The 59,174-nt window shown below is 37.9% G+C and overlaps 4 protein-coding genes and 1 pseudogene across 5 annotated transcripts; 2 read left to right on the top strand and 3 right to left on the bottom strand.

The window, feature by feature from the left end:
• LOC109950792 lies at window positions 11,046-12,011 on the bottom strand. The gene is made up of 2 exons (XM_020570915.1): window positions 11,667-12,011; window positions 11,046-11,582 (listed from the first exon to the last, which is right to left on the bottom strand). The coding sequence occupies exons 1-2, from the start codon at window positions 12,009-12,011 to the stop codon at window positions 11,046-11,048; spliced, it is 882 nt and encodes a 293-aa protein (XP_020426504.1).
• On the top strand, window positions 25,149-26,590 carry LOC18766316 (ornithine decarboxylase). Its single transcript, XM_007200542.2, has one exon. The coding sequence runs from the start codon at window positions 25,158-25,160 to the stop codon at window positions 26,427-26,429; it is 1,272 nt and encodes a 423-aa protein (XP_007200604.2). The 5' UTR covers window positions 25,149-25,157; the 3' UTR covers window positions 26,430-26,590.
• LOC18766186 lies at window positions 29,421-34,035 on the top strand. Of its 2 annotated transcripts, XM_020553806.1 has the most exons (5): window positions 29,421-30,009; window positions 30,117-30,162; window positions 30,783-31,251; window positions 31,852-31,946; window positions 32,089-34,035. In XM_020553806.1, exons 3-5 carry the CDS (start codon window positions 30,990-30,992, stop codon window positions 33,919-33,921), a joined length of 2,190 nt encoding a protein of 729 aa, XP_020409395.1. In that variant the 5' UTR covers window positions 29,421-30,009; window positions 30,117-30,162; window positions 30,783-30,989; the 3' UTR covers window positions 33,922-34,035. The 2 variants fall into 2 exon arrangements, with proteins under 2 accessions (XP_020409395.1, XP_007199386.1); XM_007199324.2 differs by having other exon boundaries at window positions 29,421-30,162.
• LOC18767720 (O-acyltransferase WSD1) lies at window positions 34,606-37,357 on the bottom strand. Its single transcript, XM_007199564.2, has 5 exons — window positions 37,147-37,357; window positions 36,039-36,590; window positions 35,330-35,704; window positions 34,871-35,008; window positions 34,606-34,755 (listed from the first exon to the last, which is right to left on the bottom strand). Exons 1-5 carry the CDS (start codon window positions 37,330-37,332, stop codon window positions 34,606-34,608), a joined length of 1,401 nt encoding a protein of 466 aa, XP_007199626.1. The 5' UTR covers window positions 37,333-37,357.
• Window positions 48,320-56,401, bottom strand: LOC109950791 (annotated as a pseudogene).

The raw sequence follows: 59,174 nt of genomic DNA, 5'->3' as shown, positions 1-59,174 counted from the left end.
AATATTTTCAGATAAGATTTTCGAGTTCTTACGTGTCAAGACTATTCATAATCGGATAAAATTTCCGGATAAGATTTTTGGATTCAAATTTTAGATGAATTTCAAAATTCAAATTTCAGATAAATTTTTGGGTTCAAATTTCGAATGAATTTCAAAATTCAAAATTCATATAAATTTGGGTTCAAATCTCGGATGAATTTCAAATTTCAGACAAGATTTTCACCCAATCAAATCAAGCCACGTGGCATGTCTATCTTGCCAAAATTTTCTATAAAACCAGAGGCTCAGCTCATACCTCTCACATCACATCTTTCTATATTTTCATTTCTCAGAGTTTAGATTTCATACTTCATTCATTGTCAATGGAAGATTTTAGGAGATGCTTGGAGAGGCAAGAGCGAGAAACAAATGAGAAAAACCGTGAGCAGATGAAATCAATGAGTTGCAGAGACAAGTCGATGAACAAGTTGTTATAGCAGTGGCTTTGCAAGATGAAGAGAACCAAGGTCGTCGCTGTGGTTCACAAGTCGGCCGCCTCCGGAATGTGGACAGACATAGGCATTCTCGGGGTAAGAATCTTTTGGAAGATTATTTTATCTCAACTTCTTTGTACTCTGATGTTGATTTTCGAAAGCGATTTAGAATGCAACCCCATTTGTTCAATAAAGTCATGCATGATATTGCAATTATAATGCATACTTTATTCAAAAGTGTGATGCTACTGGGGTTTTGGGGCTTCTTTCGGAGCAAAAGCTTACAGCTGTTATATGAATGTTGGTGTATGGAGCATCTGCTGATCATGTGGATGAGATTGCTTGGATGGGGAAGTCCACTACGTTGGAGGCTTTGGTAAGATTTTGTCAAGCAGTTGAAACTCTGTACACTAGGGAGTACCTGCGTAGACCTACTCCTAGGGACCTCCAACGGCTTCTACAAAACGCCGAAGCTTGAGGATTTCCAGGAATGATTGGTAGCATCGACTGCATGCACTGGCAATGGAAGAATTGTCCAACTGTCTAGCAAGGTGATTACGGAAATAGAAAAGGCCAAAAAAGTATCATCCTTGCAGCCGTTGTTGGCTTCGACACATGGGTTTGGCATGCCTTCTTTGGAGTTGCAGGATCCCAAAATGACCTCAACGTGCTGAGCCAATCCCCAGTCTTCAACGATGTATTGAGAGGCCAGGGCCCCAATATCACCTATCAAGTCAACAATACAGTGTACCAGACGGAGTATTATCTAGCTGACAGCATCTACCCGAGGTGGACCACTTTTGTCAAATCCATTCCGAATCCCCGATCCCAGAAGCAAAAATTATTTGCTACCTATCAAGAGGGATACAGGAGAGATGTCGAAAGGTGTTTTGGCATCCTTCAAGCTCGGTGGTTGATTATTCGAAGTGCGGCCCGTATGTTTGATGAGGAGATCCTCAGAAGCATTATGATGACTTGCATCATCCTCTATAATATGATTGTGGAGAATGAATACGATTATGATGCTTTAGAGGTCTACAAACCGGATCCAATGAACACGGCCTTGACACAAATTTATGAAAGGCCCATGGGACTAAATGGAGAACCGTTTGAGCCGAAACCGTTGGTGAGGGATAGTCATTTCATGACCCGAATGATAGATCGATATACAAAGATGCAATCTTCGTATATTCATGAAATGCGTCAAGTTCACTTGATGGAGCATCTATGGGCGGTGAAAGGCAATGAAGATGAATGATAGAGCATAGATGCTTTGGTTATGTTTTATTTAGTTATGGTTAGATTGTGTTGTATTTTTATTTATTATGGTTTGGTTGTGGTTTGTTATTATTATTGTGCCTTGTTTGTAGTTTTTTTAATTTTAATTTTGTTTTGTTTGAAGTATGGAATATGTTAAATAAAAAGGTAATTTATTGAATGCTTTGTTTATTAAATAAAGAAATCTAATACAAGTCATTAAGAATTACTACTACTAAAATAAAATACATGAATTACAACAACTTTAATAGAAAACATGAAAAATACAAATACATAAAAGGTGTGCTAACTAATTTAATGGTTTCCATCATTTAACAAATCCGTGTTGCTAGGCCCATTATCCCGGAAAAGTCTTCTTCTCATAACATCCCTTAGTTCTAGCTTCCAAAATTGTTTTGCTTCAAGGGATATATGACTTGTATCCATCGCCATGGTTTCCCGATCCGTCTTGTCCATATCTTTTTTGCGCAAATACTCCCTTTCTCGTGCATACTCGGCTTGAAGGGTCAACTCGTTATCTTGGCGTTTCTGCTCCATTTCAATTCTTATGCCCTTTTGCCTTGCATTTTCCTCCAAAAACTTTGAATTATTATTGCTTGAATTACCCACTTTCTTTGCCTTCGTGGCCTTTCGGCCAATGGGCCTCAGCTCTTTTTCAATGGGTGAGTCTTGACTCATAGGGGAATCGAGAGGTGAATCTGATGTCATTGAATCACGGAGTGGCATCTCGTTTAACATAACGGCGGGACCCGTCGGAATAATTATGAAACGTTTGCAATATTTCACCACCTCCCAACATTCATGATGGTTGAAACTTTTTTTGCCACCCCCGGTTGCACCAAACCACATTTGTGCTTGAATAATCTATTTAACAAAAAAATAGAAATGCAATAAATATTTAAAATATATTGGATATGCAAGTAACAAAAAAAATAATAATGGAAATGCAATTAACCTTACAAATAAATTAGAAGTGCAAGAAAATTAAGAAACAATTGGAAATGCAAGAAATATTAACAACATATAGAATAATCTATTTAACAAAAAAAATAGAAATGCAATAAATATTTAAAATATATTGGATATGCAAGTAACAAAAAAAATAATAATGGAAATGCAATTAACTTTACAAATAAATTAAAAGTGCAAGAAAATTAAGAAACAATTGGAAATACAAGAAATATTAACAACATATTGAAATGCAAGAAATATTAACAAAATATTGAAAATGCAAGAAATATGAACAAAATATTTAAAATGCAAGAAATATTAACAAAATATTGAAAATGCAAGAAATATTAACAAAATATTTAAAATGCAAGAAATATTAACAAAATATTAAAAATGCAATAAATATTAACAAAATATATATATTAGGAGATTAAACTTAATAAAACAAAAATTATAAAATACTTACCTCATTAGTACGATTTTCCCCGCTTCTATAGTTGTCCATCGCTTTTGCCAGGGCATCTCTCCATTTTCCTAACTCTTTATTGAGAATTTTCCACCCACTAGATAATGTCATCTCCGTACGAGTAGACCCCGGAATTTTTTCACAAAATTTCGGCATGAATTTTTTTCCACATATGAAAAAATTTCATCTCATTGTCGGACATGGGACAATGACAAATTTGGAGCCAAGCCTCACATAAGGAAACATCTTCCATAGACCAAGCCCCTCCGGTTTCGATAGAAGAAGCCATAAAAATATGAAATCAAAATACAAGGTGAAAAAGAGGAAAATGTTGAGTAAAGAGTGAATAATAGTAGAAGTATAATGAAATGTATGAGGATTTGTGTTGAAAGTGAAGGGTATTGATAGGTATTTATAAAAAATAAAAATAAAAATCAGAATTTTTTAGAATTTTTTTTAAAAATTTTCAATTTTTTTTCATAATTTTATTACCCAAAAAATGCCAGCCTTTGGATTGGATTCAGATATGCTGATCGAAGGGCTGGGGGCGCGACACGTGATATCTTCCCGTTAGAGCTGGCGTCGCGCCGACGTCAGCGTGCGCTGGTTCAAATTTTTTTTTACCGTTGGCGCGTGATGGTAAAAAAATTTTGAACGCACTCGCTGACGTCAGCGCCCGCGGGCTTCACCTCGGGCTTAACTCGCCTTCGGGCTGGCCCGAGTTGGTGGGACCCACTCCCCCCCGGGCATGGGCTGACCGCTGAAATTTTTTTCCCCTAACCTTGGGCTCGGCTGCCCATTGGACTGGCTCTAAGGGCAAATGGGTGGAGTTGCTCTAAGAGACATCTTGGAAGCTGTATTTTAGCGTTGGCTGGCCCTATTTTGGGATTATGAATGAATTGAGTTTTTTTCTATCTCCCATTTTGCTTTCTTTTCCCTTTTGAGATAACGAACCCATCACTCTCTCTCTCTCCCCAAACGAAAATTCTAACCTAGGCAATCCTCATCGAATTTCATCCAAAATTTCTTCAAATTTTTAGGGTTATTTTAAAGTAAATTTAGGTTTTAGCCACCAAAAAACTTTTACTTTTGGAAAAAGCCAAAACTTTTTCAAAAAAGACTGAAAAACCTCTCAACTTTCAAACCAAAGACATGCAAATGTAAAGGATTCCTTAGGAAATCCAAAAATAAATAAGGACAATTTTGTCCATTTTGGCTTCTTTTAAAAAATTTCTCTTTCCTTTGACCTTTTCCAAAATTTCCCTTTTTTTAAAGAGGTCTGAGTATTTTAAGGTATTTTGTTTGAATTTATGAAAGGAAGGAAGCTTGTTTGTAACCTAACCTTATTTTTGTTTTGATTTGCAATTGTTTAGCATATCTACTGCTAAGCTTTAACGGCTTCGAAAATTTGGCTTCAATGTAGGTTAATATATGCTGCTAATCCTTTTGTTTTGTTTTGTTTTGAGTGTGTTTAATATGTTTGTGTCAAATAAAGTGGGTAGAATAGTTTCAGATTATATCTCATTCTCCAAAAAGAGGTATTTATAATACGAGAGTACAAACCCTAGTAGGGTTATACTAGGAAACTAAGATAAAGTCCTAATTACATAATATCTATACAAAAGAAAATAAATAGAATCATAATATATTAGAAAGTAAATCTCCTAATTACACTAGGATCTCGCTAACACTCCCCCTCAAGTTTGAGCAAAGTTTGAGGAAGTTACTGGGAGAAATAGCTTTTGTAAGGACATCGGCTAACTGATACTCAGAACTGATAAATGGGAACGAAACAATCTTCACATCCAACTTCTCTTTAATGAAATTTTGATCAACCTCCACATGCTTTGTACGGTCATGTTGCACCGGGTTATGTGTAATTGCAATCGCAGCCTTATTGTCACAATATAAATCCATAGGTTTCTTAGGTCCAAAGCCAAGATATCTCAATAATCTCCTCAACCACAATAACTCACATACGCCATGGCCCATCCCACGATACTCAGCCTCAGCACTAGATTGAGATAGTACCTTTTGTTTCTTGCTCATCTAAGTAACAAGATTACCACCAACAAACGTAAAATACCCAGACGTAGAACGCCTATCAGTAGCTGAACCTGCCCAATCAGCATCTGTGTATCCTTTCACATATGTATGACCATACTTGGAAAACATTAACCTCTTGCTAGGAGTTACTTTGAGATATCTCGAAATACGCATCACAGTTCCCATATGGTCTTTACTAAGCGAGTGCATAAACTGACTCACTAGACTTACTGCATATGTAATGTCAGGACGTGTATGAGCTAAATAAATTAATTTTCCCGCAAGCCGTTAATAGCGCTCCTTATTAGTATGAATTTGATCATGATATAACCCAAACTTGTGATTCTGTTCACTAGGAGTATCAATTGGTTTACAATCCCACATTCCAGTTTCTGCAAGTAAATCCAAAATATACTTCCTTTGAGACAAGAAAGTACCATGTTTAGATCTGGCAACTTCAATCCTGAGAAAATACTTCAAGTCACATAATGATTTCATCTCAAACTCAGACGCCAGATATTTCTGGAGACTCTGTATTTTTGTCTGATTATCTCCAGTTACAATAATATTATTAACATAAATTATTAAAGCTATCAATATTGATCTGAATTACTTTTGCGGCGCTTCAGAAACAAAGTATGATCTGAATTACTTTGCACATACCCAAATTTCTTCATAGATGTAGCAAATCTTCCAAACCACTCTCTTGGAAATTGCTTCAATCCATACAAGGACTTCCGCAGTCTACAGACAACACCGCCTCCTTAGAGGTCACATGAATACCAGGAGAAAGATCCATGTAAATCTCTTCATGGAGGTCACCATGTAGAAATACATTTTTGACATCAAATTGCAATAAGGGCCAATCGTGGTTAGCAATAAGGGATAAAAGCACACGCATAATATTGAGCTTTGCCACTGAAGCAAATGTCTCCAGATAATCCACTCCATATGTCTGAGTATACCCCTTGGCTACCAATCTAGCCTTGTAACGATCAATGGAACCATCAGCCTTATGCTTCAAAGTAAACACCCATCTGCATCCAACTGCTTTCTTCCCTTGTGGTAAATGAACTAGATCTCACGTCTTATTCTTGTTTAAGGCATCCATTTCCACATTCATGGCATGCATCCATTTGGGGTTAGATAGAGCTTCCTGCAACTTAGTTGGCACACATACACTAGATAATTGACACAAATATGATGCATATGACTTAGATAAATGATGAGTTGTGACATACTGGCTAATGAGATATTTCGATTTGGCATGTATATCAGGAGAATATTGTACTTTGGGTTTCCCACGAGTAGTTCGTGGGGTTAATTAATAAGTAGACACAGACAGATCATCAGAAATTAACTCACTTGACTCAGTATCACGATTGAACTTAGGTAATGGCAGGGCAGAGGAGGGTATTGTATCAAACTTATCTTCGCAGGAAACACACGGAATAACATCAGTTGACCTAGGCGACAGGTCCTTTCCAACCAGAGTGTATCCGGATCAGCATCAAGTGACCAGTCGCTATCTTCTGGGCAACCAATCGTTTCTATGCAGAGTGTATTATTGTCAGGCATCGGGTCACGCGACCGGTCGTGCCCATCTAGGCGACCGGTCAATTTCTCTCCGAGATCATCATTTGTATCATCCTCACCCACATCTCTAAGTTCAAGATCCTGCAATCCGATACTCTCCAATTTACTTCCATTCTCCCCTTGAATTGGAGAAGAAGGAGAAACATAATACGATACCTCTTCATGAAAAGTCACATCCAAAGTAACATGTACCTTCTGAGTAGGAGGTTGATAGCATTTATAACCCTTCTGAGTAGAAAAATAACCAATGAAGACACAGCGGAGAGTGCATGGATCCAGTTTACTCCATTGATGAGAGTAGATATGAACGTAGGCATCATACCCAAACACCTTTGGAGGCAACCTAGAGACAAAGACCGGAGAAGTATGGGCACACAATACATCGAGCGGAGTCTCGAAATCAAGAACCCCACTAGGAGTACGGTTAATTAGATAGGTTGCGGCCAAAACACCATGACCCCAAAGATGATGAGGAACAGACATGTCCAATAAAAGGGACGCGGGCAACTTAAGTAAGTGATGATTCTTGCGTCAGACACACCATTCTGCTGAGGGAGTGAATGGAGTAGTAGTTGGTGGATAATGTCTTGATACGAAAAAAGTGGGTCAAGGGATTATTCACATATTCACTTCCGTTATCAGTCCGAAACACTTAGACTCGATCATGAAACTAAGTAGACACCATGACACAAAATTCAGAAAGAATAGAACCAACATCATGTTTATTCTTCATCAAATACACCCATGTTAGGCGAGTGCAGTCATCAATAAAAGTAACAAACCAACGGAAACCATTAGAAGTCACACGAGTAGGTCCCCATACATCCGAATGTACTAAATCAAAAGGCTTTGCAGCTTTACTGTCACTCAAAAGAAACACAGTGTGATGACTCTTGGCCAAAATGCATGTCTCACACTTTAGACTCATCACAAGAGCAGAATAAGGATGGAAACAGAAGCTTAAGGTAGCCGAACGACGTGTGTCCCAAGCGACGATGTCATAACCAAATTTGTGTTTTTCCTTGACACTGCAACTTTGAACAGTATGAACGACACGATCACGAACTGGTGCAGAAGGCAATGTCAAATAATATAACCCCTCCTATCCGTTTACCATGCCCAATCGTATCGCAAGTCTCGAGATCCTGAAAAGAGCAATGTGTAGGATAGGAAGTAGTAGACGCATTAAGTGTATCAAGTAATCGGCCAACAGACAACAAGTTACAATGGATATTAGGAACGAGTAATGCACGAGACAAGAACAAAGTAGGAGTGAGAGAGATTGTGCCCTCGCTAGTAATTGGAGAGGGCAAGCCATTAGCACTAGTTATGTACGAGTCATGAGTGTTACTAGACAACTCATAAAAAAAAATAGCATCATAAGTCATATGATCAAAAGCACCAGTATCAATTATCCAAGTATTGGAGCCAGTACCTGGAATACAGTCTAAACCACATAAATTTTCAGAAGTAGCAACAACAACACCAACAAAGGAGTTATCACCCATGATTGCAGCAGAAATTCAACAGATCACGGCAGAGTGTACAATGGAACACAATAGAGGCACAAATACAGCAGATGCACGAAGACAGACACGAACACAGTAGAAGTATGAACACAGTAGAGTGCACAGCAGAACACAGCAAAGACGCAAATATGGCAAATGCACGAAGACAGGAATGACACGAACACGACAACACAACTCACAAACCCAGAGGGGGGCACACGACATAGGTAGAGAAAAAATATGGGGCTAGAATACGGGTGGGCACAACACACAGGTCACTAGAAAAGATTGCTCTGATACCATGTCAAATAAAGTGGGTAGAATAGTTTCATATTATATTTCATTCTCCAAAATGAGGTATTTATAATACAAGAGTACAAACCCTAGTAGGGTTATACTAGGAAACTAAGAAAAAGTCATAATTACATAATATCTATACAAAGGAAATAAATAGAATCATAATATATTAGGAAGTAAATCTCCTAATTATACTAGGATCTCACTAACAGTTTGTAATATGTTTTTTTGATAGAATATATGATTTTATTTTTTTTAATTATAGAATATATATTTTTAATCTATTTTGTTGATAGGATATGTGTTTTTAATGTGTTTTGTTGATAGGATATGTGTTTTCAACCTTTTTTTTTAATTATTTATATATATATAGGATATATGTTTTTAATTTGTTTGTGGATAAGAAAACTTTGATTGACTGTGTTTTCAATCTATTTTTAATCTGTTTCTGGATATGAACCTGCTTCTAATGAGGCTCAAATGTCTGGGAGTGATGATTATGTACCTTATAGTGATGCTGCTATACCTCCTACAATAGCATCACCAAATCCATCACCATTAGAACCTAGTACTGGGAAGAGGAAATCTAGTAAGAATGAGAGTGATGTGTGGGAACCAATTGAAAAGTATGATTTGATATTGGATGTGAAAGCGGTAGATGAGACTATAAGAAAAGAGGTTGAAAAAAAGGGCTAAGTGCAAGTATTGTAGTGCTACTTATGCTAGTGATATTAAGAAAAATGGGACTAGCAACATGTGGAAGTATCTAAACAAACAATGATTGCATTACCCTTATAGACACAAGGATAAGAACATATGGACACTCACATTTGATGCATCAAAGAGTAATGTTCTTGCTTCTAGGAATTTTAACAAGGATGATTGTCTAGATGCTTGTATTAGGATGATAGTTCGAGATGAACACCTTTAACTTTGTGGATGGTGAAGGGTTTAGGGAATTTTGTAGTGTTGCACGCCCATAATTTAATCCACCTTCTGTAGAACTTTTAGAAGAAGATTTTTAGAAATGTACATGAAAATGAAGGAGAAGTTGAAAGTTGACCTTCGTTCACATAGGATATGCCTTACAACTAATACTTGGACATCAGTTCAAAATGTGAATTACATGGTGTTGACTACCTACTTTGTTGATTTCGACTATAAAATGCACAAAAGAATCCTAATTTTTTGTGTAATTGATAGTCATAAGTAGGAGAGCATTGGGAAATTGCTTGAAAATTCTTTGATTGATTGGGGACATGAAAAGATACTCACAATTACCGTGGATAATGCGGTTGCCAATACTAAGGTAATTGACTACAATTGACTACTTGAGGAAGAAAATAAATGGGTGGAAAGATTCAAATACTGTGTTAAGAGGAATTCACATGCATATGAGGTGTAGTGTTCATATAATCAACTTGATAGTTAATGAGGGTTTGAAGAGATTGGAAAGCTCCATTGGGGCAACCCGTAATGCGGTGAAGTTCGTGAGGTCCTCACCTTCTCAGTTGACTTAGATCAAAATGTATGTTGAGACCGAAAAAATGTAGTGCAAGGGGTTGGTGATGACGGATGTGCCCACTAGGTGGAACTCCATTTATTTGATGCTTGACGCAGCATTGAAATTTCGAAAAGCTTTTGATAAGATAGGACATGATTCTAATTCTTCCTACTTAATGTACTTCAAGGAAGAAGAATGAGAGGAAGAGAGAATGAAGGGAGTGGGAAAGGGAAGAGAAAGTCTAAGACTAATAAGAGGGAGGGTCCACCTAGTGATAAAGATTGGGAAAAAGCTGTGATATTTGTGATGTTTTTGAAAACCTTCTATGATGTAACTTTGAAAATTTCAGCTTTTTTGCATCCGACATCACACTCAACCTTCTATGACTTGATTTCCATAGATGGGGAGATTCGGGAGTTGTATAAATATGAAAAGCATGTTAGACTTTAAGGGCTCGTTTGGTACGTCGGACTGTACTGACTATTTTCCGTCGGATAGTATTAATCTGTTCCGGAGAGTACTGACTATTTATCCATAATATTATAAGGCGTTTGGTGCTGTTTCGGATAAATAGTCTGACTAAGTTATACTGTGTTTGGTGATATTCCGAATAACATCAGACCAGACTATTTTTAAAATTAAAAAAATTCTTTGATAATTTTAATGGAAATTAAGATTCAAATTACACGAATTTTTTTTTTTGGTAAGATTCATATGACAAGATTTGTTTTTCAATTGTTTTTGCCAAGATTTTTTGTTCATATAACCCATTATCATAATTGTAGTATCTCATAAAAATTCCCAACATACTCGCATACATTAATAAAAACAGTACCAAATAATGTATAATTCAAAGTGATCACATACTAAGGTGATAAAAGCAAAAGGGAAAGTTGTTCATGAACCAAACTACATCAAAGAGTGAATCACAACTCCCTCGCCCCAAGTAAGATAAGAACAAATGCTTTTTGCATAGCACCATCCAATGTCAGGAATGTTCTCTCATCACTTGCTTTCTCCAAAATTAGCCGTAGTGCCTTAATTTGGTCATTAATAGACAAGTCCATCTTTGCCAATTCAGCAGCAATGTCAGGTCTTGGTTCTGATCCTTTCACCAAACTATTAGTTATAGTTTTCAATTGGTCAACAGACTCAGAAATCATCTCACCAAATGCTTTAGCCATTTCCTTTTGAATATCAGTATCTGCATTTCGTTTGCGATGTCGACTACTTGAGCTAGCTGAGTTTTGTTGATTTGATCTTGGCAAAGAGGTAGAATGATCTGGTTCGACCTCAACTTCCTCATCATCATCATTGACATCAATGTGATGCACAGGCTCATTCATCATTTCAGTGGGAGTTGCAGACCCTCTACCAGTTGCTCGGTCCTTCCCAAATATATTCTTCAACCTATCATATATTAGACATTGTTTTCCCCTCCAACCATCAGCATCCTTGTTATGCTGCATCAAAATGAAAAAAATTAGAAATAAAAATATAAGCATAAAAAATATAAGAATTACATATTACTTAACAAGTGTACTAACCTGCACATAAGTGTTCCATGCTTCATCGCTGTCAACCTCAATGCATTTCAAAGAATCATTCCAAGCAAAACCACTTTTGTTAATCATGTCAAATATTATCCCATACAATTTTTTCCAAAATCTCATCTTGGACTCAATATGTGGGACTACCCTTAAATCAGTATTGGGAAATTTCTCAGCCAATGATTTTTCAATTTGGATCATTGTTCCAGATTTAAAGGAACCATTATCACATCGTAAACCTCGGTTGACTACATCCTCAAGTATGGTCAACAACGCTTCTTCCTCATGTGCTTTCCACACCCTTCTACTTCCTTTTGATTGACTAGATTGTCCACTCTCCATTCCTATAGCCAATATAGACAATATAATTTGCATACATATAATTAAGAAAAAAAAGTTGGAAGATCAAATAAAGTAAATACTAATTATCAAAACTAATAGTCTATTACAAGCACATCCAAATAGTCTACTATAAGAAAATATAAATAAATTATATGAACTACAACTTAATGTCTATTCCTATTCCACTCATCATACATTTGCATAGCCAGATTATTCCTCCATGCAGTCCATTGATCTGAAGGTTCAATAGTGCCAAGTACATCACCATCTTGGTTAGTTTCCCCATTTTCAGTACCATTCAATTCATTCTCCAATGGATCGACAGCCATCTCGCCACGAATAAGATTATGTAATAGGCAACAAGCTGTAATGATTTTACATTGTGTCTCAATTGGGAAAAATGTTGGACTTCGCAAGATACCCCAACGCATCTTAAGAAATCCAAAACACCTTTCAATCACATTTCTTGCAGCAGCATGCTTCATATTGAAATACTCTTCATGATTATTAGGTGCCCTTCTATTCCTCCATTCAGATAAATGATATCTTGTACCCCTGTAAGGAGCCAGATATCCTTGACCATTTGTGTACCCTCCATCCACAAGATAATAACATCCTAACAATTAAACAAAATATTATGTACCTTACCAAAAAGATAATCAAGCTTAATATTACCATAATGAAACACAAAAATCTAATATTACCTGTAGGAACTCTTAATCATGTTGGTCTACTAATTGCATCTCGTAACACCCTAGAATCTGATGCAGATCCTTCCCAACCAGGGAAAACAAATATAAATTTCATGTCAGGAGTACAAACTCCTAATACATTGGTTGCAACCTCCCCCTTTCGTGTTCGATATCTTGGTTTATCTTGTTCAGGGACACGAACCCTAATGTAAGTCCCATCCAACGCCCCCAAGCATTTCTACTCAATTAAAAAAAATAAGGTACCTTAGAAACTTAAAATATAAATATAATAATAAAATTGGCCAATCTTAATTTAATTTTATAGTACCTTAAACCATCTCCATCTATTATCGGTGCAATTATCAGGTATGGGTTCCGGCACCTTCAAAAGTCTACCTTGTAATCTTATCACTCCATCCAAGATTGAATTAAAGTACCTACTAATAGTCTCCCCCGATCGCTTAAATCTACTACTCATTGTACGATTCTTCACATGATGTGCGAGTGTATGTAAAAACATACACACTTGCTCTTCAATGGTTACTGAACCATTTGTTCTCACTCTCCCATCATCACAGACTAATTAACATAAATAATGGAAAGTTCTCCTGTCCATCCTAATTTGGTTCACACATTGTATGTCATTAATTCCTATAATGCTATCTAAATAATTTGACCGAGTTGCAATCCTGAAAAATCTTTGACCCTAATGGCATTCCGTTGTTGGCGTCGTTGTTCCAAATTGTAGTTTGTCATGAACCACATCATGCACCAAACCATGATATGCAAGAACCACAATCTAATAATAAAGTATGCCACAATCTTTCTTTCATCCATATCTAGGCATAATATAGATGAAATTTTTTCAGTAAAAGTAACCATGCATTAATTTTAGCAATATAAATAATTATGCATTGCACTAGACTACATGTAAAATTAGAATAATACAACAATAAGTAGAATTCTACACATGACAGAAGACTACAAAATACCATCCCGCTTGCATATACAGAAATATATGTGGTTTAACTATAGTACTGTTTTTATTAGAATTGTACTGTGAATATTGATCTGCATATATCTGTACTAGACATCAAAGTTTCCATGTACAACAAGAAGGAGAAAGTAGCAGGAGAACAAAAGCAATACAAGGTTCATATATTATTATGTACTTCGAGTTTTATTTATTATTATTTTTTTTGGGTTGGGTAAATCGCAAGAGGAAGGGACATATGAATTAAGGGGGTGGGAATATTGAAGATAGAATCAATATAAGGGTCAAAGTCTTTGGGAAAAAATATCAGTGGAATTTGATCACTTTCCAAGTGCCTGTTCACATAAAGATAAAGCATTGCTGTCTCTCAGACTCTGCAATTCATTCATTAATACCATGTCCAATGTTTCTTATTTGTAAAACAGGTCATTTTACGATTTAGCTTTCATTCATGCAAGTAAGCATAACCTAATTTCACAAACGAAAAATACATAACCTAATTTCCATAAAAATTTAATTAAAAAATTGAAATATATAAAGAATAGAGAAGAAGCAAGAAGAAGCATATTGGAGAGAGTAGGAGAGAGAGAGAGAGAGAGAGAGAGAGAGAGAGAGAGAGAGAGAGAGATGAATACCTGGAGAAGAGTGAAGAAAATAACCTGTGGAGAAGATAGCAGAGAAGAACCCTAGGGAGAAAAAGATGAAAAGAGCGTTTGATTTTTTTTGTAGAACGCGTGCTTAGCCGTATAATTAAGCGTGTATTATATAAACCGGAGTGTGTGGGTTGTATTAGTTAGTCAGGTAAGGAGAGTATTAAAAGCCCAACCCGTATAAAATAGTCGGGTAATTAAATAATACAAGCTGACACCAAACACCTGACGTGGATTATTCACTCCTATCCAGAGTCTAATACGGTGTACCAAACGAGCCCTAATAGGTTTATATAGTCAAAACACATACCTTGATCCGACATTGTGATAATTACTGCACAAGAACTTGATTTCTTGCTCTGGAAGGAAACTGGAATTCTGCAGCAGTATGTATTCTTGAATAGGATCACTGGTTTTAGGCAGATTTGCAGTAGGGTAGTTTCTCTATACTATCCGACTCTTGAATCTCTTCTTGATGGGATAGAATAATTTAAGAGTTGTTTGCCGTTAGCATAGGGACCTCCCTTTTATAGGCATAGTTTAAGAATCCTCCTCATCATGGATTGCTTAAACTCCTTTAACCAAAAGGATTAGGTATCTCAATCCATTTAGAGTTAGGAAATCTTAAGCACTTGTATTTATCTGAAACAGTCATATATCAAGCCTTAAAATTAAATTGATCCATGTAATCCTAATTGACATTGGACTAGTTATCCTTAAGTGATTAGAAGACCGTCTTAGAGTTTGTATTAGAATGCAAATCTTACAAAGCCAAGTCACTATGGTATCCCCTACTACAGGTATGACACTAGCTAAGCTTGTAATTATTGTAGCTCATCAAAAGCTCATTTGACCCTAAGCTAGTACGTATCCTGTAAAAGTTGTCACAATCATTAATAGGAAGATTACAACTCCGAGACACCGAACCAACTGGTTTCACACCAGGGGAACAACATCCGGTGCAACAACCTCAACAGTTTGGAAGATATCTTTTACAACTCCTATTAAAGAACGGACAACCATGGACACGCTTTTAAATAATATAGTAGCATCAACGAAGAAGAAATATGATAAATAATTAGGTGTACTTTATAAAGTGAACCCATTCTTGATGATAGGAGTTGTGATTGATCCTCAATTCAAGCTTCGCAATATGAAGCACATCTTTGATGAAATATTTGAAAATGATCCTACTTGTTATAGATTGGTGGCTCAAAAGACAAATGAGGTGAAACAACTTTTTTTGAATGTGTATGAAGTGTATAAGCCTAGTAGTAACAATATGGGTGCTACTAGTACTACCAATGAGAGTGGTAGTACTAACAATGAAACTGAGTCTTCTTATGGAGGTCATAAATGAAAAACGATGATGGAAAATTGGAAAAAAAAAAATTTAACAAGAGAATGAGAATGTGGTTCTAACATATGAAGTGGATAGGTACTTGTTGGATCCACTTGAAATAATTGATGATGAGTTTGATATACTAGGGTGGTGGAAAATAAATGGGCCAAGTATTCTACCTCGGCATCAATTGTAAGGGATGTGCTTGCAATCCCTACATCCACAATAGCTTCGGAGTCTTGTTTTAGTACAGGTGGGAAAGTGATTGACTCGTTTCAAAGCTCATTGCCTCCTAGGATGGTTGAGGCTTTGATTTGCTCTCAAAATTGGATAAGGTCCGAATATATATCTTCATTACAATATGTCCCAAGCATTGAGAAAATGGAGTTCTATGAATCAATTGAAATGGGTAATATTTTCATTTTTATAAGTATATTTGAATATGATTATTTTCTTATTTTTATGCATTCTAACTAAAATGGTTTGATTTCTTTTGTTCTTTTTTGTAGAAATTGGGAGTAAAATATCCACGGCAAGTTTGAATAAGACTCTCTCTTCTTAGTGTGATAAGGATATGTTGGAATGTGTTTTTCTTATATTTTATTTTAATTATGATTTGTTGATGACAGAACTTTATGTTAATTCTTCAAATGTTATGTAGGTTGCCTTGTTAAGGCTTTTGGAAGGTGTTTTGAATGCATCAGCGTTTTGAAAGGTGTTTTTCTTGCCTCTTATTTTAATTATGATATGTTGATGGTGGAACTTTGTGTTAATTCTTCAAGTGTTATGTAACAAGGATTCCCCCCAATCCATGACATCACCTCGTTTTGAAAGGTGTTTTTCTTGCCTCTTATTTTAATTATGATATGTTGATGGTGGAACTTTGTGTTAATTCTTCAAGTGTTATGTAACAAGGATTCCCCCCAATCCATGACATCACCATCTTCATCATCATAAGTCAACCACTCCCAATCAAGCCTAATCCTCTTTAGGCTGACCTTCTCTTATTAGATTATTGTAATTGATTCTTTATATTTACTCCATTGTATTTACTTATTATAGGTCTCTTAAACCTGTATATAATAGGTGTATCTTTCTTCTGTAAACAATCAATAAAATATACTATTTATAACAGCCTTTTATCTTATGTAGGTTGCTTTGTTAAGGCCTTTAGAAGAATGGATGCATCAACTATTTTGGAAGGATATTTATATTCTTTATGTGTATTTTTGTCACGGTTGTAATCATTCATAATTGTAATTTTGATTTCTTGCTTTATTTGTGTGTGTGTGTGTGTGTGTGTTTGTTTGTTTGTTTGTTCTTTTTTATATTGGTTTGTAAGATGTTCTATTTCCTTTACTTGGTTGGTTGGTGATTGTGTGAATTTGAGATTGATTTAGTTGTTTAGAAATTTAGATTAGAATTATGGATTTTTATGGATTATACTTGAATTTGCATGATTTCAGCATTTGAAAGAGAAAAGAAAAAATTGATTTGGGCCTGTTAATAATAACTTACTATGCATATTTAGTAGGGCTCACTAAATAAGAATGTGCTAAATAAAATTTGAAGCCCATGTTTGGTTAGATGAGGGACTAACTTAAATGGGATTGTAGAGTCCAATAATAAAAAAAGCTCCGCACTCACTCTCCTTATATAGGGAGGCTGAAACTTGGTTTGCAAAATAAGCCCTTCGCTAAATTGAACGTGCGACTCCGTCTCTCTCTCTCTCTCTCTCTCTCTCTCTCTCTCTCTCATTCACGACTCCGCCTCTCATTCGTTCAACATCCACTGTTCTTCTTCGAATTTTGACTTAGGCAAGTTTTTTTGGTCTCTCTCCCTTTGGATACCTCTCTTATTTCTTCTTCCACCTCCTTGATTTTTGCAAATTACATCAATTGTCCTCAACATTTCTTTTTCTTGCCAATCATACTTGGTTTTACTCCCATATATACCATAACTAATGGTGTTTGCATGCATGTATTATGAGAGTTGTTTTGTTGCACGATTGTTATTTCACTCAAAAGTAAAGAGTTCATGTTCCTTTTAATCTAGGTAATTTCAAAACTTGATGAGAGAATGAGGGATTTGAAAAATGAGCTCCAATCATTTGAAGGTGAAGATGTTGAAGAATACATGAGTCCTACATCAGAAACTTAACAAAATAGAAAGTCCCACATAATAAATGGTTCCACTCCTAATAACATCGAGGCCTTTTGTATAAAACCCCACATTTGCTAAACATGTGGTTAAGTTGGGGACAATATCGATGTTGCTAGTGGTGGACCATGGGTCAGTCCCTCTGAAATCTTAACATGGTATCAGAGAGGGTCGGTTGACTGGGCCTGATTAAACCCAAGTCAAACAAAAACCCCCAAATTGAATCAAAATCAAACAAACCCCAAATTTAAAAAAATTTTAAAAAAAAGTGACCGATGTGAAATTTGTTGCACTTGTGGCCCACTAAAAAGTGGCCCCATGAGAGGAGGAGTGTTGAAGAATACACGAGTCCCACATCGGAAACTTAACAAAATATAAAGTCCCATATAATAAATGGTTTCACCCCTAATAACATCGAGACCTTCTGTTTCTATTTGCATATGAAGCTGTTTGTTTTCAATTTGGGGTTATTTCACTTTCAGCAGCTAGATGGTTGGTTAAGTGCAATAATTCTTTTCTTTTCTGATTATTAAATATGGATCAAAGACGAATGTTGTTGATATTATTGTTGGAGATGTGGCATTTAGAGACCATGTGTGCTTGCACGATTCTTATGCTTATGATGCTAAAAAATATGAGAAGAAATCGAAGACTTTTATAAAGACATTCCCTAAATAACTGTTTGTTTGTTATACATGAGAATCGATTAGGCAATGACAGAGAATGTGTGAGTGAACTAAGAATGGATTTACATTTACATACGTTTGGTTTATTATGTGATTTGCTTCGCACATATGGAAGGTTAAGGAACGATGGTTTAGTGACTTTGGAGGAGCAAGCATGTATGTTCTTGCCTGTGCTTGCTCATCATGTTAAGAATCGTACTATTAGAAATAGATTTGTTCAATCAGGAAAGACTATTCGTAGGTACTTTAATTCTGTGTTGCAAGGCATTTTAAGATTACAAGGTAGCCTATTAAGAGTATCGAAACCCGTAGGTGATAACTGCACAGATCATAGATGGCAATGGTTTAAAGTATGTTTATTATACTTTGGCATTTTTTTCTATCATCTGTGCAGCATATAAACTTAATGGAAGTTTACACTTTATTTTATTTTATTTATAGAATTGCTTGGGAGCACTAGATGGAACATGCATTAAAGTGCAAGTAGCTGAAACCAAAAAACCGAGATATCGGACTAGAAAGGGAGAAATTGCAACAAATGTGTTGGTCGTTTGCTCACGTGACATGCAATTTATATTTGTGTTGCTGAGTTGGGAGGGATCCACATCCGACTATAGAATCCTTTGAGATGCCATAACTAGGCCTAACGGATTAAGAGTTCCTACCGGTAAGGCTATTAGCTAGTGTCCACTTTATAAATAATTATAAGTTTATATAATAACCATTTAGTAATAGGAATTGACTTTTATTTTTAGTTTTGGTTATTAGGTTATTATTATGAGAATGTGAAGGTAAAAACTCCTACATTGGAAAGTTGAGAAACCTAATAAAGGCTTATAAGGAGTTGAGCTACTCCTCTAATTACCAGTTAGTTTTGGGGTGAAATCTTATCTTTCTTCATGGTATCAGAGCAGGTTAGCCCGTGTATTAAAGCCCAATGGCCACAGTGCTTCACGTCACCCAATATGTGTTGTCCATGTGTCAGGCTTGAAAATTCGTCACACGTGCGGTAGCGTGTGAGAATGTGAAGGTAAAAAGTCCCACATTGAAAAGTTGAGAAACCTAACAAGGGCTTATAAGAAGTTGGGCTACTCTCCTAATTGCCAATTGGTTTTGGGTGTAACCTCAACTTCCTTCAATTATTACCTTGTAGATGGTGGGTATACAAATGGTGAGGGATTTGTTACACTATATAGAGTAACAAGGTATCATCTATCGGAATAGAGAAAAGGAAATACACATGTAAATCATCAAGAATATTTTAATATGAAGCATGCTAAAGCAAGAAACATAGTAGAACGTTGTTTTGGGTTGTTAAAAGCTAGGTGGGGTATACTAAGGAGTCCATCATTTTACCCAATAAAGACACAGTGTCGAATTATTACGACTTGTTGCCTTTTACATAATCTCATTATGAAGGAGATGTCTAGGAATCCACTAGAGCATGAAATAAATGAAATTGAGGAGATAGAAAATGTGATAGAAGGTGATATGGTTGGCACCGTTGGAGCATAAGATGAATGGACTATTTGGAGGAATGACTTGGCCTTGCAAATGTATAATGAGTGGTAAAGAAATGCGAATAACTAGCCAACTCTTGTTATTTATGTTTGTGTTCTAAGGGTGTTTAATTTTTTATGTGATTGTAATTTGTATTTGAGGCATGATAATTCAGGCTTAACAATATATTGATTGTGGTATTGTAGTCAATTTATCAATTTGTTTGCATATTTTAATTCTCCTTTTGTTTTTCAGGTTATGTGATGTACTAGAGAAGAGTCATGCTTTTAAACAAAGTTATGCTTTCTTTGCAAATTCCAATTATTGATTGTGGTATTATTTTATTTGTGCTGATTATTCTTAGGGATGAAAAGTGAAGGTAACAGTCAAAACTTTGAACAAGGAAAGAAAGGAACTAGGCGGTCATGGTCCAGGTTTGAGGAAGATGTGTTTTTTACCGTGGTAGATGAGTTTGTGGCTGCAGGCCAACGCCATGAGACTAGTAGTTTCAAATCTGGTACTATGGTCCAAATGGAGAAGGCTTTGAATATTAAATGTCATGATTCGGGCTAAAGGCATGTCCTCATATTGAACCAAAATTGAAGAAGTGGAAAAAGCAATATAGTATAATCTATGACATGATAAACACGAGTGGATTTGCTTGGAATGACATAAAAAAGTGTGTTGAGGTTGACAGTAATGATGCATGGGAGACTTATGTGTAGGTACATGATTACATTTTTGCTGTTTTTTTAACATAAAGATGTCAAGTGGGTTTGATGAGTGTTTAAACTTGCTTTTGTTACTTCTTTTACATATTGAAAATAAGCTAAGTGGTGTCTTGTTGTATCATAGCACCACAAGGAAGTAGTTGAATGGAGGAGTAAACCATTTCCTTTGTTTGATAGACTTTCTAATATCTTTGGAAATGATCGTGCTAACGGACAAGGAGCTGAAGTCCTCGCTGACATGATGTAAGAGCAAAACAATAATTAAGTTAATGCTAGTGAGAATTGTGTCTAGGATGCATCTCCTATGTCTTTAAACAAGGAAGGAAGCCAATCTATGAACAGTCAAAATAAGAGGAAAATAGCTGCAAGCTCAAGTGATGAAGAGAAAATTCTGATTGTATTGGAGAAGTGGTTTGAAGCATCTGGGAAAAAGATGCAAATGGTGATTGAGGCTTAAAAGGTAATGAAGATCGATATAATATTGCCAAAGAACTCAAGAAAATGAGATTTTCTCCTTTAGATCAAATTGCAGCACTAAAACTCATTTTGGAGATGCCATAAAATATATGTACGTTCATGTCTTTGGATGATGATATCTGTATGGGTCTTTTTATTCTAGCAGCCTGACGAATGGGCTTAGGCTGCCGAAAAAGAGAAACAAGTGAAGCTGCCCCTGTGTCTGAGTTCAAAGATCAGACTCCAAGTGTGTTTCGAAAAGGTAGCTGAGCCTTAGGAAACACCTTGGTCTTCTTCACCAATGAAACCAACAGTCGTTTATAGATAAATTCTTAGCTTGGCATGTGAAGCTTGTGGCATGGGAGCTGAGCAGTCATGAGTTTAGCATGAGAGAGAGAAAGAGCTACGATTTCCAGAAGAGAAGATTGGAGGAGATGGAGGAATATGGCTCGAAATTGCAGGGGTTTCAGGGATGAGAGATGATGATTGCTCTCTGGATGTGTGTTTATGGAAAGAGAGGAAGAAGATGGAAGCATGTTTGGTTTTAGCATATTTCCAGTAGCTTGACGAAAGCTTCGTCAAGCTCCTGGGTGATTTGACAGAAAAGAAAATGGGAAGTAATGGAAGAACAAGGCTTGAAATCGAAGGGTTCCAGAGATGAGAGATGATGCTTGCTCTCTCTGGATGTGGGTTTTGAAAGAGAGAAAGGAGGAAGATGGAAGAACAAAGCATGAAATTGAAGGGTTCCAGAGAGGATGCTTGCCTTTGATGAATTCTCATGGTTGCTGGGAGGCTTGCAGCAACCAGGTGAGTCTGGGTAGGAAGTAGCTCCTTTTATAGGCACTGAAAACCTTAATTTTATCAAGCCACCCTCTCCCCTTTTCCTTCACTTTCTTCCATTCCATCTTATTTGGTAAAACTTCCCTAGCCTGAGCATATGGGCATGAAGCTTTTTGGAGTTCCAAGGTCCTTAGGCAGCTGGACTTCTCCATGTGGGTGAGGAGCCACCCACTTTTGTTTCTTATTTTCTTACCAAAACTTGAAGATGAGAGAATGGGTAAAGGTGCTAGTCAAAAAAGGTGATCAGCACATGGGTTTGCTTGGTTTTGATGGTTTTGACAGATATGCTGGATATTTTTCACGATGCTGGGCTGGGCTATTGGTATTTTATTTCCAGTAGCCTGTGAGTTTGCTCAGATTGCTGGAAACAGCCTATTTGATCAAGGTGCTGGATATTTTGGCTAATGTGAGATTTCTCCAAGTGTTTGCAAGCCATTGGATATTTTCCTAAGCTATTGGGCCACTCATTCTCTCTCAAACTTACCCATATGTTTGGGCTCAAGAAATGGGCTCGAGTTTTGGTGCTCCCAAGCAGCCCAAAACTTCCACTTCTTGGCCCATCAATGAGGCCTTGTGAATGCTCGTAATTATCCATACCACAACCCGCTTAGCAAGCCCCAGGCATTCGCGTGGCTTGGAGCTACTTAAGCTTGTAGCATGGCATGTTGCTTAAATAAGGATTTTTCGCTTGGTGTTGTACTGGGCCAACAATATATTTGGGCCCAGCCATGGATTTTTTGGGCCTCAACAATATCAAGAAAGTGTTTGTTGAGCAGTTGCTTAGTAACAATGCTTGAGGACATGGCCTAACTAAATTTGATGCATCTATCCACAAATGATGCATTGATAAGATTGGTGTACATGTCAATTTGGTTTGGAGGAAAAGAAATGTACATGTCAATTTGGTAATTATAATAACAAAAAAACTTACATTTAGTTATTTAAAAATGATTAATTTTAAATGTTAAAATAATTATTTTTTAGTCCGGCATAGCACCAAACATAGGTCTTCACTATTTTTACAATCCAACTTCGTAGTTTGACGCAGCACCAAATGTAGATCAGTACTTAATCCAACTTAGGCCAATCCAAGCTAATCCGAGACAATCTCAGGATTTAATCTAGTCCATGAGTTTGTCGTACCAAACGACCTCATTAGGTTTTGTTTTGGTAATCTGACACAAAAAAAAAAGGAAAAAAAAAGGGGTTTTGGCAAAAAATAAATGTGATTTGGGGTTTTGAAAAATGGTAGCATTGGGCTCAAGCCCAACCAATCAAACTGTAGAACCGACTTCAAGAACAGTGTTCCAATTTCAGTTTAGCCCAATTTAGAATTTCAACTTTGACTCGACCTGGCCCAAGAATTGTGGCCTTCATTAATTTGGCTCATGGGTCAGCCAAAATTTGAGCCAACCCGAACCGTACCCAGTACTACTGTTTTCTTTTGTGGTGATTGGATGAAGGTCTCAATTTTAACAATTAAGTACTTTAAAATAAAATAAAATTAAAGTAGCTCAAAATTAGTAGGGTATAGTTCAGTTGATTGAGCTATTCCACCTCTATTCATGTTGGTAGAGGTTCAAAACCACCAAGCATCCAATGAATATTTATGAAAACTCCCTGCTTGTACTAAAAAAACAGTTATTCGACAAAAAAAAGAAGAAGAATTAAATAGCTCGAATTTATCAATATTTTTTTTAATGTAGTTCCGATTAGTTAGGGAATCCACCAAAATTCCTATTGATTGCCTAGGTGACAACTACAAGTCCCACTTTTTCAATAGTGTTTTAAAGTCAATTTAAGGGTATTTCAAACAACTAATGTCTTCCAACCCAAAACATTATCTATTTTGAATTTTGTTAATTAACCCAAAAAGATGGGAAAGCAAACCAATTTCCCGTGGGAAGAAAGAACACGGTTCTTTTGGTGCGCAGAATGGTAAATGCCGATGTATTCGGAAAGCAAGAACGTCCCTCCTCCACCATTCATCTTGCATGACCAATTTGCCATTTTCAACTATCTGGTGTCTTTTTACCAACCTACATTCAAAAGAAACCAAAAGCAATACTGACCACAAAACTAAGCTAACGTAAATAGATTTTTAATAATTTCATCAATGCTAGCTCTATGAAATTATGCAAAAGGAAACATGATGTTTGCTTAAATTAATTAGTTTCCATGGCAAATTGGTTTTTTTTTAAAAATTTTTTTACAAACAACATTGTCAAATAGTTGTTATAAATCTTTCTCATGTTCTATTCTTGTTCAATTCCTTTTTCCAAATAGAAATATTTTTTTTTAGTTATTCTTTATGACAAATAAGAAAAGGAGTTTTACCAAAAAAATGACAAATAGGAAGACAAAATGTTAAAATAGTCGAGCTCCTCCAAAATTGAACAATCCGGTCTAGTCACTGTCTGACGTTTGATAAGAAAACTAATTCAACAAGTAAAGTTAGATTAATTTCCTTTAAGAAATGGAGGATCGAATTTGAAAACTCTATCATATTGGGAATAATTTATCTCTAAATTAAGAGATTTGAGGGGCCATCATAAGAGGGCCTAACCAACCATATATCCAATAATTCTCAATTGCAATGCAACCCTTCATAAAGAAAAATGCAATCAATATCCTTTCCCAGACAAATTTCAAGGAATCTTTCAAATATAATAGGCAAAGATATATTAAAACAAATTTATTGATGAATTAACTCTTAATTTAGTGATATAAATCTTTCAAATATAATATGCAAAGATATATTAATCAAATTTATTGATGAAATAACTCTTAATCTAGTGATATAATCTTACAAAAGAGAAATTTCCCTTTTTGAGTACAGCTACACAGACATCACAGAGATGGAAGAGTTGGGAGCAAATCCTAAACCAACATAATAATAGCCAACAACCCCAAAAGCTTAAAAAATAATAATAAGATCATTCGCGAAAGATGAGACATGGTTGGTCATGCAAATTCTGATGAAATTATCCATATAAAAAGATTACCCATATTGTACTGCTCTCTCAAACTTAACAAATATTAAGTTTAGAGATCAATATCTAGCTTCCACAATCATAGATTAAAAACATTATTCCATGGCATTGATCCTGCCAAGCATTCCCAGCCTTACCACCTTTAGCAGCCTACAAGTCAAGTTGGCTGCAAGCCAAGCGAAAGGTGATCAGCATGTTCCAGCTGACATACCTAGGCACCAACTTACCACCCTCATCAGATCCATCATCAACAAACAAGACGAACACGGACCATTTTACATTGTAGATTTGGGGGTTCTTGTCAGCCTCATGGAAAAATGGAACCATTGCCTTCCCAATGTTCAGCCCTTCTTTGCTGTCAAGTGTAACCATGAGCCTGCATTCATTGCTGCATTGGCAACACTTGGTGCAAGCTTTGATTGCGCCAGCAAGGCCGAGATTGAGGCCGTCTTTGCTCATGGCGTAAGCCCCACTAGAATTGTTTATGCCAATCCATGCAAGGGTGAGTACCATTTAAGGTACGCAGCTGGAGTCGGAGTCGATCTTGCAACCTTCGACTCCATGGACGAAGTTGATAAGATCAAAAGGTGCCACCCGAAATGTTCCTTGTTGCTTCGGATTGCTGTACCGAATGACAAGAGCTCGTGGCGTTCATTTGGGACCAAATTTGGTGCGTTGCGTGAGGAGGTTGCACCGCTCGTCAGACACGCACACAAACTAGGGTTAAGAGTGGTGGGAATTTCGTTCCATGTGGGATCAAAAGCGTCTGAATCTCAAGTGTACCGTGGAGCAATAGCTGCAGCTAGAGCTGCATTTGATGTGGCTGATGAGCTCAAAATGCCCAAAATGCATGTGCTTGATATTGGTGGTGGGTTCAAAGCAAATCAACTGTTTGATGAAATAGCCGAGACCATAAATGTTGCCATCAAAGACTACTTTTCTGATCATCAGTCAGATTCTGATCTGACGGTGATGGCTGAGCCAGGAAGGTTCTTTGCTGAAACTGCATTCACAATGGTTGCAAATGTGATGGGGAAGAGAGTGAGGGGAGAGAAAAGAGAGTATTGGATTAGTGATGGAATTTATGGGTCATTTAATCTTCCAGCATACGACAAATCCTCTATGCAAATCTCACCGCTCCAAATTCTAAGTCCTCACCAAAATCAAGTGACATATTCATCAACAGTTTTTGGGCCAACTTGTGATTCATTGGACACAGTTGTTGGTGACTGCATGCTGCCTGAATTAAAGTTGAATGATTATCTTGTGTTCCACAACATGGGCGCCTACACAACTTCTGCTGGAACCAACTTCAATGGCTTCTGCATTTCTGCTATTCCCACGTACCTGGCATTTACAAGTGCTAATAATTAATCTAGATTTTGTTGGGGTTGGTATGGCTGATGCTATTTTCTTGTAATTTCTTTGTTTCTTTCTGCTCTATTAAAAATGAAAAAACTGTTAGAAGTGAGGAGTGGAAAACAAAAAATTAGGGTATTATGTGATTTTTCTCACTTTCTCACTTTAAATCTTGTTTGGTTGTTCTGTGTCACCTAAAAATTATTATGATATGGATAGATGACATGGTTCATATTTCTTTTTTTTAGTATAAATAAATATCTACTCGTATTATAATACGTGGACAACTAATATCACGTGTCTGTATTCTAGTACCATCTATATACTCACTTAATTTGTTGCACTACTCTAATTAATTTGTTTTTGTGGCAGTACCTTAATTGTGTGATCTTTCTTACATTTTTAGGTAAATGCTCTTATGTACCACTGAGATAGGGATTGTTGACATTCACTATTTTATTTCAAATTTTTATTTTCAAATTTTTATTCGTAGTAGTTCCTTAATTGTATGATCGACAATCTTTATATAACCTTTATTGCAAATGTTACTTCAAATCTTGTTCTGCGTACTTTAATTCATAGCATATCACATTCAAGTTGGACAGGAAAATTGGTGGACTCGATTGGCCCAGCCCACTTGCCCCCAGAGAGGGCGACAACCAAGGCCCGCCCAAAATCAAATTCGTCAATCCCTATCACTTACATTAGAGCATTTTTACTCATTTGTTATGGTAAAGGACAAGGGCAAACAATGATTGTTACTATTCACGTTAATAGTGCCTATCCTAGCAATTATTTTTTGTTTTCCCACCTATTGCCATGACAACTCAACGGCAATCACTCTTCATATGAGAATAATTTTATTTATACTTATGAGATTAATTTTATTTATACTTATGATATGAGAAGAAGAATTTGTATGAAGTTTTAGCATGGAAAGTAAAGAATATTGTTAAGTATTTATAAATAAAAAAAATTCTAAATTTTTTGGTTCAATTTTTATTACACAAAGGTAGCCGTTGGATGAAGAAAAAAAATTGCATCGGACCCCGAGAGTCGCTAGGTGGCGTACATGACTTTTTGTCCTGTTTTCACAGGCATGACGTGCGCCTACCGTGTGGCACAGGTGGCAATGTTAAAAAAATTAAATTTGTTCGCTAACGCTAAGATTTGATGTCAATGCTGGTGTAAGCACCTTCACGCATCAGCTAGGCTGATTTTACCTTGGGCTTCCTCAATCTTAGTGGACCCCACCATCTGTCTAGGCTGGAAATGCTTGGTGGGATGGGTTTTGCCAACCCAGAAGGCCTTTTGCCATGGAAAAACCCACCGATGGTAGTGCTATTAGACCAACTCTCTCCAACCCAAGGTCTTATAACCAAATAGATTTAGCATGGAGGCTATAATGAAGGGTAAAAGTGAGGGATTATATAGATGGATTCCTTAATAGCTGTCCGATTTATTAGACTAAACCCCCTCATTTTTGTAACCCTTCAACATAGCCTCTCATTATAGAAGCTAGATTTAGTGTTACTTTTGTTACCCTCTTGAGTTTGGTGCTTTAGATGTCTAATGAAGTTGTTCTTTGATTAAAAAAGAATAAATCAATGGCTCACATTTAAATCCAATGATCAAAATAATAAAATAAAATATTTTACCCCAAACTATATAAATATGCATGTATTTATAAAATAATCAACCAAAAATCCATTTCCATTTTTTTTTTACACAAGCAATATTAAGGGGATGTCAATATTTCCCATGGGTTAGGTTTTCGTGGTGCTTGCGAATTGGTTGAGTATGAAGGATAAAAATTCGGCATGAGTACGAATTTGCGAAATTTTTCTGATATGGTGTTCGAGGAGAGGCGATGAGGCTATTTTAATAATGTACCCATATCTTCCCTGTTTGGGCATATATGTGTGTATGTTGTTTTAGTAGATCCAATTTGTTTGGAATCATAGTTTTTCATTTAGATTTATACTATTAATGTTATAGTGTTTTTGTAGGTATTGATTTGGCTAAGTAATTCTTATTTGATATTAATGAAAATAGAATTGATTTACACTAGATTCATAACACTTCTTTCTTGTTTAACAAAGTTTTTTTTTTTTTTTAATGATACTTCTGTAATAGGGTGGGTCGGGAAACCGATCCCCAACGAATGAGAGAATTGGGAATCTGTGATTTGAATATTGCGTGTGTGGATAGAGATGGGGATGAGGGAAAGGCAAACCCAACCTCGATTCACCACATTACCATCCCTAGTGATATTGAGAAAGGGAAGATTTTGAACACTCATGGATAATTCCTCTGAACCACTTGAGCCACAAATTCCTTTTCATTCACTTCTTTCGACTTCATATTTTGTTGTTGTACTCGTTTTATGACTTGACCCGTTTTTATGCAATAAATTTAATTTTTTAAGATAATGATTTTTAGGTTGAAATTTTTGGAAAATAAATTACAATGAAAAAATAACTTATTTTTACTTTTATTTTTATTTTTTCCAAAATGGAAAATATCTTTTTTGTTCACCCAATTACGGCCTCAAAATTGCATCGTTAAAAAACTACACCGCAGTGAAATTTGTTCCAAACTACATACACCAGAACGTAATTTCGCCTTTTCTTAGAGCAACTCCACCCATTTGCCCTTAGCCATGGCAAGCACCATTCACGTGAATAGTTGCTGCCCTTGCAAATAGTAAATTGTGTCTCCACCCGTTGCCCTTAGCCATGGCAATTACTATTCATTTTTTTGTTTTTTCCTCCTATTTTTTAATGAAAATAATTAATTTGGGTAATATTTTCAGATAATATTTTTGGGTTCGTACATATCAATATTTATTATAAAATTCATATCTCAATCGGAAATTTTTTTGGTATTTATAGAAAAAAAAAAGAGTATTTTTTTGGTATTTTTTTTTAAAATTCAATTTTTTTTCATTTTTTTATTGCACAAAAATTGGCTGCCGTTGGATTGGAGAAAAAAAATCTGATCGGAGAGCTCAGAGTGCGACACGTGGACTTTTAGTGGTACTGTAGCGCCAGACACTGTAGCACTGCGGTACTGTAGCGGCACTGTAGCTACTGTGCGATACTGTAGCATCAAAACGAGGGTTAGAGCTCGGGCCAGCCCAGGTTGCTGGGTCCCACCTTGCCCTCGGGCCTGGGCTGTCCGCTGGAACACCTTTTTTTTTTTTCCTCCCCTAGCCTCGGGCTGGGCTGTGCCGCTGGAGAAGCTCTTAAGCTTGAGAGGGTGCCCGGAAGAAAGGTTTGGGTGTATGTAGAAACGTAACCCCCCCTTCTTGCGGCATTGTGCAGTCAGTCAGTGTGTGGAATTTCGGACCCAAGACTCTCCCGGGTTTTTCTTTATTTCCCGTTTCAAAAGGCAGAATGTAAGGTGCTCTCAGCCGTTGGATGAGACGTTTCCTCAAGATGCGCGTTGAATTCCAACGACTTTTGACGCCCTTCAATTTTGCAACTGCCTCTTGAAATTGTCTGCTCTTCTCAAAGGGACAAGTCTTACCCAGAAACAAAGCCTCAAAGCCGAGTTCAAGGAAGCAAGCGCCCTGGTTTCGATTTCTTATACGGTTATTCATTAAATTTTTCATTTTTTCACTTTTTTTTTTCGATTTATATTTTTGTGTTTACGAAAACCCAATAGTTTTATAACTCTGTGTTTCTGTATTTGTTGCAGAGTTGTTGCATTTTCTTCTTTCCCAACATGGCAGGAAGAAAGTGAGGTGATGTTAAATTTGATTGGATTTGTTGCATGAACAATGTGTTTTGATCTTGTTTGTGACCTTGCTTGGATTTAAAAACCAAATGTTAATTGTGTAGAAAACGTACGGCATCTTGGGTATTGTTTTTGTATTTTTTTTTTCCCTTAATTAAGTAAATATGGTAAGATGGAGATGAGAAGGAGAAGAGAGTGATAAGTGATGTGAAGGAGAAAGGAGGAAGAACACACAACTTTATGATGGTTTTCAAGATCAACAAGAAAATGAAAACAGTTTTATATGGTTTTCAATTACATTGGTTTTCATTTCGTATGTAGCAAAATTAAAATTTTTGAAGGGTAAGTGTGTGTGGTTCTCTTGTTCTGTTTTTCATACCAGGAAATCATGCTACATAAAGAATCCTTTGTTATCTTCATTTTATGGCCTTCTTCACTTATATCGTTGTAAGTTTCAGTTGGTCCACTAAGTTTTGAAATGTGTGGTATAATGGAAGTTATTTACTGCTTTTATCACCTGATTTTGTGCTGCATATGAGTTTGTGGTTAGATATAGAGTGATTGCTAAGGACTGTAGTGTCTTATTATTAAAGACCATTGAATTGTTTTATTTTTCTTGTAAAACAGGCGCTAATTGGATCCTGATGTAAGTGTACTCCATAGAAAAAGATATATTGACATCACCATAACTAGATTGGAGAATTGGTGCTTGTGACTCGAGTGTAGAGGACAAAAGTGGCCAGAGTTTCTGATTTATTCAGCACAAGTCAGAGGTGTTATCTGTGGCCTCTTGAAACCATTGAGTGAGTAGGTTGAGTTCAAAACATAAGCAGAATGGACTTCAGTGATGGGTTTGTATCAAAAGAGCATCTGGAGCTTCACCGATCTGCTTCAGAAAGTGCAGATCCATTATCTGTGTCTCCACTGCACATTTCTCCAAGGTCTCCAAGGTCTCCAAGGTCTCCAAAGTCCCCAAAAACTCCCAAGTCCCCCAAGTCTCCAAGGTCTCCAAAGATGCAGGGCAAACATGGAAAAGGAAGCCCACTCAAGCAAGATAGGCATTCACATTCTTCAGTAGATGGGCGTCCTAAAAAGGGTAAGCTACACTTACGACATCTTCTTATGGACTCTGCTTGGAGATATTTTTTGGAATAATATAAAGGCTAGGAAACGGCAATAAAGAACTTTGATTTTAGGCACCATCTTTTAGTGTAAAGCTTACCACAAGTAAGGTCTGTCTTTGGACTCAAAGGCTTCTTCACAATACATATATACTATGACCAGACATGTGGTACAGTAATTCCCAAAATCCAGTAGAAAATGAATATAATTACATAACTACATAACATATTTTCCAATGAAAATTTGTTCATTTTTAGAGCTTGATTTGATAAATCCGCAGATTTAGAACTTCATTCCAGAGAATTGAACCTTCTCAAACTGTTTCTTCTCAAGAACCAAAAAGATTTGTGCCAAACTAACAGATGCCAAGAAGAGAAAAATATCTACATGTATAGTTGAAATGGTGTTAGTAGATTAAATTTAGATGGAGAAAACTTGAGGCATCTATGGTTATTTGTTGGTTGATAACAAAATGCTTCTAATGGTATAATCAATAACTTGAAGGTACTCGGATTTTTTTTTACTCCAGTGGTGGTTTTCCACTCTTAATTTTATGAAGACAATCATTATGCAGGTGGTTGTGGGGGTAAAGGCACCTGGGGAGGGTTACTTGATACAGATGAAAATGACGTTCTTGACCCAAATGACCCAAACTTCAATAGCAGTGAGGTAAGTAATTGAACAATTCACCTTCATATTTAACTCTGCCTGGATCTTGATAAGAAACCAACAGATGCAATGCTCATTTTAATTGCTATATTCCATTGTAGTTTCTTTGGTTGTGTTTACCAATTATTTGTGTTGGTTGCAGGAATGTGAAAATCCAATTGCAAAAAAAGAGAGGGTCGACTTTGAGGAGTACAAAAAGAAAGCTACAATAATAGTGGAGGAATACTTTACTACTGATGACATTACCTCAACTGCAAATGAATTTAGAGAACTTGATAGACCTAACTACAGCTATTATTTTGTAAAGAAGCTTGTCTCTAAGGCTATGGATAGGCATGACAAAGAGAAAGAAATGGCTGCTGTTCTTTTATCTGCACTATATGCTGAATTCATTGATCCCCCACAAGTTTACAAAGGTTTCTGTAAACTGGTAGAATGCGCAGATGACTTGATTGTGGATATCCCAGATACAGTTGATGTTCTTGCACTGTTCATTGCCCGGGCTGTGGTTGATGACATACTTCCTCCTGCATTCCTAAAAAAAGAAATGAATTACTTACCTAAAGATTCAAAGGGTGTTGAAGTCTTGAAAAGAGCTGACAAGGGCTACTTAGCAGCACCACTTCATGCAGAAATCATTGAGCGGCGATGGGGAGGTAGCAAAAAAAGGACCGTTGAGGATGTTAAGGCCAAGATAAACAATTTGTTGATAGAGTACGTAGTGAGTGGTGATAAGAAAGAGGCATGCAGATGCATCAAGGATTTGAAAGTTCCTTTTTTCCATCATGAAATAGTTAAACGAGCTCTTGTAATGGCAATGGAGAGGCGGCAAGCTGAAGGCCGGCTACTAGATCTGCTGAAAGAAGCTGCTGAAGAGGGTTTAATTAACTCGAGCCAAGTATCAAAAGGCTTTGGTAGGATGATTGACTATGTTGATGACTTATCACTGGACATACCAAATGCGCGGGGCATTTTGCAGTCATTGATCTCTAAGGCAGCATCAGAAGGCTGGTTGTGTGCTTCATCTTTGAAGTCACTCTCTTTGGAGCCAGAAAAGCGATCATTAGAAGATAGTGTTGCCAGAATTTTCAAGACAAAGGCTCAATCTATTATTCAAGAGTACTTCTTGTCTGGGGATATCTTAGAGGTAAACAGTTGTCTAGAGTCAGAGAACAGTACTTATTCGTCTGAGCTGAATGCTATCTTTGTTAAAAGATTGATAACTCTAGCAATGGATCGGAAGAATAGGGAGAAGGAAATGGCATCAGTCTTACTGTCATCCCTGTGTTTTCCAGCTGATGATGTTGTGAATGGGTTTGTAATGCTGATAGAATCAGCAGATGACACAGCTCTGGATAATCCAGTTGTGGTTGAGGATCTTGCAATGTTTCTTGCTAGGTCTGTGGTGGATGAAGTCCTAGCCCCACAACACTTGGAAGAGATTGGAAGTCAGTGCGCGGCACCAGAGTCCATTGGGAGCAAGGTTCTTAAAATGGCAAAGTCATTGCTAAAGGCTCGACTTTCTGGGGAGCGGATACTAAGGTGTTGGGGTGGTGGAGGAAGCAGCAGACCTGGATGGGCAGTTGAGGACGTTAAGGACAAGATTGGAAAGTTGCTAGAAGAGTTTGAGTCTGGAGGGGGCGTCAGAGAGGCTTGCCGGTGCATGAAGGAATTAGGCATGCCATTTTTCAATCATGAGGTTGTCAAAAAAGCTTTGGTGGCAATTATGGAAAAGAAGAATGAAAGACTTTGGATTTTGCTTGAGGAATGTTTTGGCTCTGGACTCATAACAATGAACCAAATGACAAAGGGGTTTGGGAGAGTAGCAGAGTCTCTAGAAGACTTGGCTTTGGATGTCCCTGATGTCCAGAAGCAGTTTACCCGTTATGTTGAGCGAGCGAAGAATGCAGGGTGGTTGGATTCCTCATTTAGTTTCAGCAAATCAGGACACATTACAGAGAATGGCACTGGCTAACTTGTTAACTTGTATTCCAATTTGTCTGATTGTAAATGCGATGTGAGTGCATAAGCACAAACACATGTATGCAAACAAGCATATTCATAAGTGCAATACAACACACATTGTAAACTTCTGGTTACATTTTCCTTGAGCATCTTATTTAGCTCCTTTCTTCCTTTCTGCCTCATATCAATCGACAACTGATAGATTTTCTTCTTTTTAGATGAATGAGAAATACTTTTTCAAACGGATTGCAGAATAAGCAGACCGAACTGCATGAAACTGCACAAAAACATAGCAGGTTTTCATGCACAAGAAACACAGCAGAAACTCAATAACAAGTCAATTACAAGCTGAGCAACTCCAAGCCTCACAAGCTTTCCTATTGTCAGCACTATTCTTTACATTATGAAGAGCTGGAGGCTGGAATTAGAATTCTCATTTCTTGTGTGATATGCAGAATGAATCGATCTTTCGTGAGGAATTTATTCAAATGTAGCCAGAGAATCTCTGATTAATTGTATTCATATTTCATTGAAATTATAGCTACCAGATTTAGAGACCCTCTTGGCTCCCAATATTAACAAATTCTGCTTGCTAATAGCAATATCCAGCATCATAAATCACACTTCCATTATAATAATAATAATAATAATAAAAGCTTTAAAGTTTTATGAACTAGTGATGGCGGCCTCCTTCTTAATTGTTCTTCGCGTCCGATGCTTTGAGTATCATCTCAAATGCATTTTCCATGCATGACTTGAACTTTTGTGGATCGATAAGCCCCTTTTCCATTTTGAAGGCAACCCTCACCTTCCCCATGTAACTTACTATTGTCACGTCAAGGCCCTGCATGCAAGTCCATTGAGATTATGTTACGTAGGGGTAAATGCAATAAATGAATATATATATATATATATTTTAAGGAATAAATGTATATATATACACACACAAAAAGACTTACCTCAGGTGAACCTAACACCAAAAAGTATAAGCCTTTAATTCGATGATTACCCAAAGCCATTTGTTCCACAGGCCCAATCAAATTCGAGATTACCATGCTCGAGTTCTTCAATGTGCTACGAATGTATTTGGCTGCTGCCTGCACCACATGACAAGCAACATGCTTTAAAACAAAACAAAATCCTTTGTTTGGTGAACATTACAAATTCATCTAGAATTCCTAAAATGAACAGTTACCCTTTATTTTCAGTATATACAAAAGGAGGCACTACCAGAAATTTCGTCATAGTCATCGGTTTTTCTTCGTTGCGTTTTATTCTTTAATACCGATCGATGTAATTATAAGGTGATGCCTAATGTAATATTTTTCTTCGCCGATGCCTATGTAGTGTTGTTTAAGACCAAATTCCTAGTAGTTAGGACAAAATTAAAGAGTGGGACTCAAACTCTTTTTACATACCTCATGGCCTCCAAATTTGTTGAGAATCTCCAAGAACCTGCTGGTGAGGTAAATAGCTAAAGAGTTTCTTTTCGTGCTGATTATTTTCTGTGCCTTGGAGACAAATTCAAGGGCAATATTTGAATATTCATGAGGATGATCATCTTCAGGTAAGAATAAGTTGGGTATTGGTACATGCAAGAATGTAAAATGATTGCCCCATGGCATCTTGCTGTTGGGTTTGATCATCTCCTGGATTGAAGTATAATCCCCCATCATCCTTGTGTTGAGCAACACCACTGCTGTGCCTCGTGCTTTTCTTGAACTTTTGTCAATCTCTTGCATGTATAGTCGAGTGCCAAGGAAGATCATCCCCGTAAGAACGTCATTTATTGTCTGTTAATTACGTTGTTAGTAAGTAATTAAATACGCAAATTACATTATATAATGAATATTAGTAAGTTATTAACAACTACAATTATGGATTGGTCATATCACAAAGAAAAACTTGGGGCGATTATTCCTTTTCACGTGTTGATTGATAGAACAATCCAATTCAAAATGTCATTTTTTTGAACTTGCAATGTAAAACAAATTAAGCGCACAAGTCTCACAATAGTTGGTATATAATTGAAAGAAACGAAATATGATAGGGAGAGATACATATATGTAAATTTGGAATGAAATATGCACACATATATGTAGTAGCTTGTTCATTTATTGAGCTTACCACTCCAAGCTTACTCTTGATTAATTTGATTTGATCAAGAGAGAACGTCATAGTTGACACTGCAATGGGCTGAAACTCAATTCCCTTCCCAGACCTGATTGGTGTGAGATCATCTTCATCCATGGTGCTGTTTGAAATCCCCCACCAAAAATCTGATAGGGTGTTAAAGACTGATGAGCAAACTTTTGTCACCAAACTTTCACTCTTTGGCTGTGACCTTTGCCTTGAAGGAAAAGTTAGGGGAAGACGAGGATCGTCAGCCCGTTGTAGGCAAGAAAGAAGAGCACTCATGAGAGAGAAGCCATCCCCTAGGGCATGGTGGAGCTTGATGATTACATTACCAGCTGCATTGCTAGTTGGGTATTTGATGATATGAAATTCCCAAAGTGGTTTTTCTGGTGACAATCTTTCTACTGCTAGCTTTGATATGTAGTCGTCAAGATACTTGTCATATGCTTCTGGAGATAGGCTGGATGGGAAAATAGGGATGTTTACATGGTCTTCAAGCTTCACCTCAACCCTTTTCCACCGTTTCTTCCCATTATTTTCAACCTATATTTTCCAAATTAATAAATTTTATTTTTTGAAGTACAAAAGAAAATTACAGGGTGGATTATATGAGGAATTATCAAACAAGAGTTTCATTATTCATAGCCACAGGATTCGGAAAATTATTAAACCAAATACACAAATATGGTGATGATGTTCCAAGTTAGCTAAGGCAACCATATTGCTTAGTGAAACACTCAAATAATTCATTTTTGTTCAAGTTCTCAAAGTTTTCCTTTCTTTATGATACTTCACGTGCATACTTGGAAAAAAAATAAAAAATTCACAGGTGGTGGGAAATGTTATCCGAGCAAGAAATTCAGGCGATCTTTCCAACAATTCATATATTATATGTGTTAAAAATAAAATTGAAAAAGCATAAATAATTCCATTTTCTCGAAAAATTTTTGTATGCTCCGGGTACATCACTTGACTAAGAGAAACTTTACTTTCGTGTTCTTCTATATAAGAACATGTAAAATAATTAAGCAAGGATTGTTTAATATATTGATTTCAGGCTTAGAGGGAGAGAGAGAGACAGAGAGAGAGCTCTAAATACCATGATAGAGGAGAAGCGTGGGCTGATTGGGAGGAAGACATTCTGAACTAAATACATGGTTTGAGACTCATCGAATGGAATCTCAGTTTCCAAAACAGCAAGATTCGACACTGACAACACAGAGCTGGTGAAGTAGTGACCAGTAGGGCTCACTGGCTCTAGTATTTCTTCTTCCTCCAACTCCATATCTTTTCTTAATTAGGGTTATGTAAAAAAAAAAAGCAGAATTGCAATTAGGGCTTACTTTCAATACTTTGTACACCTCAGATCGATATATATATATATATATATATATAAAATCTCATTTCATCAATCAGTTATGCATTTACCGCAGAGTCACCAGCAATTCTTTCTGCTCATATTTTATACGTGACTGTAAATTTTAATGCTTTTTTTCATCATGAGGTTGGTGACGGAATTCGGTTGCATTTCTTTCTCATATCTTAGACGTGACTATTCATCCAATGCTTCTCCTCATTAGGTGGCAAAAGCATTGGATTTGATTTCAAAGCTTTTTCTTATTGGGTTTTTTAGTTGTCATAGTTCCTCAATTTAGATTTGATTTGCATTTTCATCCTCAAATTCGCAAAATAGTTGTTGTACTCCGTTTTTGTTTGCAATGTTAGTCCTGCAGTCAAATTTGTTAAATTTTATGTTAATTTTAAGGGGTAAAATTATCACTAGTCACCACATCGTACCCAAATCCACAATTTCCATTAGCACAAGAACAAAGAACAAAACACAGTTACCTTCTTTTGACTTTTTTTATCTACACCCAACAAAACATCTAAGTTAATTCCACTATTTATTTCAAAACCTTAAAATCCACTATACTTATCATAATAAATTAGAAAGTTAAATAAAAAAATATTTCAACACAAACCTACTTCCAAATTCGACCAGCCACTTTTGTTAGGCTCCCGATCGAGTCCTTTTTCCTTTTAGTTGTAATAACACCTGTCGCTCCCTTTTGTCTTCCCCTGCGCTATACACTACTCCATCCCCAGCCACTACCCGCCCTCTCCTCACTGGCCAATAGCCATTCCCTCCATTCTCACATGCTCGTTGTGGGAGAAAATTTTCCCACGAGAATATTCAGTTGGAAAGATTCTCTTTTCTTTTTCGCCGTCTTTTTCTTCTTGCAAAATAGAACAAATAAGAGGACCACACCCGGGAGGTGTTGGCCAAAGGCCCTCCGATGCCTAAGTCAGTTCAATCGATCCGTACAGAAACGATAGCTAAAATAGGATACGAGATGTGTTTATAATATAAATCGGGCGGCCGGAGCCTTATGTAAAAGAGAGAGAGAAAAGAGGTGGCTAGGGTTTGAGAGGAATTTTCTGTAGAGATTTTAGTAGTGGTTCTGACGTACCTCAACCCTTGTGTGTGGCCATGCTTTTATAGAGCCTCGTAGGGTTAGGGTTTGGAGAAAAATAATCCTTGTTGGGAAAGGAATTATTTTTCTGATTTTAGGATCTTTAAATCAATTAGGGATTTAATGCGAATCAAATCCCTAATCAAGGCAAGAATCCCCAAATCAAATAATCCCCAAATGGAAGGAAATATTTGACCTAGGGTTTGCTTAAAATTAGGTTCCCACACCTCCGATGCCTAAATTAGTTCAAGGTTTTGTAAGAAAAATACTAGCTAACTAGGGTACGGAGATGTGTTTAAGGTGTAAACCGGGCGGCCGGAGCCTTATGTAAAAGAGAGAGAGAGAAAAAAGATGGCTAGGGTTTGAGAGGAATTTTCTACAGAGTTTCAGTATCGATTTCAGACGTACCTCAACCCTTGTGCGTGGCTATCCTTTTATAGTGGTCTTGGAGGCTAGGGTTTAAGAGGAATAATTCCGTAGATGGAAGAGAATTATTCCTCCCCTATTTGGAATTGATTTGAGTAATTAGGGATTTGATTTATTAAGGTAAATCAAATCCCTGATTGTGGTAGGTATCAAATCAAATCCTAATTTAATTAGGTAACTCCTCATTTAATTGGAAATTGTGGTAGGAATCAAATCAATTCTCAACCTAATTAGATAACGTTCCATTTATTTGGGTAATCCCCAATTAAATTGAGTAACTCCCAATTAGGTTGATTAATTCCCAATTAGGTCAAATAATCCCCAAATGGAAGGAGTTATTTGACCTAGGGTCTGATTTAATTCGGTTCCCACAAATGCCCTCCAGCTTCTGCATAGCGCACGATGACATGTAGGAGATGTAAATTATCCGTTGGGCTATCTAGCTGTAACTGGGCTTCCTTCGTGGACCTGGGCTCCCGGGTAGATGAGGTGTTTGACTTGCCAATTTTATGAACTCTCAAGTTGGAAAGAGTTTGTGATTCCTTGTAGGTCAAGGAATTTTTATCCTTATAAATGTAGGGCTCCTCCAATTTATCCTTCACATCAAAAATCCATCCCTTCAACTTCATTAATGTGAGAGAGAACTTTGGAGAAATTTTTCAACCCGCTTGAGTCCTTGTCCTTGTCACATATCCAAGGTAATTATCTTGGAAGAATTTTTTTCTTCGTGCCTCTTACTTTTGGCAGCAATGAGGTGGTCCAGCATGGGTTGCAGGTTCGTGGGTCTATGGACAAAAGTCGGAGAATTTGTGCTGGAGCAGGAGTTGCAAGCTCTTGATGTAGGCTGAAGCTTGGAGGGACCTGGTCTCAAAGGGAAAGCATGGAAGAACCAAGCCCAAGCCTGAAGGATGAAGGCGCTGGGCTTCGGAGCAGTGGCCTGGAGACGCACTGGGCCTTGAGTGCGACATGGGCTTGTGCCAGGCAGGCGGGCCTTGCGTGCTGGAGCTGGAGAACGGGCCTAGCTGGGATGTGCACTGGGCTTCGATGGAGCTGGGCCAAGATGCGTGTTGGAGTAGTCCTTGGTCTGCGTGATGTGGGCCTTCGTGCTGGGCTGGAGGCTCGAGTTGGACTGCGCGCGGTGGGCCGTTCATGCTGAGTTGCCTCTTTTTTTTAAATTAAAAAAAAATCTGCTGCTGCTGCTGTTTTTTGTTTTTTTAACTTGTGGAATTTTTTCTTATTTGCAGCTACTTGTTGACCAACCATGTCTTCCAGGGACGGTAGCAAGGACCCAAGCTCTCAAGTGCCTTTGTATTTGTGAGGAAGCTCCCTAGTGCACAACAAGAAGTTCATGGCTAACTTGCACCGTGTCACGACTGAAGCTTAGTTCTAGAAGTGGCGGGCTGCTTATGCGTCTGCCATTTCAGATGATGTGTAGGTCAAGCTATTGAAGTCTCGGACTGATAACGAGCCTTTGGTGGATGTGAATGATCCTGATGCTAGGATCATCACCTTCCGTTCTTTTTATTTCTCCTTAGGCTTCAAATTCCCGCTGTCAAAACTTTTCAAAGAGGTGTTCTGCGTCATAGGGTGTGCTCCGAGCCAGTGTACTCCAAACGTTTACCGGGCGATCATGTGCTTTGAGAATTTGAGCTGTTTCTTCATGTTGAAGCTGACGGTGCGAGAGTTCTTTTATTTTTTCGAAGTATGCCCAAGTTCGCATATACAAGGCCAAGTTGTTCGACGATCTTAGTCAAGGAGATCGCGCTTGGCATGACGACGTCTTGGAAGTCAGCGGACGGTGGGAGGGCGATATTGGCGACGGTATGTCTTTTTGCGATTTTTGATATGTTCATTTTTATTTGAATTTCTTGGAGTGTGGCTGACTAACTTCTGTCTTTTGCTTATAGTGAGTGACATCAGCAAGCAATTGGAGCTTGGACTGGACATGGCTAAGGTCCGTCGTGCTTTGAACATCCCTCTAAGGTTTCGTGAGTGACGCTGGCTGTTGAGCGAGTACCGGGCGGAAGACGGTGGTCTGCCCCCTGCCGAGGATGTCAAAATGTGGAAGCAGAATGGTCCTGACCCTGATGATCTGCTTGTCAGACAGGAAGAGTGTTCTGCTGGATCTCTCTCAAAGAGAAAGGCTGCTGCCAAATCTTCAAGAGGTAAAGCTACTTCTTCACATACAAAGAATGGGTCTCCATCGAGGAAGAAGCCAAAGCTCCCTTCTGCTGAGAAGACTCAAGTGGGGTTTGCTCCATCATCACCTGCCAGGGTCAAACATCTCGTGAGTGCAAATAGCACAAAGATTGGTGGTATACGCGGTGCTTGGGGTGTTCTGCCCGAGCGTCCTACTGACACGCTTGAAAACCATGATCTATTTTGCGAGGCACCTTGTGCTCGACCCAGCTCTGTCAAGCGTCAAAGAGATGCATACATTCCTCTTCGAAGCTCGAGTCATTTGCATCGGTCAAAAGATGGAGATCAAAGTAGGATGTCTGCTCATGATCCAGCTGTTGAGTCACGGGCAATCAAGCGTGGAGTTGATTCAGTATCATTGACTCCTTTGGGGATGAGGTTGGCGGAGGCTAAGAAGAAAAGAGAGTCGTCTGCCCAGGCTAAGAGTTCTTCTTCAGCGTTAGTGGTTGATCCCAAGGCGAACAAGTCCACCCTTGCAAGGGATACATGCGTGTCTGATCTGCTCAAGACGAACTTCCTATCAAACCCATCCTTCTGTGATGAGTTGGTCGATCACATTCGTCAGACCAGTGATCTTGGCACTTTCTCGAGTCTTTCCTTGGAAAAACAGAAGGAAGCAACATTCCATCTGGTTCAAAAAGGATTGGTTTTTGCTGCTGAGACTATTTGGAACTCATCTGTTGTTGCCCCCTCTTCTGCCCAGCTCAGCGAGCTGGAGAAGAAGAATGCTGAATTGGCCAGCCAGCTTTTCACCGAGCAGGCCCGTTATGAGAAGAAGAAGTCTGATTTGAGGGCGATGATATCTGAGCTGAAAAGCTCCCTTACCGAGAAAGAGTCCAAGCTCAACTCTTCTGCTACTGATTTGGCTAGTCGAAAAGATGCCTTCTTTCGTCTTGAGCGTAACAATGCTGACATCTCCCTTAGCTATGACAAACTCCTGCCTAGATTTCATGCCTACCACAAGTTTGCTAAAGAATCCAAGTCTAAAGCCATCATAGATGCGTATAAGTTGGGCTACCTGCATTGCGTAGATGGGACTGATCCCTTGTATGCGATTGACGACGTAGACATCGAGATGCTCTACCCCGACTCACTCCCTGTGGAAGAAGGAACTGAAGAGCAGGCAACTAGAGAGGATGAAGCAGATGTGGACGCAGTAGACGAGATGATGGCAGATGTCATGGAGCTGGCAGATGGAGCTGCTAAAGGCGTAGATGATCAGGTAGATGTCGAAGAGGCTACAGCTTAAAACTCCTGCTCGCGTCTCAAAGTAGATGAAGACTCTTTTTTTGTTTCTTTTTACCTTTTGTAGTTTACTTTCTTGTTTAGAATAACTGGTCTTATTTGACCATCTTCTTTTTGTTGAACTTGGCCAGTTGGTCTGTTTGTTATGGAAATTTCAGTTACATTTTCCAACTTTAATTTGCATATTTGACTTGTGAATTGTTTGAGTAACCAGCCTGTGTTTTGATTGCACATCCCTCTTCAGAGATTTGTGAGTACCAGGGTCCCTCTTGAAGGACTCCGGGCGTGCTCTGCATATCCTGTAGGATGGTTCCCCTTAGGAAGTTGGCGAGTACAAGGGTTCCTCTTGAGGGACTCCGGGCGTGTTCTGCACATCCTGTAGGGCAACTACATGACTATTCTGACTCCCTCAGGAAATGGATAGAAACCTGGATACCACCCTCAGAAAGCATGGAGATATTATTTTGGGAAATTACTAGCGCGCCCTAAGTCTCCCTTAGGACGCTTTTTAGCGGGCTGCATCTCTCGAATGAAGCTTTTAGTCGTCACCCTGCGTCTCCCTTAGGACGCTTCTTATGGGCAACGGTGTGGCTATTCTGCCTCCCTTAGGAAACGGATAGGAACCTGGATATTTCCTGTAGAAAGCATGGAGACCTCCTTTTAAGAAATTCCTGGTGCACCCTGTGTCTCCCTTAGGATGCTTTTTTAGCGGGCTGTGTTTCCAAACAGATGCTTCTAGTCGTCGCCCGACGTCTCCCTTTGGACGCTCTTTATGGGCAACTGTGTGACTATCTTGCCTCCCTTAGGAAATGGATAGGAACCTGAATATTTCCCGTAGGAAGCATGGAGACCTCTTTTTAAGAAACTCCTGGCGCACCCTGCGTTTCCCTTAGGACGCTTTTTTAGCGGGTGTGTCTCCAAATGGATGTTTTTAGTCGTCGCCCTACGTCTCCCTTAGGACGCTCTTTATGGGCAACTGTGTGACTATCCTGTCTCCATTAGAAAACGGATAGGAACATAGATATCTCCCTTAGGAAATTCCTGGCGCACCCTGCGTCTCCCAAAGGACGCTGCTTATGGGCAAATGTTGTGTTTCATGGACAGATGAGACATTTTGGAATGAGAAACTGAACTTATATTGATATTCATAAGATTGCAATCATTTATTCGAAAATAGAAATAACTAGGTACAAAAACTTAGAACTTCTAGCAGCCAGGAGGAAGCACTACGGATAATACTTTTGAAGATGGTGAGCATTCCATTATCGTGATATTTCCTTCCCATCTATGGTGTCCAGTGTGTAGCTTCTTCTGCCCCCAGACCGGCTGATCACATAAGGGCCTTCCCGGTTAGGATTCATCTTTTATGACCCTTGTTTTGGTGCAGTGATGAAAGCCTTTCTTAGCACAAGGTCGCCTAGTTGAAACTGTCTGACCTTAGCCCTTTTGTCGTAGTAAGGCTTCAACTGCTGCTGATAGGAGGCGACCCAGATAATGGTCTTCTCACGCTCGCCCTCAAATAAGTTAAGGTTGAGCCTCATCTGCTCGGAGTTCTGATCAACATTGCCACCTCAAGGCTTATGAAGGGGACAGTGATGTGAGGTGGTATGATTTCTTCTGTTCCATAGGCGAGGGAGAATGGGGTTTCATCAATCGATCTTCGCTTGGTGGTGCGATAAGCCCATAATACTCTGGGGAGTTCATCCACCCATTTCCCTTTGGGCCTTCCAGCCTTTTCTTCAAGCAGTCCAATATAACTTTGTTGGATGCCTCGGCTTGTCCATTTCCTTGTGGATACTTCGAGGTGGACAAGTGTTGCTTGATCTTGTATTTCACAAAAAAGGCAGTGATCTGTTTGCCAATGAACTGTGAGCCAGTGTCGATAACCAGCGACTGTGGGCAGCCAAACCAACATATGATGTTTCTCCAGATGAATCGCTCTACATTGACTTCTTTAGTAGAGGATAGAGCTTCGGCCTCGATCCATTTAGTAAAGTAGTCGGTGGCGACGATCATCATTTCTTTCTTGGCGGGCGCCGGTGGCAAGGGACCCACTAGGTCGATGACCCATTGCATGAACGGCCATAGACTGTTTTGCAAATGGTAGACTTCGGCAGGCAGGTTAGGGATCGGCTTATATCTGACAACGATCACATTTCTTGACATATTCAGCGGAGTCGTGACGCATGGTAGGCCATAAGTAGCCTATGTTTAGAGCATTCTAGGTGAGTGACCTGCCCCCAGAGTGGTTGCCATACTCGCCGTTATGAATTTTGCAGAGAACCTCAAGTGTTTGAGGGTAGTTTATGCAGGTGAGATGAGGGTCGGAGTATGATTTGCGGATGAGCTTGTTGCCGTGCATGTAGTATCTCGCGGCCTTCTGCTGGACCTTTCTAGCTTCGGACTTATTCGTTGGCAGGTTTCTATTCATCAAATAGTCGATGATGGGGTCTTGCTAGCTAAGGTCCTCGTCAATCTGCATGGTATCGATCGACTCTATTTCTTCAATGCTTGGTCAGTCAAGGTGTTCGATCGGGATGGAGCGTCTGCACTGGGTATCCAGCGCTGACCCTAGGCTTGCCAGTGTGTCTGCATGCACGTTCTCTACCCGGTACACTTGTTGGATGGTGAAGATGGGAAATGCCTTCAACAACTCTTGGACTTTGTCAAGGTACAAGATCATTCTTGGGTGCTTCGCCATGTATTCACCTGAGGCTTGATTCGTGATCAACTGTGAGTCTGAGTAGATTGCTAGCTTTTTGATTGCGAGCTCCTTTTCCAAGCATAAGCTGGCGAGCAATGCCTCTTATTCTGCCTCGTTGTTCGAGACCGAGAAGCCAAGCGTAATAACTTGCTCCAACAGGGTTCCATCCGGGGTGGTGATGACGACCCCTGCTCCAGCTTGTTTTTGGTTCGACGCTCCGTCTATGCGAAAGTGCCACATGTCTCTGGGTCGGCTAGGTTCTGTGGAGGTCCCGTCTGCTAACTTTCCTTCTTTTGGTTGACCAACTTCTCTTCTTCAGCTGATGGGGTGAATTCTGCGACGAAGTCTGCTAAAGCTTGGGCTTTTATTGCAGTTTTTGGCCGGTAGAGGATGTCATATTGGCTTAGCTCTATATCCCACTGTTGCGTCTACCCAAGTGCAAGTAGTCACACGTAGTAATAATCTTGGAAGTCCAAGTATCATATCCTCAAAGAGCAGGTAGGCAAATATCTGCACACAAAGAAATAATTAATCGTATCACAATAAAAGTGACAAGCAAATTGGAAAAGTAATTTGATTTGATTGTTGTGGAAATTGAGTCTAAAAATGAAATATCAATAATGGAAATGCTAAGGCATCAAGGTTCAATTCTTTAAACAAAGTATGTTTCATGCTCTTTAATCCAAATTATAACTCGATTAAAATTATAATTGAGAAACTTTAACCGGAAGATAAAGAAATTAAAACCAATTTAATTTTTCAATGTTATCTTTTATTAATGATTGTTCAGAAAATGGACTTGCTTAATATCTACTCTTTTAATTTAAAAGCATGCTAAGTCAATTCTTAACAATGAGAAAAATATAATTGAACTCATGAAAAGATAATAGCACTTAACATCAATCAAAATAAAAGGATATGAAAATATTGAACAACTAAAAATAAAAGAATTTAGCAATTCGTATCGTATATTGGGTTAAAGAACAATTCACAAACTTACTCAAAGAACATTCCCTTTAGCCTTAGCTAGAGTTCTAGCAACTCATTACAAAGGAAAACATAATCTAAATTTTGAATGAAATGGATAATGAAATTTGTCGTAGGGGTGCCCTTGCCAAATAAGTTGATGGGTGATTTATAGTAGTCAATGAGATGAGTGGGAAGTTAATACATTCGTGGTGGGTAATGAAGGGTTTAAGTGAGGTATTAATTGGATTAAACATGTGTTGATGGTAGAGAGTTAGTGGAAAAGAAATAACGATGAGGTAGGTGGGCGTTAAATGGCTATGAATGACATAAAATAAGCTCTTTAGCTTCAACGGTTTTGTCTTCTCTTCTCCCTCTTTACTTCTCTTTACAATCACAATAATCCCACAATCAATTCTTCAATAAAAATCCACTAGCAATTCTCTTCACACCTAGCTTGAACTTGGACAAATATGTCTTCATCTTTTGGCTTTCCAACTTCCTACAGAAGATAAATTCACCTAATAAGTTCACCAAATTAATATAGAAAATTCATAAATTCAGTTGGTGAGAATAAAATGTAACAACAAGTGAAATTATATTTACTAAGCCAAAATTATATCATAAAGTCTCCAAAATAATATTTAAAAGATGTAATTTGAGACTCTCATCACAACCCCCAACCAGCTTATTGCTAGTCCCTAGCAATTCAAGCGACTAATAGAAACTCAAATTTAAGTAAAAATGACAAAATAAAATAAAGAAATAAACTAAAATAGCTAAGCCACTTTCGCGGGATACGATTGCATTTAGCGTATGCAACAAGCCTTTAAACCCTTAGGTTACCCCTAAAGGACGAGTTGTAGTCCCATGAGGGTTTCCAGGGATGATACCACAAACATCAAGTATGAAGCTAGCACAATTATTCAAAAACATGAAATAAAATAAAATTTGGAAAATAATTTCAACATCTGTCACCAACAAAAAGGACAAAGCACAAAGTCCAAATTTTCAATTCATGAACAACGTTAAAAGAGAGAACATTTATTTAACATTTCAAGTTAATCCCACCTCGAAGTCCAAATCATTTATAATTAGCCTGTAAACTTTTCACATGTTTCCTTTGGTGTAAAGTGAACCAACACACTTGAGTGGCATTAGCTAAATTCCAATCACACCAACCTTTTGATCTCAAGAGTTGTCAAACTCCCTTGCAATATACAAACCAAGGTTTTTATGTTAATAAACTATTTTTTTCTCTATGTGGGCTGTGCAATGCTTAGCTCCATTAAGCTTTCTAATTAACGCATATAGCTAGTGTTAGGCTAGCGACTCTCAAACCAAAACGGCTTTAAGGCACTAGGTGTAGAGACACCCCTAAGAGCTTACCAACTCGAGTTAAAACAGGCTACGAAACTAAACTAGCCACACAAAATTATTCACACCCAGAACTTCACTGTTTGACGCGAACACACATTGCTGACTAGGCAAGAGGCTCGGTTACTAAGTAGAAGCTTGAATATAATTATTTCATGATTTTTTTATTTTTTTATTTAAAAACCAAGATGAGTCAAAAGTAAGGTCGTTCAAGTTTACCAAAGATAAAAGATTAAGCACAATTGGTTTTTCACTTTATACCCCACAAAATGTGTTAGTGTGCTTGTGTAAAGTGTTAGAGTATAACTCATGAATCATCCACTAACTAGAAATAAATGAAAAGACATAAAAGTGGCATAATTATCATATAGTTCATATGTTCTCAATCTTAAAATCATTCATGAATATCAAATAAATCTAAGTGCAATGTAATCTTGTCACATACAGACTATGAAAAACAAACAACACAGTGCATTAACCTCATAAACATTTTTTTTCTTCACTCTTTTCTTTTTTTTTCAAAATAAATGACAAAAATAAACAAAATAAACAACAACAAAAATGCAAAAACAAAACCAAAACAAAATACAAAAACAAAAACAAAAACAAAAACAAAAACAAAAGGAAAACTAACATGTTGCAACAAGAAAATAATACAATAAACACTTCTTCTCCACCCCCAACCAAAGACTGACATTGTTCTCAATGTGTAAACATATAAGCATAACCTGAAATTGACATCCAAAGTGAAAGCCTGCAACGGGTTAGTGTAAAAACAAAACAAAAAAAAAAAAAACATAAATGAATTTTTTTTTTTTTTTTCAAGTGAACAAAAATTTCTAAACTAAGTATATACAACAGATGGACTAAGGGAAGTCCAATCAATCCTGGTAAACAGGTTCGTTCAAAGAAACCGTCTCATCTTCTAGAACACATCTCCCCAAGTAAGGTTTAAGTCGTTGGCCATTAACCTTAAAAATATTTCCATTCTTGGGATCCTCAACTTCAACAGTCCCATATGGGAAAACTCTTTTAACAATGAAAGGCCCTGTCCATTTAGTTCTTAATTTTCCAGGAAACAAATGAAGTCTAGAATTATACAGAAGAACAAGTTGAGAAGGCTCAAAAATTTTCCTCAAAATATTTTTATCATGAAAAACTTTAGTACGTTCTTTGTAAATTCGTGAGTTCTCATATGCATCATTCCTGACTTCCTCAAGTTCATTCAATTGGAGTTTTCTCAAGGTGCCTGCATCTCCAAGACTAAAATTAAACAATTTGATAGCCCAATATGCTTTATGTTCTAATTCAACAGGTAAACGACAAGGTTTACCATAAACTAGCCTATATGGGGACATACCAAGAGGTGATTTGTATGCAATATGATATGCCCACAAAGCACCAGTTAGTCTCAATGACCAATCCTTCCGGGTTGGATTCATCGTCTTTTCCAAAATTTACTTGATTTCCCTGTTTGCAAGTTCTGCTTGGCCATTTGTCTGTGGATGGTATGGAGTGGAAATCTTATGGGTTATCCCATATTTTTTCATCAAAACTTCAAATGGTTAGTTGCAAAAATATGATCCTCCATCACTGATGATCACTCTAGGAGTACCAAACCTGGACAATACATTTTCTTTCAAAAATTTCAAAATAGTTTTATGATCATTCTTCCCACATGGTATGGCCTCAATCCATTTTGAAACATAATCCACAGCAACAAGGATATATAGGTAACCAAAAGATGGAGGAAAAGGACCCATAAAATCAATGCCCCAACAGTCAAAAATTTCAATAATTAAAATTGGGTTAAGAGTCATCATATTACGTCGAGTAATTTTTCCCAACTTTTGACAACTTGGACAAGTCTTGCAAAATTCATACACATCTTTGAAAAGTCTAGGCCAATAAAAATCACATTGAAGAATTTTTGCCGAAGTCTTTTTGGAAGAAAAGTGACCTCCACAAGCCTCAGAATGACGAAAATATATGACACAAAATATTTCATCATTAGGAACACATCTACGGATAACCTGGTCGGGACAATATTTGAAGAGATACGGGTCCTCCCAAAAGAATTTTCTCACCTCAACCATCAATTTCTTTTTATCTTGTGAGGTCCAATGAGGTGGGATAAGACCTGTAGCAAGAAAATTCACAATGTTAGCAAACCATGGTAATTTAGAAACACCAAACAATTGTTCATTAGGAAATGAATCTTTTATAGGCAAATATTCAGAAGGCTTCTCAAAAGATATCCTAGAAAGATGGTCTGCAACAACAATCTCCACTCTTTTCTTGTCCTTGATTGTAAGATCAAATTCTTGGAGAAGCAAAATCCATCTAATCAATCGTGATTTGGCTTCCTTCTTTGTCAATAAATACTTCAAGGCCGAATGATATGTAAAAACAACAATTTGTGAGCCCAAAATATATGAACTAAACTTTTCCAATGCAAAAACTACATCAAGCAATTCTTTTTCAGTTGTAGTGTAATTTTTCTGTGCATTATTCAAAGTTCTGCTTGCGTAGCAAATAACAACAGGCTTCTTGTCTTTTCTTTGGCCTAGCACTGCCCCAATAGCACCATCACTAGCATCACACATTATTTTAAATGGCATGGACCAATCTGGAGGCTGCATTATAGGAGTTGATGTTAGCATTTTAATCAATTTCTCAAATGCTTCTTGATATGCATAAGTCCAATCAAATTTAGCATCTTTCTCCAAGAGATAATTCAATTGCCTTGCAATTGCACTAAAATTTTGTATAAATCTCCGGTAGAAACCTGCATGTCCTAAAAAAGATCTAATATCTTTAACAGTTTTAGAAATAGGCAAATTAGCAATTAAATCAATTTTTGACTTATCCACTTCCATTCCTTTGTGAGAAACAATGTGTCCAAGTAATATGCCAGATGTGACCATGAATTGGCATTTCTCCCAGTTAAGCACCAAATTTTTCTCTTTACACCTGATAAGAACATTCTCCAAGTTAGATAAACAATTAGAAAATGAATCACCAAACACAGTAATATCATCCATGAAAACTTCTAAATATTTTTCTATCATGTCACTAAATATGCTTATCTTGCAATGTTGGAATGTAGCTGGTGCATTGCAAAGACCAAAAGGCATTTTTCTAAAAGCGAAAGTTCCAAATGGGCAAGTAAAAGTTGTTTTTTCTTGATCTTCCAATGAAATCTCAATTTGATAATATCCTGAATAACCATCTAAAAAACAATAATACATATGCCTTGCAACTCTTTCCAAAATTTGGTTAAGAAATGGTAAAGGAAAATGATCCTTTCTTGTCACTGAGTTCAATTTACAATAATCAATACACAGTCTCCATCCAGTAGTGACCCTAGTTGGTACCATTTCTCCATTATCATTTTCAACTACTGTGACTCCTAATTTTTTAGGAACAACTTGTGTAAGACTTACCCATTTGCTATCAGAAATTGGATATATGATACCTGCATCCCAAAAGTTTAAGTACTTCTTTTTGCACAACTTCTTTCATTGTTGGTTAAGTCTACGTTGAGCCTGCCTAACTGGTTTAGCATCTTCTTCAAGAAAAATTTGGTGTGTGCAAACCAAAGGACTAATACCTTTAATATCAGATAAAGTCCATCTAATTGCAGTCCTATGATCTTTCAAAATTTTAAGTAACATACCTTCATGCAAAGGCTCGAGTTTAGAAGATATTACCACATGATAAGTCTCATCTTCTCCCAGAAATGCATATTTAAGTCCAGTAGGAAAAGGCTTCAATTCACACTTTGGGGCTTCTTCTCTTGATGATTTTGTCTCATCACTCACAGTTGGCAGCTCCTCATATTTTGATGTCCAACCATTATGTTCTTGTACCTGCGCAGAATCCAACAAAGAACAAAGATATTGTACTTCAAAATCTTGTACAAAATTACAATCCCCATTTACTAAACAAATTTGCAATGGATCAGAAGAAAAAGAAGAATTAAAGCAATTTTGAACAATTGTCTCGATCATGTAAACTTCTTTATCATCATCTTTATTGTTTGCGGGCTGCTTGCAAATGTTGAATATGTTGAGCTGCAATGTCATGTTCCCAAATGATAGTTGCATAAGTCCATTCCTGCAATTTATATGAGTATTAGATGTAGCAAGAAATGGTCTTCCAAGAATAACAGGAATTTGAGAATTAGAATAAACAACTGGTTCAGTATCCAAAACTATAAAATCAACTGGAAAATAAAATCTGTCTACCTGAACCAGCACATCTTCCATTATACCTCTTGGGATTTTGACTGAACAGTCAGCCAATTGCAATGTTATTGAGGTGGGTTTTAATTCACCAAGACCCAATTGCTTATAAACTGAGTAAGGGAATATATTAACACTAGCACCCAAATCCAACAAAGCTTGCTCAATGATAAAATTCCCAATAATACAAGAAATTGTGGGGCAACCTGGATCTTTGTACTTGGGTGGAGTATTAGTTTGACGAATTGCACTTACATTTTCAGTTAAAAATGCGGTCTTATCAACATTGTGCTTTCTTTTGATAGTGCATAAATCGTTTAAAAATTTTGAATATGAAGGAATTTGTTTTATAGCATCCAAAAGAGGTATATTGATTTTCACTTGCTAAAAACCTCCAAAATTTCAGGATTTTGATTTTTCTTTACAACCTTAAGTGCTTGTGGGAATGGAGCAGGAAAAGGGCACTTAACAATTTCATAATCATTATTTTTGGATTTTTCTGAATTCTTTTTATTTTCAACTGTTACTAAATCATCTTTCCCAATTATTTTTCCACTACGAAGAATAGTGACAGCCTTCACATATTCATGCTTATTTTCATTCAAAGAAGAAGAAGAAGGGGTAGTTACCTCTAACTGTGCATGTGGATTAGGTTGGACTTGAGAAGGAAATTTACGCTTTTCTTGAATTGACAGTGAAAAAGTGAGTTTCGAAAGAGTGCTCTTAATCTCACCAATGTCTTGTGCATTCTTTTGATTTGCGGCAGTTTGGCTTTGTATGAATTGCTTCATAATATCTTCCAAATTTGATGATGATGATTGTCCTTCCACCTGTGGAGAATAATAAAAACAATTAGATTTTTGTTGAGGCACATTATTATTAGTATTGTTTCTCCAACTGAAATTTGGGTGCTTTCTCCATCTTGGATTATAAGTTTCAAAAAAAGTGGATGGTTTTTTAAATTAATTCACAAAGTTTGCTTGATCATGCAACATTTATCTGAAAGCTGGAAGTGTTGGACACTCTTTTTTTACATGTCCCATGACCCCACAAACTTTACAAATCTCAAAAATTTCTTGACTTGCAATTGAATTAACTTTTTGAGGCAATTTTGATTTTAGAGTTTCAACTTCCCTAGCCATTGTTGCCAATTGAGCTTTGAGACTATCTTCCTCCTTAAGGTGATAAATACCGCCGCTAGAAGGATTAGTAGAAGATTTTGCCTTTTGGAAATTAGGCTCAAATGTGTTGGGAGTGCTCCAAATCTAAGATTTCTCTGCAATTTCATCAAGAAAATCAAAAGCATCTTCAGGATCTTTATACATAAAATTTTCATTGCACATCATCTCAATAAATTGTCGATCTTTAGGTGTTAAGCCATCATAAAAATGACTTACCACCCTCCATCTTTCAAAACCATGGTGAGGACATAACATTAACAAATCTTTAAATCTTTCCCAAACTTGAGGTAAAGACTTAGTATCTTTTTGAGAAAATGTGGTCATTTGTCTTTTCAAAGAATTTGTCTTTTGAATTGGGAAAAATTTCTTGAAAAATTCAGTTTGCATTTCAAGCCATGTTCCAATTGTTCTTGGCCTTAGAGAATAAAGCCAAGTTTTTGCTTTGTCTTTCAGTGAAAATGGAAAAAGTTTTAGCAAAATTGTATCAAGCCTACACCCTTGTGTTGGAAAAGTTCCACAAACTTCCTCAAACTCACGCACATGTGAATATGGATTTTCATATTCCATTCCATGAAAAGTTGTATCATGCCCGGTTTAAAATCAAAAGTTCGACCGTTTAACAGGAAAATGATGCAAGATAGCACACTTATACGAGCAGGATGCAAATAATCATGTAATGTCCTAACAAGTGGATTCTCATCATTATGAACACTACAATTCTCATCATTATGAACACTATGATTATCTTCATTATTTTGGGGGCCTTCCAATGCATTATTATTATTATTATTATTATTCTCAGCCATTTGTGATGAAATTTGGTCAAATTGAGGTCTTTTTGCAAATCTACCAAACCGATCACGATATCTCATAAACAAAATAAAGAAGCAACAAATAAAAAAAAAACTTAACTAATTTTTTTTTTTAAAAAAAATTTATTTAAAAAAGAATAAGACAAAAGCAAACAAAAAAACACCAAAAATAAAAACAGAAATGAAAAATTGAGTTTGATAAGCCATACCGAATTAGCTTTGGAAACCAAAACAGCAAACCTTAACAATGAATTTCCTTGTGCTACTTTTTGCTTTGCCGCTCCCCGGCAACGACGCCAAAAACTTGTTGCTTCTACCCAAGTGCAAGTAGTCACACGTAGTAATAATCTTGGAAGTCCAAGTATCGTATCCTCAAGGAGCATGTAGGCAAATATCTGCACACAAAGAAATAATTAAACGTACCACAATAAAAGTGACAAGCAAAATGAAAAAGTAATTTGAGTTGATTGTTGTGGAAATTGAGTCTAAAAATGAAATATCAATAATGGAAATGCTAAAGCATCAAGGTTCAATTCTTTAAAAAAAGTATGTTTCATGCTCCTTAATCCAAATTATAATTTGATTAAAATTATCATTGAGAAACTTTAACCGGAAGATGAAGAAATTAAAACCAATTTAATTTGTCAATGTTATCTTTTATTAATGATTGTTTCAGAAAATGGAATTGTTTAATATCTACTGTTTTGATTTAAAAGCATGCTAAGTCAATTCTTAACAATAAGAAAAATATAATTGAACTCATGAAAAGATAATAGCACTTAACATCAATCAAAATAAAATGATATGAAAATATTGAACAACCAAAAATAAAAAAATTTAGCAATTCATACCATATATTGGGTTAAAGAACAATTCACAAACTTATTCAAAGAACATTCCCTTTAGCCTTAGCTAGAGTTCTAGCAACTCATTACAAAGAAAAACATAATCTAAATTTTGAATGAAATGGATAATGAAATCTATCGTAGGGGTGCCCTTGCCAAATAAGTTGATGGGTGATTTATAGTAGTCAATGAGGTGAGTGGGAAGTTAATACATTCGTGGTGGGTAATGAAGGGTTTAAGTGAGGGATTAATTGGATTAAACATGTGTTGATGGTGGAGAGTTAGTGGAAAAGAAATAACGGTGAGGTAGGTGGGCGTATAGGCTCTTTAGCTTCAACAGTTTTGTCTTCTCTTCTCCCTCTTTACCTCTCTGTACAATCACAATAATCCTACAATCAATTCTTCAATAAAAATCCACCAGCAATTCTCTTCACACCTAGCTTGAACTTGGACAAATGTATGTCTCCATCTCCAACTTCCTACAGAACATAAATTCACCTAATAAGTTCACCAAATTAATATAGAAAATTCATGTATTCAGTTGGTGAGAATAAAATGTAACAACAAGTGAAATTATATTTATTAAGCCAAAATTATATCATAAAGTCTCCAAAATAATATTAAAAAGATGTAATTTGAGACTCTCATCACCCACTTCATGAGTCACTGAGAAGCGTCAGGGCTGTGGAGGATTGATCTCAAAGGAAAGCCGGTCATCACGATGGCTCGATGAGCTTGATAGTAGGGTCGCAGCTTTCTCGTAGAAACTACAAGAGCCAAAATAAGTTCCTCCAATTTCGAGTAGCGAGTCTCTGCATCGAGGTGAGCTTTTGACATGTAGAATACAAGATGTTGGGCCCTCAGCTCTTCCCGGATGAGAGCTGAACTGACAGGTGAGTTAGACACTACCAGGTACACGAACAAGTCTTCGCCAAGGACTGGCTTTGAGAGTAGGGGAGGTGAAGTGAGATAAGTCTTTAGATTTTGGAATGATACTTCGCACTCCTCATCTCATTTATCTCTTTGTCCTTTCTTCAAAGCTTTGAAGAATGGTATGCACTTGTCTGTAGATCTCAAGAGGAATCAGTTAAGAACAGCTGGTTTGCCCGTTAGACTTTGTATCTCGTTCACTTTGGAGGGTGACTTCATCTCGAGAATAGCTTTGATTTGACGTGGATGTGCCTCGATACCTCGTTGTGTGACTAGGTATCCCAAGAATCGGCAGGATGATACGCCAAATGTGCATTTACTCGGATTCAACTTCATGCGATACTGACGAAGTAGGTTGAATGCCCCGGCCAGATTTCTGATGTGATCTGCACATTTTGGGGCTTTGAACAGTATGTCATCCAAGTAGACCTCCATAGTTTTGCCGATCTGCTCCTTGAAAATTTTATTCACGAGCCTTTGATAGGTTGCTTCGGCGTTCTTCAACCCAAAGGGCATGACCTTATAGCAAAAGGTCCCTCTCTCGATGATGAAAGAAGTTTTCGCCTTGTCATCCTCGTGCATCAGGATTTGGTTATAGCCGGAGTAAGCGTCCATGAAGCTGAGCAGCTGATTGCCAAAAGTGGAATCCACGAGTTGTTCGATTCTCAGCAATGGGAAGTTGTCTTTAGGGCATGGTTTATTGAGGTCGGTATAATCGACGCAGACTCTCTATTTGCTCTTTTCTTGTTTTGCCACCAGAACAACATTGGCAAGCCACTCTGAGTAAAAGACCTCTTTGATGAAGCCGGCAGCTAGGAGTTTGTCAATCTCTGCTTTGATGATAGTGACCCGCTCGGGAGCGAAGTGCCGTCTTTTCTGTGCCACTGGCTTGCAGGCAGAGTTGACGTGGAGTCGGTAATAGATGATGTTCGGGTCGATGCCAGGCATGTCTGACAGCGACCATGTGAACATGTCTTTGTTGCTCTAGAGGAAGGTGGTAAGCTCCACCTTCTCGTCTGGGCTTAGGCGCGAGCTAATCTGCGTTTTTTTGTCTAGATGGTCAGGTTTCCATTCTTCTTCAGGAAAGACCTCTAGATGGATTTCCTTAGTTTGGTCCTGACGCTTTGATTGCTATAAGATAGCAAGATTCGGTTGCTCAACCTCCTCCAAATCTGCCTGGCTCACAGGAAGGAACTACGCTTGTTTGTTTTTCTTCAGCCCTTGGGTAGATCATTTCCTCGCCATTGCCTAATTGCTGTTGATTTGGACGACATCGCCCCCAGGGATTGGGCACCAGATTTTCTGATGTGTGGCGGAGGTGATGACATTGATCTTGCCGATCCATAGTCTGCCCAGGATACCGTTGTAGGGTGAGACCTGATTAATGACCATGAATGTTTGCGAGCTGATTACAGGTTGGGTGTAACACCCCGACCCCAAATTTCCCCAAAATTTACCCTTATTTAATTATTTAATTATTTAAGGGTATTTTAGTCATATTTTTAACCGGAGAGAGTTTGGGACCGTGACTTGTATTTTTGGATAGGTTGTACTGAGACGAGTTCATAGACACGTAATGGGCTCGAATCGGAGTTGTAACGAGAGAGATATGGTCAAAAGAAACCCAGTGGCACAATCGTAAATATTTCAAAATGGGATTTTTATAAAAATCTGGTTTTCTCTCTCTCTCTCTCTCTCTCTCCCCCGCGGGTCTCTCTCTCTCTCCTCTCTCTCGCGTGCGACAGCCGGCCACGTTTTGGCCGGCTGTGCTCTCCTCCGGCCACCAATGACGACGGGACCGGTACCAAAATGACCGGGCCGTCGTCCTCTTCCTACCCCAGCCACCTCCCGCCGCCAGCCGCCGCGGATTCGTCGGAATCTGGAGATGAAGCGGCCGACGTCGTCCAAACTTCAGAGCCGCCGATCTCCCTCCCCCGGCCACCAATTCCGTCGACCCAGGTATGGATTTTGAACCTCTCGAGCTGCTCTAGCTGATGGTTGGGTAGGATTAGATCGATTCTTAGCGTAGACAACTCGATTTTCGAATTGAAAATCGGCCGAAACTTCGGCCGCTGTGATCGGCCATTTTCGGCCACTTTTTGGGGTAGGTCCAAGAACAAAAGTGGCTCCAAATAGGGTGTTATACCTAGGGTAGGAGTTTGGAGCAGTGATTTTGAGATTTTCCAGTGAAGCATTATCGCTTTGGGCACCACGCGCTGCCGGCGCGTGCGGAGGCGCGTGGGTACGGAGGAAAAAGTAGCACCGTGTTCCGATGAGATCCTTAGGTTGTCACGAGTGCGTAGGATTTCGCGGATCTCAATTCGGACGTCGTTTGACTATCGAACGGATAATCGCATATTGTGCGTTATCCGGGTTCGATAGGTTGGGACCTTTGGATGGTCCCAAATTTAATATATGTTAGTCTAGGTAATTCTAGGATCGTGTAGGAATTCACGGATTGTGAATCAGAGCCCCGGATGTTCCGAATAGTAATTTTACAGTTTATATTTTATATTAATTGTCAGATCGTGCGATCGTGAGAAATCCGACCGTTCGATCTGAACCAAACTTGCAGGACAAGTGTCCTATACCTGGTAGAACCCATAGAGACTTTCGGATCAGAAATTGGAGGTCGTGGGTTCTACAGGTCCGGTTGACCAGGGTTAGAGTAGTTTGACCCTTGGTTGACCGTGAGTCTCCCGGAGTAATCTCACCTTTCTAGGGGGGATTATCGGGTGCTAGATGATTGTGAAGGGTTACACAATATTAGAATTAATTTATATAACTATAATTATATATGGTTGTACAAGGGTACAACAGAGTCTAGAATGTCAGTTTGGAGTGCTATATGCACTACTTTAGGTACCTCCCCGGATGTTGGATTCACTACAAGTACCACCAAGTGAAAGTTAGGTCCCGCGTGGCGTAGGTTATCCGGCATTGGGACAGGCCCCATACGTGGCGTAGGTTGTACCGGCGTATGGGGAGCTATGTAATATGATGTTTAGGTCTCACGTGGCGTAAGTTATCCGGCGTTGAGACAGGCCTCATACGTGGTGTTGGTTGTACCGGCATATGGGGAGATTATGTGATATTGTGTTGAGGTCGCACGTGGCGTAGGTTATCCGGCGTGTCGACAGACCCCATACGTGGCGTTGGTTGTACCGGCGTATGGGGAGATTATATGAAATCCAGAGAAATGAAATAAGGTATCGCCCAAGTGTGGAATTGGGTTTTAGGGAAGAACTACGTGTGGCTTGATCCCTCAAGGAGGGTACGTAGGCAGCCTAAGGTTATTAGGTGCAGCCGCAGACTAAATGTTAGTCATAATTTAGATTTGAATTGTTTGCCTTGTTTAAGGCATGAATTGTTTTGTTAGCATGTTTGGTAGTTGGTTAAGAATTATTGGAAGGCCGAAGGCCATTTGTGTGAATTGCATGAAATTATATTGTGCATGCTGCCAGTTGGGAATATTAAATGCGTTTTTATGCAGGTATAAATTTTGGGAAATGTCCAATTTATAGGGGAGACTCTGCCGAAATTTCGGCAGGAAGTCTCGGTCTTTAGTAATTGGGTCTGGCATCGGAGTGATGTCAGGAATTTCAAAGGGTTCGTCTCGGGTTTTGAGAAAATTCGGGGTGGGTCCTTTCATGGGGAGTAAACGTCGAGGTATATCGTGCCCACGGTAACCGTTGTTGCACCATTAAACCCAGTCAGCGAT

The sequence above is a fragment of the Prunus persica genome, chromosome G8 (assembly GCF_000346465.2).
Source record: "Prunus persica cultivar Lovell chromosome G8, Prunus_persica_NCBIv2, whole genome shotgun sequence".
In the NCBI taxonomy this organism is placed as follows: domain Eukaryota; kingdom Viridiplantae; phylum Streptophyta; class Magnoliopsida; order Rosales; family Rosaceae; genus Prunus; species Prunus persica.
Note: the sequence above shows the minus strand (reverse complement) of the source record. Positions and strands in the feature narration are given on the sequence as shown.

Bases quoted from the DNA above. Each gene is read 5' to 3' on its own strand.
- LOC109950792 (XM_020570915.1), bottom strand. From the start codon at position 12,011: ATGGAGAGTGGACAATCTAGTCAATCAAAAGGAAGTAGAAGGGTGTGG. The intron at 11,583-11,666 runs GTTAGTACACTT...ATTTTGATGCAG, and splicing joins CATGGAACACTTATGTGCAG to CATAACAAGGATGCTGATGG.
- LOC18766316 (XM_007200542.2), top strand. From the start codon at position 25,158: ATGGCATTGATCCTGCCAAGCATTCCCAGCCTTACCACCTTTAGCAGC.
- LOC18766186 (XM_020553806.1), top strand. From the start codon at position 30,990: ATGGACTTCAGTGATGGGTTTGTATCAAAAGAGCATCTGGAGCTTCAC. The intron at 31,252-31,851 runs GTAAGCTACACT...ATCATTATGCAG, and splicing joins AGATGGGCGTCCTAAAAAGG to GTGGTTGTGGGGGTAAAGGC. The intron at 31,947-32,088 runs GTAAGTAATTGA...TGTTGGTTGCAG, and splicing joins CAAACTTCAATAGCAGTGAG to GAATGTGAAAATCCAATTGC.
- LOC18767720 (XM_007199564.2), bottom strand. From the start codon at position 37,332: ATGGAGTTGGAGGAAGAAGAAATACTAGAGCCAGTGAGCCCTACTGGT. The intron at 36,591-37,146 runs GTATTTAGAGCT...TGGAAAATATAG, and splicing joins CACGCTTCTCCTCTATCATG to GTTGAAAATAATGGGAAGAA. The intron at 35,009-35,329 runs GTATGTAAAAAG...CATGTGGTGCAG, and splicing joins ACAAATTTGGAGGCCATGAG to GCAGCAGCCAAATACATTCG.